The following is a 72,089-nucleotide window of genomic DNA, read 5'->3' on the forward strand; positions in this document are numbered from 1 at the left end:
AGATTTTCTGAAAATTTCAATTAAATTGGTAACGTAGACATATGGTTTTATCGATGTTGAACGAACCAAGAATTATATATGTATATAGATATATATTAGTGGCTGGCAAAACCACAGGGGACACAACCTACGCAGCAAAACTAAAGCTGGCCTACAGGACCATCTATATTCAAATGTAGGCAAATTTGGGTATATGTTATTAATTTAAAAATATAGGTTCTTTTTTACCAATTGGAGTAAAAGTTTAACCATAGAATCGTATTATAATTTTCAAAAAGCCTGTAAATTTTCATGTAGTTTTGTCTGATAGAACCAAAGTTATGAGCATTTACATATTCAATTTAGCGTCGAGTATAGATATAACCGCAGCTACACCACCATTTTTTGTCAATTTCACAAGTTCAATATCTCAGCGATTATTGATAAGAATTTAACAAATGAAGGCTTGTTAGAAAGTTAATGACCTTAATTATGTAGTGTGTTATATTACCTTTTCCCTTACGGTTGTATATTTACAGCCATAAAATGTTTCAATCATAGTCATTTGTTTTCCTAGTTTGGTATGTATTACAAAATATCTGATATTTCCTCATAACCTCTGGCCTTGATGAATGGGAGACAAAAACTTGTTACTATGGTTTCAAATGATCTACAATAATAGCAAGGGGAGACTTGATTCCAAATATTCTTATATGTTGTATCTCCTCTCTTTGATTTTTATACATAAAGTAAATTTCTCATAGCATAAGGAATGTTTGATACTGGTTATATTCATAATCGTACCCTATTTCCAAAAGAAGGTAGATTTTGGTTGACCCACATTGCCATCAGCGCACTGGCAATTTAATCCACTTTGCCGAAAGAAAAAAATCGTTAAATCATTAAACTTGCTGGGAGATATATGCAAATCTTTCTCATTTGTATATATTTGATACTAGCACGCTTTTTTGTTAACATCACAGTGCAGCATGCTACGCTCAACCTATTCTGCCGTCGTTCCCTGAAGGAGATATCATTCTAGACTGAAGGAAACATTTTATCTTTGTTCCTCTCAAAGTATAATTCAAAATTAGAATTAATTTAATTTTTCAGAAATACTCTTGAATCAACATCTCAGCGACGTTTATAATTCGGTTTAATTTCAAAGTAAACCTTTCGATAAGGAATCTGCTGGATTTATTTTTCCTTAAAATTTCCGAAAATTCAGAAAACATTTAAGTATCATGTTCGCAAATAATTGTTCCTTAAAAATTATTAAAAATCAAAAATTCAAGTTTAATAGTGTATTTTCGCCTTTGGTTGTAACTCATTATACGATTTCACTGAACCAATACGGGCAAAATGATTGACAATTATTTTAGAACATGTTTTGGAACTTTATAGTTCATATTGTATTAAAGATTGTTTTAGCTTTGCTAACTTTATACAAAATTATACTCATTCAGACAAATTTATGTGTTCCTTCGATATTTCCAGTCTTTTTACTTGCATCCCATTGTTAGAGACAATTTGTGTTGACGCTTTATATCGGAGTAAACTTCCGACTCCCCTAATACCAGAAAATATTTTTGTAGGATGAAATTCGCCACCATGTCGGTAGAATTCATTTTCAACGATATTATGTACAGACAGACGGATTGTGTGGCCATGGGTTCCCCATTGGGACCAGCGTTGACTAATATCGTTGTGGGTTTTTATGAATAGGGTCTATTGTCTGGTTTGCATAAACCAGACATTTATTTTCGTTACGTTGACGACACTTTCTACTTATTTGACAACGAGACGAATGCGGATGCTTTTGTGTCCCTTAATAACGTTCATCCAGCCCTTACGTTTACGGTAGACAGGGAAACGAATTCTGCTTCCGTTTTTGGATGGTTTTGTGTTCAAGACATCCTCGTGTTTTTTTACTTCTGTTTATCGTAAACCAACTTTTACGGGTCTCTATACGCGTTGGGACTCTTTTCGCCCCATAAACCAAAAATATAACTTAATGAAAACTTTAACACATAGGGCCTTGATGATTTGTTCTGAAGTTAATTTGGATGACGAACTCAAATTTATCACTAAGCCCCTTTATAGTAATGGTTACTCCTTGGATATTGGTTGAAACTACTATCAATAAGAAAGATTCCAATTTTCATAAACCCAAAGAAATTATAGCTAATAAATGTCCTGTGTACCTACGTCTACCCTGGCTAGGTAACATCAGTGACCGATTTGCTAAGCAAATTTCTTTGTCTGTGCAACATTGTTATTTTGCATCGAACCCGCGGGTTGTTTTTTTTAACTAGGCCTATGTTGCCGTCTATTCGCGAAGATGTTCTTTCCCCCATAATAATTCTATTATTTATTTATTTAAATGTAGTAGCAGTACGTACTATGTTGGGCAAACATCGCAAAAATTAGATTTTCGTTTGAAACAGCATGTGCCTTCAAAGATTCGTTATGCAAATTTTTCACCCTCGGATGTTCCGAGTAATACGCATGGTTCTGCGATTTGCGACCATCTTATAAATAACCATGCGTGTGCCACGAATTTCAGTGCTGACATGTTTATGATCCTTAGTAAGTCGCACTCTCCCTATCACTTGTTGAAAATTTTAGAGACTCTTTTTATTAAGTCTTTGGGACCTTATTTTTGCAAGCAAAAAGAAAATCTTCTTGGACTTTATTTAGACTCTGTAATTTTTCTCCGTTTATTTCTGTTTTTTTTTCTACCCCCGCCATATTCAGGACCTTTTCTGGTTTGTTTTAAATCGTATTTTCCTCGATTTAGCTTTGATAAGTGAGGAATGAAACCTGGTTAGCAAACCTTTATTTTATTTTTTTAAATTCATTATGCTTTCTGGTCTGTATTTAGCCGTTAGCAGAAGTAGCCGTCGTTGACTGGGTTCAAAAACAGCCTACAGAAAATGGGCTGTGATTGATGAAAATATGATAGGTTATGAAAAGGAGTGGGTTGTAAAGAGATAGGTTTTGATACTCAAAAAGTTTACCCTAAGCAAAATATAATGAAAGTAAAGATAATTTTCGCGAAATATATTTTTTTATATTTTTTTTTTCGCGAATATATTTTTTTATATTTTTTTTTTGCGAATATATTTTTTATATCAACTTTGTTTCCATTCGTAGCCAACAGTGACCAACAACATGATGTTTCCTTACAAAGAGAAAATGTTATATATATAATAATATAAATATACAAGAAATGTTACCATAATCAATAAAAGTTACTTTTATGGGAGAAAAGTTCATTGGTTTGTATTTTTAAGTAGTTTGTAAAATTTTGTTTTTAATTTACGAACCGGTTTAAAATAATCAAAATGGCAGCAACTTTGAAATGGAGAGCATCGTTTTAAATTTAAAGAAGGGGCACCTGAGCATTATGTGTTAACAATTTAACAGAGTTCCGTCAACGTAAGGAATATTTATAAACATATTTTACTGTTTTACGTTATTTTCTGCTTGAGGAATAATCAAGTATGGCATGTGTAGTTTATATAAAAATTCATTTAAGTAGTTATCGCCTCAAATTACGTTTTAATTTCGGTTCGGTGAAATTATTTCAAGTAAAGATCATTAAAAACAATTTCAAAAAAAAAAAAAAAAACATAAACTGAATTTTATTGACTATGGTAACATTTATTTCTTGTATATTTATTTTTGCGGGTAGTCATTTGTTGGCTTTTCTGCTAAACACTCTTACTAAATAATATCGACGAAATATAGAAAAACAAAGAAACAAAAACAGCTTTGAAAAATAATGAAGCTTTACTTACTTTAGTAAAATAATCCGAAACAGCAAAATGGGATATTAAAAAAGTAAACACGTAATTACCTTTGTTTTTTAAAGTAAAGAATCGATATAAATATGAATTAAAAGAAAATGGCACCCTTTTCAAGCAGAACAGCTTCGTTTCAGTTTTACAGTATTGGACGGTGTAGTATTTTGCCGTCGGATTCAGAGTTGTACTATTGTTATGTAAAGACCACGCAGAAAGGGTTGTAATCAACTGAATTCCTTCTAATACACTGACAAAAAAAGCTTAAACAGATATATAAATAAAAAAGGTTATGTAAATGTTTTTAAAAAGACACATAATCACGTGAGCAGGATTTTTCCTTCATTTGACACGATAACAAATAACGTTCTTATTTTTTTATTATTTATCTATTTTCGAAAGATGTCCACGTGCAAGTGGATAAGGAAAAAAAAACAGAGTTATGCAAAATTTGTGTCGAGAATTGTCTAATGTGCCGACATTTTTTTTAACTTTCACTTTAATAAGAGCGTGAATTTATGAGATGAATTTATGCGACACAATATGATTCAACTTCAAAAAAAAATAAAAGCTAACGTGAATTAAGATTAAAGTTAAGGTGTTATTGTGGACCCTCATCCCTTTTTAAAAACCTTTGTGACATATTTACATCCTATGGAGGTCATGCGCGAACGAACACCCACTAATTTTATCATACCATATTTCTTAAAACTGAAACATAATTATCAAAGTATACATACGCAAATAGATATGAAAAGTCTTTGTTAAAGTTTGTGCCTATTTCTATGGAGTACAGGCGCGAACGCAGACCCCACAATTTTATTATACCATCCCTATTTAAGTTTAAACATAGTTATCAAAGTATTCTTATGTACATCTATATCTAAAACACTTGTAAACGTTTACTTTTTCATTACCCGATAAGCTGCAAAATCCCACCCCACACTGTAGAGATCCCTAGATGTAAAAGATCTTTCTACTCCGGTAGTTTCTTCCCCAGAACCGCTAGACTTTGGAATTCCATTCCAGGTCACTGCTTCCCCAACTGTACTGACATGCAGAAGTTCAAGTGCAACATGAACCCACATTGCTGCCCAAATCCCTACATAGTACCCCAGTAGATGTCTCCCCTGATAGTAGCCCCTACACCAAAGTGGCAATGTGCCTTGTTTGGGGTGAAAATGTAATAATAATTTTTTATTTCCATACTTTGGGGGCCAGGCGCGAACGCAGACACCACAATTTTTATGAACCACCGTTCTGCCTGATCAAACATACCCATTCCTGATCCTCGATACATCTATCATTATATGTAATCAGTTTTATAAAACTACTCAACTATATAGGAGGCTATTCGTGAACAGACACACACACAGACGTTCAGCTTTATGTTATAGATATACACAGTTGCATCAGTAAATATAAAGTTAAAATAAGATTTTAATCGAACTGACATGATTACGTTTGTTGAAACATTTTGTCATTTCCGTAAAAAAGTGTATTTGTGTCCATCTGTCAGGCTTAATAATTTTTCGAATAGATTTTAACAAAACCTATTTGAGCTTTTGTAAATCGATGATAACATGTTTAACATGAAATTAAAAAATACATATAAATACGTCAGTAATTGCATAGATATCGTATCAAAAACGAATAAAGGAGCGACAGAAGAGACCAAACAGAAAATAAGAAAACTTAACTAAAATCAAACAAATTAACAAATAACATCCAAGTTTAATAGGACGTAACATGTTGCGAGCGCCACGAATCTTTTTGACTGAGAGTCATGCTGTGCCAAAGCTCGATTGGCAATGGCCTGCAACTGACAGCCTCTTAGAAGAACGCTGTGGACAGGGCTTACATGTGTCTAGAGAAAGACCCCGACTGTTTTCATTAGACGCGTTTTCAACCGCCTATTTTACGTCCCCAATAATAATAATAATAATAATAATAATAATAATATAGTAAACGTCCGCTTCATAACTATTCAAAAATTTAGCATGCGCTGTCTCAGAAATGGCAAGGCGCGACTACGCTAGACAAAGAAAATGGAACGAGGCGAGTGAAAATAAAACTAAAAACAGAAACAAATGCAATTTTGTTGAAATATATGCATTTTTTTGTTTTTGTTTTTGTCGTTTGCTAGAAAACGTTCAACGCGCAAGAAAATATACATTTATTTGTCTATCCGTTTGGTAGTGTGTGCGCTTGCATAAATCCTGTGTGGCCATTTCCTTCCTTCCCACCGCAGAAAGATGTTACAACGTGAGGACGGAGGGGAAATTAAGCCACCACCCCAGGTGCAGTCTGGCCATTTAAAAATTGCCTGGGCAATCCGTCAGAATTACCTGGTAATCGATTAATTGCAGGCTCCTCTCGGGAACCCATTGCGATGCACTGGAAGGAAGTTTACATAGGTCTCCGCAGTTACTTATGCAAAAATACAATGTTGTCTACATTGCACTGTAGAGAACCTAATGTTAATTTTATGCACTTATTTTATTATGTAATCTATTTAGTTTAAATTTAACATGCAAATGCCAAGTATCATGGTTCAATTCTGCTCTGGACAGAAACATTCATTTCGAACGCGCCCCTGTCTTATCAAAGAACTTATTGTGGATTTTATATGCCTGGGCCGTCTGCTTGTATGGGTTTTTACTAGTAAATCTCATTTGTTAATTACGACAGGACACGAAAAATATTCTGAAGAAGGCGTATTACGCCATAATTTTTGATAATCATAAACAAATGAACGTGTGTGTATTTTACAAAAGCTTCGCCTTGTAATTTGGCTTCAAACTTATAACATACGGATTTCAATTTAAAATTGAAGCAACACTTATATCACGGAGAACCCTACTTTCATCATTATATATATATATATACACACACACACACACACATATATATATATATATATATATATATATATATATATATATATATATATATATATAAAAGTGAACGTGTCTGTCTGTGTGTCTGTGTGTCTGTGTACATTTCCCTACGCAATAACTCTGTCAATTTTTAGTCTATAGACTCGAAATTTGAAATACCGGGTACTGAGATTTGGGAAAATCGATGTGACGGGTGTCAGCCAGAAATTTGGCTGTTAAGGGGTCAAATTTCAACGATTTGACCTTTAAGAACTCTACCAAACTCCTCCGACAATTTTGGGTCTAGACACTTGAAATTTTAGATATAGGTTCCTTGAACCTGGATCTAACTTAATAAAGTGATTTGAGCCCGAAACTATAAATTTTAAGGGGTCATAATAGGGGTCAAAGTTTAAAAAAATTAACCATTTTTTTTGTTTTTTTGCTTTTTTTGCACAGCATACACCTCCAAACACCCGAGCAACGCCGGGCACCCCTGCTAGTATATATATATATATATATATATATATATATATATATATATATATATATATATATATATATATACCTGTGTGTGCTATCAGGGAGAGCCGATGTTATCCGGGATGTAATGGGGAATAAACAAATGTTTTATCGTATCATTCATCTATTTTCACCAGAATCAGTGAAACGCCTATTTTATAATCAAATCAAAGCTCTAGTCAGGGATCCTTCAGCAGTGCACAGGGAAGAAGCTTCTCCGCAATGATTTAGTCCACAATATATTGTTGCCTACATTGCACTGTAGAGAATCTACTGTGTATTTTATAGAAGTATTTGTAAATAATGTTTGCACCTTTTCAAATGTAAAATCAAGTATCATGGTTCGGTTGTGCTCTAAAAAGAAACATTCATTTCGACCGCGCCCCTGTCTTATAAAAGAAAAACAATTGCTCATTTTATGAAATAACTTTTTTATAAGCACTGGAATTAAAATTAAATGTTCAAAACTCACGTATCAGTTCAATTTTGCCCTAAAATGAAACATTTATTTCGAACGCGTCCCTACAGTTAATTATATAGGGTGGACTTTTCTGCTTGTGCGGTGATAAAACTTCTCAAATACACTTGTGATGTTAGGTTGTAAGAAAGTGTTAACTTTAGTCAAAATCGCACTTCCTTCTTTAATCGATGTTTTTCTTTTTGATTATCGATTTCCAATACTTATCAAACGCATTCCAATACAAAACCTGCGTATTACACTTCAAGGCACATCACGTATATGAGTTTGTAATAAAAAAAAATGGCCTGGACGTTTCTGACTCCATGTTATATAACGAGGTTGATTTGATATTATAAAAGAATTATATATGTTACATTGAGAGGTAGAGGGAGATATCGTTCTTATAGCTGGATCAGGTATAAACGTATACATCGTATCTTTGTTGTTTAGCCAGGGATATGATATCGTCGTGTAAACGGAGTCAAGTAGCATCAGAGAGTTATCACACAGGTATATATTACAGTTCACTGAAAAATACTTTATATTTTTATAATATAAATTTATTTCAGTTGTCTCAAATGGTTTTCACAGGGTCTGCATTTCGTCTACATGCTTATTTTTCTGAGCCCGCTTCCTGGCCTTCTGTTCACTTTAGTGATCAAACTCCAACTCTTGACTCTAAACTTCCCGACCTCCTGACTTCGGCTCCGTTACATCATCGTTCACAAAACACACGTATCCCTTACGTGTGACCTTTCCACGTCTGCCTGCCCAAGGTTAATTTATATATACACCTCAGCTGAAATCCGTTGCTGCATTAATTCTATAAACAATAATAAGTCCCAATATAAACTATTTTAACAATATCATTGAATAGATAGATAAATAGATAGATAGACAGACAGATCGATCGATAATAAACTTTTTACCAATGTTAATTATTCAACATCCATAGGGAACTTATTCTCTCACACACGGGGTGTTCCCTTTATATAATAGTAAAGATTATATAACATTATACATTTTTATTATATATCATTACAGCAGCTCGGTTGTAAAATATTCTAAGATATTTTATTTCATTCAGCCAGATATCGTATTCATTATTATAGAGCCAATTCTCTATCAGTTAATGAAGTGTACTTAAGATATTGTAGCGAGTTCAAATGTAATATATATATATATATATATATATATATATATCAGTGAAAATATGTGTGTGTACATTTCCCTACCAAATAACTCTGAGATTTGAGCAAACACTTCTAATCGGTTTTAGGCCAGAAATTTTGCTGTCAAGTTCAACAATTTGACCTTTGAATACTCTACCAAATTTTCCCTCCAATTTTGGATCTAAACACTTGAAATTTTAAATGTAGGTTACTTGGACATGGATCAAACTTTTTAAGTTGTTTGGAACCCCCCAAAATAAATCTTAAGGAGTTAAAATTGGGGTCAATTTTTAAAAAATTGACCTCTGTAGTCTCTATCAAATTACTCAGCCAATCGCTGATTTAAATATTTAAAATTTTACATAAAGGGTAGTTAGAGACAGGGAAAGCTTTTTAATCAGTTTGGGTAAAAAAATTGAGCTTTCAGGTGTCCAAGTTCAAAAGATTTGATTTTTGCGGTGTCTAACAAACTAATCAGCTAATTTCGGGTCTAAACGCTTAAAATTTATATATAACGGATATTCAGGCATGGCGAAAGCATTTTAATCAGTTTATTATATTTTTCCATGCTCTTTTTTTTTGCGATAAATACGTTATTTTCTATATTTTTCTCAATGGTTTCTATTATCGATATCCAATTCAAACAGTTTTATTTACGTTTCGAACCTTCTCATAGTTAGAGAAAATGATAACTACTGCCATTCGGGTGATTCGAACCCTGTCACAAAGTAATTCTTGACTCCGCAGGCGGTTATTCAACTGCCATGATTACCGCTAACTAACCCAGCACGGTATTAAGTGAATTACGTTGTATTAACACCAATGTTAATATCGATAAAGAGGGCATAAACAGTAAATAGTCAAATAGTATTTAAGAACTGACGTCGGAATATTGCATTTTAGTAAGTTTGGCCGCTTATCTTTCAAAAAAGTGATCTTACAACGATAGTATTTTGAAACAAATATTAATAATTGTATCCATATAATTACCTTCATACCATGCTGGGTTAGTTAGCGATAACCCTGGCAGTTGAATGACCGCCTGCGGAGTCACGAATTACTTTGTGACAGGGTTCGAATCACCCGAATGGCAATAGTTATCGTTTTCTACAACTATGAGAACGTTCGAAGCGCAATATAAATGCTGGAGTCCCTCAGGGGTCAATCCTGGGGCCAACTCTCTTCCTGATCTACATCAATGACCTCCCTGAACACATACTTAAATCATTCGTTGACATCTATGCTGATGACACGACCATCTACGGAAACACATCAAAGCTGTAAATGACAAAGTTCTCTCTGATTCTCTCTCCTCTGATCTGGAGCGCGTGGTTCAGTGGGGGAAGACGTGGCTGGTTACCATTAATGCATCCAAAACCAAACTCCTATCCTTACATCATCAACGCTCTGATCCCCATCTGGCATCAATTGAGATGGATGGCTCTCGTCTGGGCGAGGCCCCGTGTTTTGGCAAGCTTCTGGGTTTGACCTTTACTCCTGATCTGTAAACACTTCATCAAATCTCCACACTAACGTAATTGACTTGCAATAACCCTTATCCCTGAGTGGCTTCCGGGCCTTGATAAGTGGTGATCACTGTATATATATATATATATATATATATATATATATATATATATATATATATATTTGGTTTATTTTTTATTACCGTTTTATCTGCTTGACTACATATGTTTCAGATGTTGGACCATGTTTACGGTCTAACAGCCTCGTCAGGCCTTACAGAAGTGATTGTTAGTATTAGGGAAAAGTGTTTTAGAAGAAATACGAGAGAAAAAAAGATAGAGAAAGAGGAGGGTTGAAGTAGGATATAATAAGGGGGAAGGGAGACGGGTATTGACAATATTTCAGTTTTGAGGGTCAAGATACATTAGATTGTATTTTATGTTGGGGGTAGCAGATTCAGGTAGGTGTGGGTGGAGATATATGGATATAGACAGGGGAGGTGGAGAGATGATGGTAAAAAAATAAGAAAAAAGGGGAGAGGGTAAGGAGAGGAGGGGTGAAGTTTCAATTTTAAATTTTAACTGCCTTTTGTTTGTTTAGTGAGGTATATTAAGTAGGTGAGAGAAAGAGAGAGGGAGAGCGAGAGGGAAGAAGAGGGAGAGCGAGCGTGAAAGATAGGGGGAGAAAGAGAGGGAAAGGTTTAGTGTATATGTCATATTTTGACAGGTACAGGGTTACTTTAAAGTTTTCCTATACGTCGATTTGTTCATATCGGTTTACAATGGGTTGTTTTTTTAATATAATACATACGCTGCATGCGCAAATACGCATACATATATACATATATATGCACACGTCTACACATCCATATACAAACACATACGCACACACATACATATAAACAATGTATATGCAGACATACATGGATCGATATGCAGACATACAAAAACATACACACGACTCTTATACACATATATACACTCACAAATATATATAGATACATATACATATACATATACATATATATATATACACACACACCTATGTGGGTAGATGTAAAAAGTAGATGTACACATACATACATACATACATACATACATACATACAGATATACACATACACACGCATCTACCCCTATACACGTATATACAATTACATAAATATAGATATTAATAAAAGTATAAACATACAGACATATGTAGACATATACACACATATATATGCACACATACACACATATATATACACATATACACAGACAGTTATTTATATATATATATGCATATATATATGTAAAGCAATAATCTGAGAGTATGTGACGTTGTAAAGGAACCAACACGTTGTAGCAGAATACGTCTCAAAGAACAGAAGTCAAGTAATAACTAACTCAGTTTTACTTTTATAGCAACGCCATTTATATCCGAGTAGATTTTCAAAGAAAACGTGATCATCTCTCACGTGATCATCTTCTCTCACGTGATCGTGCTTCTTCTCTTTGACATCTATCTTCTTGAACGTCATCTTCGAACATGCCCTCGAACATGCTCTTGAACGTGCTCTCGGACGTATTCCTGAACGTGTTCCTGAACGTGTTCTTCTGTCTGTTGCACACATTCTTTTTTTAAAATCTATTTTTATATTAACTATTCATCTAACCCTTACAATCGTGGGGAAGCATTAGAATTACAACCTGTGTACAGATAATTGCAGCTATATAACCGTCTCAATAGAATAAGAAATAAATTTACCATAACTAAAAGAAAGAGAAGATAGCTAGAAACAAAATGAATCTATGATCATTTACAAATATTCCAAGAATTCAGACAATAAAAACTTAATTTTGTATACGGTCGTTACAACATTTGCAGTTCAATTCACAATACTATCTGATAAAAAATTAGCTACGCATCGATTCGATGTGTAACACGATTGTTTAGGTTTCTATTATTTAAAAGTTCACTTATTGCCCCCCCCACAACCATTAACCTGATGGCGGGGTTATATCTGAATTAAATGTATATTATCACACTGTTGTACAGTCATATGTATGTTGTATTGTTATAATTCGTTGAACATATGTACATGATCATGGATTAATTTCATTTATATTTCTCTCAGTTTCTTCCTCTGTTTTCCTTCTCTCTGACTATATATATATATATATATACATACATATATATATATACATACATATATATATATATATATATGTATATATATATAAACACATACACATATATACAGGGTGTCCACAAAGTCTGGCTATATGTAGCCAGACTTTGTGGAAGCATCCTGTAGATTATGTAGCCAGACTTTGTGGACAGCCTGTATATATATATATATATATATATATATATATATATATATATATATATATATATATATATATATACAAACACACACACATACGAACTCACACGCGCGTATATATATATATATATATATATATATATATATATATATATATATATATATGAAGGATTAAAAACAAGACCTTCCAAAGGGCGAATGAACTCTTTTTCTGGGTCAACGGCCAACTAGCACCGTGTATATTTGTGTGTGTATATGTGTATTGGGGTAGAGAGGGCTCCCGTAAGCCGTGGTGAAGGCAACCTTTCTAGGAGAAGCAAATCTCTGATTTAAAAAAAACATAAAGCGGAAGACCAGTACCCGCATTAAGCTGGTCTGCAGTTTAATTTGTTGCTGTCTATATTGCTCTTGCTTGTTGCTGGATCTCAACATTTTGAACCGAGAGAGAGACTTAGCTGTCGTACAAAGCTAAGACTCTGTAACATCATATTTGTATAGATACTCCCTCAGACATTTGGGCTCATGGATTTTAAATGTCTGAGGGAGTGGAACTCGTCTGACAAGACGTTACAATCATCATATATATATATATATATATATATATATATAGGTTGCCCATAAAGTCTGGCTACATAATCTAGAGGATGCTTCCAGAAAGTCTGGCTACATAATATAGCCAGACTTTGTGGACACCCTGTATATTTATGAGAAAATACACTCATGAACAAAAAAAAAAATGGACCAGGAAAGAAATTTACAATTCATTGCACAAAAAGCTGCATTACACAAAATGCAATTAAATAATAAACGAAAATGAGTAAAAAATATAAAGAGCAAGATATTTACTTTAATAAAAACTTAGTATGGAATGGAATTGCCCTTAGATCTTTTTAAAAGATCAATTCTTTTTATCATGCTCTCGACCAACTTGGAGCACTGTGAAGAGGAGATGTTATTCCATTCTATTTGTACTGCTTCCCATAATTTTTCTTTGTTGGAATCAGTTTTTCTAACTAATGCACGAGATATTATAGCCCAAATATTTTCCATTGGGTTTAAATCTGGGCTTTGGCCAGGCCAAAACATCACATCAATTGAATTATCAGTAAGCCACTTCTTTGTGACTTTTGTTGTGTGTGCAGGGGCATTATCATGTTGAAAAATAATGTCATTGTTCATTTCTAACTTCTGGATGCTTGGTAATAGACCTCTTTCTAATATTTGAATGTATTCTTTGGCATTAATTGATGCATCACATCTGATAATTTCCCCAACTCCTGCAGCAGAAAAGGTCCCCCATACCATTATTCCTCCGTTTCCATGTTTTACTGTGGTTTTTATGCAATTCGGTGAAAATCTTTCTCCGGATCTTCGGATACAACGTTCCATCACTGGCAAGGCAAAATCTTGATCCGTCCGACCAGAAAACATTTCTAAACCAATCTGCATCTTTCGTACCATAACATGATGCAAATGTCTTTCTGTCGCTGATGTTCTTCTTAGTTAACAAAGGTTTTTTTGCACATCTTTTTGATGAAAATCCCATCTCCTTCATCCTTCTGGATATTGTCACTCTAGAAAGAGAATTTCCTTTTGCTGTTTCGAATTGTTTGCTATGGTCAACATAAGTTTTTTTGCGATCCTTCAAAACGGTCATTTTAAGCCTGTGATCATCCTTCATTGTGGATGCTCTGGGGCGACCAGAACCAAGTTTCCTGCTCACTGTGCCTTCAATTTCGAACCTTTGCCCAATTCTCTTCACAGCTGAAAGAGATGTTGCCACCTTTTCTTCTTTCAAAATGTCGAAAATCTGCTTGTAAGTCAAATTTGCCTGACGTAATCCTGCAATTCGGTTTTTGATTTTTTCGTCAAGATGTCGTCTTACTTTTCTTGGACTCATCTTTAATACTAATAATCTGAAAAATACTAAATAACAGCTAATTATTAGCAAACAAGCCATACAAATTTTAAAAATTGTTTTCTTTCCAATTTCAATCATGGCCCATTTTTTTTGTTCCAATTTTAATCATGGCCCATTTTTTTGTTCACGAGTGTATATATACATATATTTATAGGAAAAATATGCTTATTCAATTATATTTCACCGTTTGTTTATAGCAATTCTTTTATTTTTAAAGCTTGATGACGTATGTTAAATATAACTAGAGCGAATATACAAATAAATGACAAAATTTATTCGAAATTCAAAGATGTTTATCTTACCGTGTATTTCTTTCAGCATGTTTAAAAGGCTCAATTATTGGCAATAACTGTTTCGTAGAGCAGAAACAGGCATATAATTATTATGGAATATTTTCCCTGTAATTTCTGAGAAGAATAAGACATAAACGGTATAATGAACAACACCAGACAATTTGCAATATAGATTTTTGCCATTTATATATATATATATATATATATATATATATATATATACGGATAAACACACACACACACACACATATATGTATATATATATATATATATATAACTACTACTTCATTTACTCACATAAAATTAATATATATATATATATTGATAAACACACACACATATATATATATGTGTGTATATATATATATGTGTGTATATATATGTATATATATATATATATATATATATATATATATATATATATATATATATTAGTGATGGGATGATTAGTCGGAATCAGAAATAGAAAACAAACACTTAGATCTTTGTAGGTATCAGATTAGTATTTTTATGTTTGAGAAAATATATGCCCATTTTTAATGGTGATTTGAAAAATTATTACTTTTTAAGTATATATATATATATATATATATATATATATATATATATATATATATATATATATATATATATACAAAGATTTATGAAAGAATTGGAATCAGAACCCATAATTGTATTAGAATCAGAAATTTAGTGCGGAGTCGGTAATCGTATCAGAATCAGGAGAATACTGAAATTTCCCTATCACTAATATATATATATATATATATATATATATATATATATATATATATATATATATATATACATATATATATATATACATATATATATAACTACTTCATTTACTCAAATAAAATTAATATATGAAAGTATAGATTTATGCGTAAACTTTAAGTATTTACTTAAAAAGTGCTCAATACGTAGGTAGAGCTAATTAGTAATTTATAAAATATAAATGGCGATTAAGCTACACTGAATATTCGGCGTTTCATCCACTCTAGGATTCCTCAGGCTTATGCGCGAATTCTGTGGTTGTTTATCGTTTTTATATGGTCCTCGTCTATTGAGGATAAAAACGATAAACAACCACAGAATTCGCGCACAAGCCTGAGGAATCCTAGAGTGGATGAAACGCCGAATGTTCAGTGTAGCTTAATCGCCATATATATTTTATAAATTACTATATATATATATATATATATATATATATAGATAGATATATCTATACATATATATATATACATATACATATATATATATAAAGAGAGATAATATTTAATATAAGTTTCAGCTGCATTTTGACTTAAATGCTATTATTAATTTTCGAACAAGCAAAATTATATATATATATATATTTATATATATATGTAAATCCCAAAATTATATATATATATATATATAAATATATATACATATATATATATATATATATTTATGTTTTAATTGATTTATACAGTTAACGCTCACGTTCTTCCTCACACCAATATAACATTATCTATATAAAAGCAATTCATATCATTGTAATTTCTCTTCCTCTACCTCGTATAACCCACTTTTATTTTGTATTTGTATCTATCGGGACTCCCCCATGCTCTCTTCCTTTCTCTCTCTCTCTCTCTCTCTCTCTCTCTCTCTCTCTCTATATATATATATATATATATATATAGAGAGAGAGAGAGAGATATATATATATACTTATCTATCACCTTAATCTCTTTCTTACGTTTTGTTGTTCTTTTACTCACCATTGCTCTATCCTTCCTTATCTTTCTCTCATTACTTCCGTCACTTTTTCTTTTACTTCATCCTCTAACCCTTTTAATAATCACGCGACGCCGTTCAAATTGCATCGCCGCCTTTGATCTCATCCGCCACGCCTGGTGTCGCCGTCGCCACCGAGGCAGCAACAACTTCGTAGAGATTGAGGAGTCAACATCTAGAAAGAAGAAAAATTCGTACCATTCGCTCGCGGTGAAATTGTCCAGATAACAAAACTGAAAGAAGACAGAGCAGCCATGATATTTGAGTAAAGCAATCGTCGCAGACACCCAATTAAAAGGAACAAGGCAGAAATCAAACACTTTTCAATGAATTCTCACATAGGATGGTGCTTTTCAGACCGCTTTGATCTTTTTTATTTAGCTATATATTAGGCACTCGTGTTTTTCCTTTGTTCAAGAATATATATATATATATATATTTGTTACATGGGCATCACCACTTATCAAGACCGGAAGCCACTCAGGGATGAGGGTTATTTTGTGTACAATAATCAATGGGATAATATCGTAGTAATAGTTGGTATTGGAGATTTGATAAATTGTCTTACTTAAGGGGGTGATTAATCAGGAATTTGTTTATGTTGGACTTGAAGATGTCCAAGTTGTAGTCAGGTGGGAAACAGGCAAACGGAAGAGAATTCCGCAGGCGTGCACTTCTCAGAGAAAAGCTATGTTCATGTAATATAATATAATATATATATATATATATATATATATATATGGGGGTGGGTGGGTGTGTGGAAATATTCCTTATTCACTTATATTTTCTTTTTTTATATCTATGCCAATCCTTATTTAAAAAGATCAATGTAATTACAGAGCATATAATGAATCAATGACAATAGTTTATATTTCAAATTTTATGATGTTGACCATCTTACAATTCTTGAGAGTACCTGTTTCGTAGCACAAAATGATTCACTTGATTATTATATTAATTAATGAATCTATTTTGCGCTATACTCAGCAGAAGAACAAGCAACAATCAATCCACTAAAAGGAAATAAAATGTATTTATGCTTGATTAACACATCCGGAAATTGGAAGAGAAGCTGGATTACCTTATTATTTTCTTATATTACGCCATTTTGAACTTAGAAATAAAGTCACTAAAACCCAAATATTCGTATTAAAAAAATCCATTCGTTACGGTATATATTACTAGAAATATTCTATTTAGTAATTAATAAATTTATTATTCATAATCAATAATGTCATATCTACCCAAATAACACAAATGAATATAACACACACACACACACATACACACACACACACATATATATATATACATATATATATATATGCTTCAGAATAATGTATTGCAGTAAACCTACTGGTATGAAAATCCAGTGATTATCGGTCTTACAAAATATTATTGGATGTAATCTATATATATAAAAGCGAAAATGTATGTATGTATGTATGTTCAATTTTTGTGTATGTCTGCAAAAGGCTTTTTTCCGAGGCCTTCTCAAGGGGTCGCTACTTCTTAAAACTTTTTATATCACGTCTAAATGATAATATCTACGACTTAACAATGGGAATCGCGTGTGTTCTTTTTCTTTTACACCTCTAAACGCGCGGCCAAAGTTTTTTAACACACACACCTCCAAACACCCGGGCAACGCCGGGTACACCCCCGCTAGTCTTCTATATATATAAAAGCGAAAATGCGTTTGTGTATGTATGTTCGCCTTTTCTGTATGTCCGCGTAAGGCTTTTCTCCACTTGGGTCTCGCTAGGCTCGCTCATTCTTAAAACTTTTTATATCATGTGTAAATCGTAATATCTACGAGTTAAAAACGAGGGTCGCCTGTTTATTTAATTTGCCTGATATTGAACAGCTAAATATTCCACAATTTTGGATCGCCGCTTGTTGATTCGACTTTTTCGTATAAAAGCAAAACTAAGCTTAACACATCATTCCCGGTGCGATCGCCGGGAACGTCCAAAAGCAATCAGCTTTGATCAAAGCGAAGTTTCTCCTAATATCAGACAATTACTATTCAATTTGGAAAATCCCCTTTAAATGGGGAGCTGGTATCCCCACATCTTTTTGGGGGAAGCAAAAACTGCCCCGCATTGAAACAAAGTAAACAACCCCAAAAAGACTGACCCGCAGTAAATAAAAAAACTGCCACGTAATCGTAACACCCCCGCGATGACCTCATTAAGCGGCCACCTGTCAATCAAACCTCTTTGACGGGGTTCCCGTGTGCATTTAACTTTGACAAACTCGCAGCGTCTTCGAAAAGCGAATGATGGGGTGGCTTCCTCGTACCTGTATATTTTAGTTTATACACTTTAACAGAACATACTTACTAATTCCTATCCTTCGTGGCCGAGATGGTTAGGTGGTTTGCTTTTTTCCCTTTCGTTTACACCTTCGCGTCAAGGTTGCCGAGGTCAATCAAGCTTTTCTTTTTCTTTTACAACGCTTTTTAACACACACCTCCAAACATCCGGGCAACGCCGGGTACCCCCAGCTAGTATTTTATAAAGACAGTCCCAGCTGAACAAAAATTGCTCAATATACCAGATAGACCAAATAAAGCAATATATATATATATATATATATATATATATATATAATTCCAAATTTCATGTTAAAAAAGTGCTCAATACCGAACTAGGGCAAGATATACATTTTATTCGTTTTTACATAAGCATTTATATGTCGATACACATTTATGAACATTACGAACTCGACTGTTGTATGAGTAATATCTTATAAAAAGATCTTTAGTTACATCCGACGAAAGTGTCGGATCGTTAATACGAATCGCTGATCGAAACATGTGTAACCAAGCAGATAAAACAGAAATAATATATATATATATATATATATATATATATATATATATATATATATATATCATTATCTCTTTTTTGAATTCTAAAGCGTATGCTCTGGGACTACACCTGAAATTATCCCGATAAAATCAACACAGAGGTGACTGAAGAGCCAAGACCATCGATTTTTGCAATAACAGATCTGATACTTGATTAAGAATAATACTATTTATTTCCTTAATAGAACATTTTAATGTATAACGTCAAAACTATAAAACGTAGTACTGTTTCTCTTCACCAGTCGAACATGAATCATAGTTATCTAATGTTTATATTTATTAGCGTCTTTTTAGGTATGTTTTTAACACGTCCATTTCGTATAATCCTTAGAGTCTTCGCTAATGAGCCGGGAAACCAAGGTTCAATATTCAGTCGAATCATACCAAACACTTAAGTAATGGTACCGGATGTATACTTGCTAAACACCCAACACTATAAGGAGAAGATAAAAGGCAAGCGAATTATTCTTGAAATGAAGTAGTGCTCTCGCGTGCACATCGATTTAGCATCTGATGAAAAGGAAGCGTTCGGGTCGTCCCTCACTATTGCCATTCACTTAGCTTTGGTTGCGTATTTATGTTTTTAATATGAAAGCTATGTGAAATTGGTAAAGTGTGGCTCTTTCCCTGTATCGGACCACATCTGGTTCTGTTACTGAGAAAGGGTCACAACCGAGTCTTTCTTTTCATTTTTTTTATATGTGCATGAAATTGATTCCCATCTAGCGTGACAGATCGACGAATCAGCGGCATATAAACCAGAAGGTGAAATCGACTCCAACCAAATCGACTGTGACCGAGGATAGACCACAAACTGTATAAAAAATAATTGTCAAGAAATGATTTAACGGCGATCATGAAAAAAAGAGAACCTGGAGACTTAACGTTGGAAATCCTATTTAAAATCGGACTGTAACAGACGCAAAGAAATGACATTTTTTATTCAGCCATGAACATATAAGGCTTGACTTAGAAGATTATCTATAGTTTTTCTCTGGTAATTTATCCCTATTTTATAGTCACGTAAATTCGTTCGAGTTGAGAGCAAACGGCATCGAAATTGTCTCTAAGATTATTTCACGACGAAACCTTGGTTTATTCTCAAAGCAGTAGAAGCAGAAAGAAGGGTTGATTCAGAATTCTTCACAGTTCTATTTCTTCTCCCTCACCGCCGCTTTCGTAATTATTTTTCGCCCTCTTCGCAACCGACGGAAGCCTCGCGTGCACGAGATAAATATGTAAGAATGTTACTGCTTTGGAACAAAAAATACAACGCCCACACAAAAAAACAAAAGCAAAACAAACGTATTTTTATAATGCGGTTTCGAACCATGGTAGCGCTTAAATATGCATTTATCGTCGTATTTTTAGTATCGGACGGTTTCGTGTTCGAATGTCAACGCTTCCTTACAGAAGGCACACGCCAACCGTCATATTGCTAATTGAGTAATATCTAAAATATCACTGTACTTGGACAAAAAACGTCTGTGTGACAGATTTAACCAGAGATTAAAACAAACTCATATTAATTTAAATAAGAATCCTCAGTTAAATAACCCTCATCTTACTCCATGAAGAAGATACTGCATTTTTAGTAGGAAAAAACAAATAATTTTATAAAACACTGCTACAACAGCTACTACTGCTACTACTACAACTGCTACTGCTACTACCGTTACTACAACGATTACTACTACTACTACTACTATTACAGATCCTAGATATGATATTAAACTACATCCGATGGTGAGGCCCAAATTACGGGCTTTGGAGAGTGTAGAGAAACCTTTTAATTGCCATTGCTCCCCGGTCCACTCTGATCCGGAGTGGTAGTACCTGTTAGGGTCCCAACTATAGGTTAAATAGAAACCCACTTGAAAATAAAACAAAAAAAATGTATTCTATTAAAAAAATTCTTCAAAATCAGTGGATCGGCATTAAATAACCTGAAAAGTGTTGATATGCCGTAAAATAAAAACAACCGACCAACCAACAACTCCTTCTACTAAAAATAAGATTAATAACTAAGCCAATAAGACTAAGTATAATAGGTTATAGTAAATTCAGGTTTGCGAGCCTGTTTCTGCTTTATAGTTATATTCATGGCAAATGCTCAGCTGAGCTTTAATCTATGTCCCCCTCGCAAATTACGGGCTTTGGAGAGTGTAGAGAAACCTTTTAATTGCCATTGCTCCCCGGTTCACTCTGATCCGGAGTGGTAGTACCTGTTAGGGTCCCAACTATAGGTTAAATAGAAACCCACTTGAAAATAAAACAAAAAAAATGTATTCTATTAAAAAAAATTCTTCAAAATCAGTGGATCGGCATTAAATAACCTGAAAAGTGTTGATATGCCGTAAAATAAAAACAACCGACCAACCAACAACTCCTTCTACTAAAAATAAGATTAATAACTAAGCCAATAAGACTAAGTATAATAGGTTATAGTAAATTCAGGTTTGCGAGCCTGTTTCTGCTTTATAGTTATATTCATGGCAAATGCTCAGCTGAGCTTCAATCTATGCCCCCCCCTTGCAAAACTTTCACGAAAAACACTCGTCTAGCTAAAACCACTATCAATAATTTCCCACACTCTTTATATGTGCCTTCCATGAACAAAGCTTCTTTCTTAGAACTGCACGCCTGTGGAACTCTCTTCCGATAGCCTGCTTTCCAGCTGGCTACAATCTGATTGTCTTCAAGTCCAATGTAAACAAGTTCTTGATTAACCGTCCCCCTAAGTAATTCCCACTACATATGTTTACTACGCTATACTCACATTGACTAATGTATACCCATTAACCCTTATCCCTGAGTGGTCTCCGGGCCCTGATAAGTGGTGATTCCCGTGTTAAAAAACAAATAATAATATTAATGATAATAATAATAATTGCTAAACCATCTCAGATATTTTCAAACCTAATTACTTTAATATACAACTGATAATGAAAATTATTAAGATCATTTTGAATTTGTCGCGAATATACCCCCAAGAAAAAAAAAAACAACAACCCCCCCCAAAAAAAAACAAGAGAAACTGAAGAACTGACCGTTCAAGCGTAATATTCATGAAATATTAAAAAAAAAAAACATTTCTGCAACGACGACGATGATGAGGGCGGCGACGTGAGTGGCGAGAAGGAAAAGAAAAAGGATGCATGCTAATTTACAACAAAAGAGATATGACGGACGAAAGACCACGTATGGACCGCTGTTAGCAACGGGTGTAATTAAAAAAGAAAAAAGGGCGACTAAAATCTTATAGCTAAAAGCGAAAAGTGTTGTTTGTAGTGCGAGATAAGAAAAAAGACAAGGTTAAAAAAGAATAACAAAGAAAGGAAATAGTATTAACTTCCATTTGCAAAGTTTGTATTACAAGACTTTTCCTTTTTCTATCCAAAATCACATTCGGATCTTCGAGAATAAGAAAATACAAGGGACGGTTCAAAAGTAACACCTCGTACTTTCTCATTCTGTGCGGATGAATCAGACGGTTTTTTTTTATACAAAAGACTCGCCACTTATCAAGGCTTGGAGGTCACTCGAGGATAAGGGTTAATGGGCGCCATGATAATGGGACAATATCGCAGTAATCGTTAATAGTGGAAATTTAGTAAATTGGATTATTTAAAGGACAGCTCATGAAGAATTTTTTTACATTAGACTTTAAGAAAGCAGGCAAACGGAAGAGAGTTTGACAGGCGTATAGTTCTAAGAAAGAAGTATTGTTCATGGAATAAATGTTTAGGCTTAGGCACAGATAAAGAGTGGGGGAAATTATTGATAGTGGTTTTAGCTAGATTACAAATTGCATTGTTATGATGACTTAACTTATGTATTATTATTTTTTTTTACATGGGGGTCACCACTTATCAAGGCTCGGATGCCACTCAGGGATAAGGGTTATTGCGTGTACAGTAATCAATGAGATAGTATTGTAGTAATGTAGTATTGGAGATTTGATAGAGTGTCTTACTTGAGGGGTCGGTTTGTCAGGAATTTGTTTATGTTGGATTTGAAGACATCCAAGTTGTAGTCAGGTGGGAAACAGGCGAACAAAAGAGAGTTCCACAATCGTGCACTTCTGAGAAAGAAGCTCTGCTCATGGAATCTTCGTTTGGATTTAGGCACAGATAAAGAGTAGGGAAAATTATCGACAGTAGTTTCAGCCAGACGGGTGTTTCTCGTGAAAGATTGGCGAGGAGGGGGACGAGAGATTGGAGCTCAGACGAGCATTGCCATGGAAATAACGATAAAACAAAGACAGGCTCGCTACGTCTCTTCTGTGGGAGACATGCTGCATGGAAAAGAAAAGGGCATCCCCCACCAAACTACGAAGTCTATTTTGTACTCTGTCAAGGCAGGATAGGCTGTTTTTAGCAGCTCCTGCCCAGATGTGGCAGCAGTACTCCATCCTTGGACGTACTTGGCTTTTATACAGATAGAGAATTGCATCAGTAGTGAGATATCTTCTGGAGCAATAGAAGGATCACACCATTTTCCCAGCGTCCCTGGCAACAGATTTGATATACGTGTTCCATTTCAGATCAGCAGTAAAAGTCAAACTCAGAAGCTTGTCAAAACATGGAGCCTCCCCAAGACGAGAACCATCCATTTTAATTGATGCCAGATGGGGATCAGAGCGTAAAGAAAGAAGCTTGGTTTTGGATGCATTAAAAGTGGCCAGCCACCTCTTCCCCCATTGTACCACGTGCTCAAGATCAGAGGAGATAGAGCATTAGAGAAAACTTTGTCATTTACGGCCTTTGATGTGTTGCCATAGATGGTCGTGTCATCAGCATAGATGTCAACAAATGATTTATGTGTTTTGGGAGATCATTGATGTAAATCAGGAAGAGAGTTGGACCCAGGATGGACCCCTGGGGGACTCCAGCATTAATACTATGGGCCTCTGATTTCTGCCCATCAACCACTGCTCTTATGAACCTATCAGAGAGAAATGATTTAATGATTGAGAAAACATTTCCAGTAATAACGTAGCTGAAAATCTTGTGATGTAGGCCCTTATGCCATTACCTGATAGTTTACCCCTCTGTTGCAAATATTGACGGTGTGAGACTCTAATAGAGGAAAGTTATGTCATGGGTGTTATAGTTTTAAATTAGCGTAGTCCCTCTGGCCCTTTTGCTTTATTCCTTCCGAGAACCCCTAGCTGTTATAAAATGACATAGGTTATCCCCTTGGCCAGAAGAAGTCCTTCCACCATTACTGCACTCTACGAGAATCACAGCACGTGTATTCTTTCTTAGCTAATAAAACCTATATTACCAGTTTACCAGTCTCGTCTCTCTTCTGATATTCTTTTCAGTTCATCACAATTTTATTAACTAAAAAAATAAACAAAACAAATGGACAGACTACTGCGCCCTGAAAGATGCGACGTGGAACCTACAACTTTAAAAATTATACAAGCAATAGAAACTGATTTCGAAAACTACGTAACGACTATCAACAACAACGAAATTGAATACAACCGCCAGAACTTCTTTGCTTTAATTAACAAAATTTCAGCCGCTGTCTACGAGCTAATCTGCGAAACCACGGATAAAAATAGCGCGATAGAGGCCCTCGACGCTGCTTATATTAAACCAGCAAACGTTGTGTATAATAGGCACGAACAACTGACAAACAGCAACCAGCTCAAATTATTTACGCGTTCATGCACCAGTTGGAAGTACTTGCAAAGTCGTGCACTTTTTAGCTGTAACCGCCGAAGAAAACAAAAAACAGTACATTTGAGACGCCTTTACCTGTGGTGTCTTCTTTTTTTTTTAATTTTTATTTTATTTTATTCAATTTTCACCCCAAACAAGGCACAGTGCCACTTTGAAGCAGGGGGCTACTATTAGGGAATTAATTAGCGGGGTCAATATGAAGGGAGAAGAGTAGAAAGATGTTTGTTAACATTACACTTGAACTTCTGCATATCATTGCAGTTGGGAAAGCAGAATCCTGGAAGGGAGTTCCAAAGACCCGCAGTTCTGGGGAAGAAACTATTGGAGTAAAAGGCTTTCTTGCACCTAGGGATCTCCACTGTAAAGGGATGAGACTTAGTAGCTTGTCAGGTTTGTCGGGGGTAGTTACGTCGGGGAGGTACAAGTGTTTGCAGTTCGTCAGTGCATTCACCATTAAAGTATTTGTAGAACAGGCAGAGGGATGCAACATCTCGTCGATGGGACAGAGGTTGAAGCCTAGATCACAGTTCAGGACCTATCAGGTTGGCGACTCTTTTTTGAACCCTGTCCAGGAGCGAGAGACAAGCAGCAGATGCACCAGCCCAGATGTGACAACAGTACTCCATACATGGGCGAATGGTTGCCTTATAGAGGTATAGGATACTGGCAGGCGTAAGTAGTTTTCTAGGACGGTAGAGGGAGCCAACCTTCCTTGCAGCAGCCTTGGCAATGCTCTCAATGTATCTATTCCAGTTCATATTCCCTGTAAACGTTAGGCCGAGGAGTTTAAAAGAAGGACTTTCAGGCAATGTGTTCTTGGCCATTGCTATTGGTGGTAGAGAAGGTTTCTTGTAGTTATTGAAGGAAACAAGCTTAGTCTTAGCAGCATTGAATGTGACCAACCATTTTTGTCCCCATTCCACTACGGATTGGAGGTCATCCTCTAGTGTTTCTGCCATTTTCTTGGATATGTGTTCATTTGTTTTCCCCTCATATCTGTTATAGAGAGTGGTGCCATCGGCAAATATACCCATCTCCGAAACAATATTATCAGGGAGGTCGTTTATAAATATCAGGAATAATAGAGGTCCAAGGATAGACCCCTGAGGTACTCCCGCATTTATGTCATATTGTTTGGATGTATGTCCGTCGAGGACAACTTTGATTTTTCTATTACTTAAGAAGGATTTAATTACGTTATGAATTCTTCCAGTGATTCCATATGATCTAATTTTCCTTAGAAGATCATCGTGCCATACCCTGTCAAAAGCCTTAGATATATCAAGGGCCACCGCTCTACCCTCCCCTGTTTTATCCAATGAACGGTATATACGTTCAGAAACTACTGTTAAGATATCTGCTGTTGAACGGGCTTGCCTGAATCCATATTGTTTGTCAGTCAGGAGTTTAGCAGCTGTTAGGTGCTGGACTAGGGCTTGATTAACTAAGGACTCAAATATTTTGGCGAAAAGCGGGAGGAGGCTAATGGGGCGATAATTTAGTGGGTCAGTTCTTTTACCAGAATTCTTGAAGACTGGTACCACAGAGGCGGTTTTCCAGCAGTCGGGAAAACAAGATTCGTTAAGGCATTTATTGTAAAGTTTGGACAGAACTGGAGCAACCTCGGCAGAGCATTTTTTTAATAGCACAGCCGGGATGAGATCTGGTCCACATGCTTTTGAGGTGTCTAGGTTTTTTATAATAGCATGTACCTGAGAAGGGGTGATTTTCAAATCGTCAAGTGTGGCGTCTGTTCGCAGAGGAAAATCAGGGAGTGAGTGGTGTACCGAGTTCAGTGTGGAGTTTGAGGCAAACCGACTGGCAAGCAGATTAGCCTTGTCAGTTGCCGTGCAAGCAGCCTCATGATTGTTTGTTAGTGGGGGAATAATTGACTGTCCATTATTAACTACGCTGTTGTAGATTTTCCAAAAATCCCGGGTTCCTAATTTCTGTGCTTCGATGCGCTTTCTGGTGGTTTCAGAGTAATCTGTCTTAGCTGTGTCTATCACTCTCTTACAATTATTTCTAGCTTCTATAAACTTCTGTTTATTTGAGCTGGACTTATGTCGGTTGAATCTGCGGAACGCATGCTGCCTTTGACAAATGGCAGCTGCACAAGCAGAAGTAAACCATTGGGGGGAGTGGGGCTTGCTATAGTATTTCCGTGCGGGAACATGTGCTTCAATAGCAGTTTTGAACCATTCAGTTGTCTCATTTGCACACTGTTCCGCTGGAAGAGTAAAGATATTTTGCCATGGGGCATCTCTGATGAGCTCCCTGATGGCTTCCCAATCAGCCTTTTTGTAATACCTCGTTGTTTTAATCTTCTTAATTCGACAACGCTTGATCGGGAGATCCTTCCTGACATAACAAGAAACGTATGCGAGTACCAGATCACTGGAACAAGCACGAAAACATTCGCAGAGCTACAAAAAACACCCACAACATAGCCGCTGCCGTAATTCCTTTAGAAAACGCCAATTTAGCCTCTATAAGGAGAATGCCCAACCTAAAAGAGTTTGCTTCTTCTATAAGACCTTGCAGCATTCGCGGCTGCTATGTCCGGCGCGTTACGCCGAGTGTAGAAAATGTAAAAAAGAAAAAAAATACAAATACGGACATTGGTTAAGGTAAATCTCTCTCTTCTACTGCTGTTGTGTTATACGACCCTGACTTGCACTGTCTAGTCTTGTATGACTAAGGATAAGAAACAAAAGACATTATATTTATTAAATGTAAAATAAATGGTCATATTGTGAATGCAGTGGTAGATTCTCGTAGCTTGGTAACATATATCAGTCAAAATACTGCAAAAAAATAAATAAATAAATAAATAAATAACTGAAACCCTTCACGATTCCTAAAATAAACTATAGCTATGGCAGGCCCTTATCAACATGCCAAAATTATCGGCGAAACCATTGAAGACATTGCGCTAAAAACTCATCCAGGCATGACAGTGGAAGTGATTAAGGATCTCTTTATAGACATAATTATTGGAAAAAGACATCCTAAAAATGTTTTTTTAAAATGATTCTAAAATTTTACAGCTTGGAATGTGAACTTGTTATTGAAACTCTCCTATCTTTTCTCACCTTTCTCCACGTACAAATTCTATTCTCATTAAATCAGGTCGTCACACAATTGCTGACAAACAATTCATAATGGAGTAAACTACAAGGATGCTGGGACAAGGCATAATAGAGCCCTCGTTGTCTTCTTGGCAAGTTCAGTTTCTAGTGACCTTCCACGAAAATCACAAAAAAAGAATAGTCGTGGGCTACAATGATTCGATAAATAGATTGACGGAACTGGATACTTATTTTATGTCTAACATCAATAAAATGATTGAGAATATGATGCGGTATAGTTCCTTTATTACACTCGACCTGAAATTTGCCTATTACAAAATAGCGATAAATCACATTGATCGGAAATACACAGCATTCGAAGTAAGTGGTAAACTTCACTCGCCTCCCTTTTGGTGTTACTAATGGAGTATGTGTGTTCCAAAGATGTATCGATGACATCATAGATAAAGAAAACGTAACATATACTTTTGTGTACGTAGAAAACGTCACAATATGTGGTAGAAATCAAGAAGAGGATGCCCACATCTTCCAAAAATGTAGCGAAAAGACATAATATTACGCTGAATGAAAGAAAGGACGCTATTTCAGCTACTACAACCACACTACTTGGATACATTATACAAAACAACCAAATTTCTCTCGACTATGAAAGACTGAAACCACTTCCCGAAATGCCACCACCTCTAAATCTCGCATCTCAAAAACGAGTAGTTAATTCAAAGCTTCTCCGCAAAGATACTATTGTTCAATCATGACAAAGAATTTCCACTGCATCCAGCTGCTTTCAAAATTTGAAAAATGACTTTAAAACTCTACTCTAATAAGAGTTGACCCGGACAAAAAAATCGAAGTCGAGACGGATGCGAGTAATTACTGCATAGCTGCTACATTAAACCGACAATGTTGACATGTTGCATTATTTTCACGGACGCTGAATCTGAACGAAATCAAACATTATGCTGTCGAAAAGGAAACTGCTGTGATCGTTGTAAGCTCTTCGAAAGTGGCGCCACTTCTAACTTGCCAGACACTTCAAAGTCATTACAGACGAGAAGAGCATTAGTTTTATGTTCGACAATAGTAGAAAATCGGAAATTAAAAATGACAAAATCTCTCGATGGGGCGTTTCAAATTCAGTATTGTCTACCGACCATGCTGACACATTCTCTCGCATCTCAGATCTCACTCGCACCTTGCCACACCTACGTGATTTGCATATTTGATTATGCCATCCTGGTGTTACACGGCCCTGCCACTTTATCAGAACAAGGAATCTCCCGTTCTCTTTAGACCAGATAAAAAGCATAACCGACTCCTGCTCCTCCTGCTACTATCTGAAGTCCAAATTTGTCAGTAATAACAAGGGAACACTCATAAAGGCCATACTACCTTTCCAGCGATTGACCATCCATTTAACAGACTCATTACCACCTTGTTTACATGGAAAGAAATACCTCCTTTCTATAATTGATGAGTATTCTCGCTTTCCTTTTGTTTTTACCTGTAAGAACATGACTAGCAAAACAATAATCAGCAATTTTCAATTTTTGGGATGCCTGATATGATGCATACTGACCGATCTGCTAACTTAATTGCGCGATAAATTAAAGATTTCTTACATGGAAAACTATTGCTACTTCTAATAAAAGTAGATACCACCCTGAAGGTAATGGACAGGCTGAGAAACTGAACGGTATTTTATGGAAGGCCATTCAAGTAAACTTAGACTCTAGCAACATGAAGCTGCCCTGTTGGGAAGGACATATTACCTGATACGCTCCACTCAATTAGATCGTTACTCTGCACTGCCACTGATACAACTCCTTATAGCAGATTATTTAAATACAGCCGTAAATCATCCTCCAGGACTTCGATAGCTTCTTGGGCAAAATTGAGCCCTATATATGAGAAACCACATTAAATAAGCTCGAGCTTTCTGTCACTCTACCCACTCTTTTAGACACCAACCCTTACTATGCTCATGTGCGACTACCTGCTGGCGCAGAAACTACATTCAACGTACGAGACATAGCTCCTAACTCATCGAATAAAAAATACTTATATAATGAATATAACCCAGCTAGCCCCGAGGCCTCTCAAGAAATATCTACTGATGAAGGCGCGACCGATGACGAGGAGAGGAATTCTTTGCCCAACCCTTAAGAAACCAACACCCCCACAAGTTAATACAAAGGACCTTAATCCCCACGAATGAGTACGGAAATCGTAAAGAGTACGAAAACTCCTAAGTAAATTTACGGATTTCATAACTTGATGTTGGCACGCAACCCTTACTGATCTCCTTCATACCCACCTTCCATAACAATTCTTAAAAGAGAAAATGTTATAGTTTTTAATAACCCTTTCCCCCTGCACTTTAGGCTTTACCCTTTTCAAGAAACGTTAGCAGTAATAAGACGACATAAGTTATCCCCCTTGGCCGGAAGAAACCATTCACCATTATAACACTGTACAAATATCACAGCATGCGCATTCTTTGTCAGTTAATAAAGCCTATAGCAACGGTTTAACAGTCTCTTCTGCCTTCTCTGATAGTCTTTTACAGTTCATGACAATGGTCATGTGTCAGAAGGAGAGGACAGACAGCGTCTAACCAGGTTTAGAGTTGCTTAACTTCGGTAATCTGGCGAGAACCAACTGGCGCGTAAAGGTTATTATACTGCATATGATTTTCGAACTAGGTAATCCTTAATCACAGATGTGTTTTTTTTCGAACTCAGATATCGTTTAAAACAGACGTGCTTAGTCGATTATAACTTCGTTATATCGATTATAACTTCGTTATATCGGCGAAATATTACTTTCTTTTCAAGTTTGAATTTGCTGCGCCGAGTCAAGGTCTTAACGTCACTAATTTAATCGATTAAAATGAGAACAATATTTCGCTTCATGTGGTTGTTGTTTAAATCTCTATCATTATCTCTACTATTTTATTAAATACTTTGTGTGTGTGAGTGTGAGTGTGTGTGTATGCTTGAGTGTGTGTGTGAGTGTGTGTGTGTGAGTGTGTGTGTGTAAGTGTGTGTGTGTAAGTGTGTGAGTGTGAGTGTGTGTGAGTGTGTGTGTTAGTGTCTGTGTGTGTGAGTTTCTTCCTGATAGTCTATCGGCTGAGTCTATCTTTTGCAAATTTTACACAAATCTAATTTATGTCCGGCAGTGTTCTTCGATATGTTTTGTACAGAGATCCATCCGATAAGTATTGAAAAACGAAAAATTCAGATCTTAAAAATAGTTCTTTCTTATAGATAAAAAAAAGAATAATTTTTACAAGGGAATATTTTACGTTACACCAGCCAAGAGCGATAATAAACACTCAGCAAACCACTTCCTCTTAAAAACACAGTTTTCTTATAATCTGGATATATAGCTTAGTGGTAGAGCATTCGGCTACTAATCGAATGATTCCCCTGTTCAAACCAGGATGTGCCTCATCATTTTCTTTTAATTGTTTTTTTTTCAAATTAAACAGTGTAGTTTACGATTAAAGAAGAAGTACCATTTAAAATTGCTGCAAATTATTTCTTCGTTTGCATATTTTAGAACTAAAACTTAATCAGAAGTAATTGTTCCAGGGCATTCATCGTCAAGTCCAAATATCTGCTGACGTGATATTGTAAATAAACACAGAGGTATTTGATGAACAACATTATCTTTATTATTTTATTAATTTAATTTAATTTTTTTGCAAATTAGTCCACCGGACAAATTATTCATCGTAATATGAAATATCAATAACGGATTGATTATATAATATTATATACGCAATCTGCATAAATGAAAACATCATGTTAAAACGTATTTTATGAGCGCTCAACGTTGGGCGTGACGCTTACAGGTGAAATATATAAAACTTTGAAACTTGAAATGTAGCTATATATATATAACAAACCAGTTTCCGATGGAGGTATATATACTATTCCTTGCCATAATTGCCATCATAAATACGTTGGTTAAACTCAGCGTAAATTGGAAAAAAGGCTCAATGAACACAAAAGAGATATAAAAAATAGCAATTCTCTAAGTGCATTATTCTCTCATTCATTGCAACATAACCACACCTTTGATTTTAAACAAGCAAAAGTAGTTAAATTCATTTCAAATAAACCGCGCCGGAAACTTCTTGAATCTGCGCTTATCGCAATTTCAAGCACTATTAAACAACGTGGAGGTTTCTATAACACAGCGCCATTAATAAGTAAACTGTTATTAAAAGAACATTGTTTAACTGTGGACACAGGTTAACTTTCTCATACCATTCAAACACCCCCTGTAATAATTAACACATAATGTTAATCAATAAATTACATAAAAAACACTCATTTCATTTCTGTTACAAACTTATATTTAAATTTCAACAGATATATCTTTTTCCCAATAAGAATATAAACTTGCGTTCATAGTTTTAAAATTAAATTAACGACTATATGACGTCACTAAAATTTCCTTCTCTTTAACAGCGCCAGCCCCCCTTCCTTTTTTAATTTCCAACATCAATTTTGCGTTTCTCTTAAATAGAACTGCGTCACACTGTGCACGTGAAACATTTTCAAATATTTTGTACTGGTATATTTTTTGGTTTCTTAATCTAATTCACCCAGAGGAAGTCTCGAAATAAAGACGAAACGTTGGTGAACACATAATACGGTTTGTTCCTTTTTTATTTTCTCTATTTTGTCGGAATACTATTTCCATTATTTTCATCATATATATATATATATATATATATATATATATATATATATATATATATATATATATATATATATATATATAAAAAGCTTAATGTGTGTGTGTGTGTGTGTGTGTGTGTGTGTGTGGTCATTAATAGGCTCCTATATGGTTGACTATTTTAAAAAACTGATTGCATATAATGATAGAAAATGTATCGAGACACAGGAATGGGTATGTTTGATCTGGCAGAACCTATCATACTTTAATAAATTAGAGTCCATTTTCTGTAGACTGTTTCTGAACCTAGTAAACGACGGGTACTTTTGCTAGTATATATATATATATTTCATTTAATCACAGAATTAATATTAGAAGATATGATTTTATGCGTAAATTTTTGGTATTTACTTCAAGAGTGCTCAGTACATAGGTAGAGGTAGGTAGTAAGTTGTGAAAATATATATAGGCTATTTTAGTTACACAGAATATTCTGTGTTTCATCTTACACACACACACACACACACACACACGCACATATATATATATATATGATTATCATTATCGTTTTATCTGCTTAGTTACACATGTTTCGGTTACCGAATCACATCAACGATCCAGTAACTTTATCCGACTTTACAGAAATGGTTATTATGATTATAAAAATGATATTGTAAAGTCTGATCAAGTTGATACGATTCGTAACCGAAACATGTGAATCAAAGCAGATGAAATGTAATAAAAATATACTTTTTCTCTGCAATAGCGTTCAACACTTTATTCAGGTTTTTACTAATTACCATTTTTGCTAAATATATATATATGTGTGTGTGTGTTCGCGCGTGTGTGTGTGTGTGCGTGTGTATATGTATGTGTGTGTGTTCATTGGAAAATATACATTTTTTATTATATTTTATCCTTTACATATACCAATACTTTTATTTATAAAGCTCGGAGTATGTTAAATTTTACTACAAAGCATGTACAAATAGATTACAAAACAGATATGTTCCAAATTCGATTATGCTATTCGTCTTACTAGTTATTTCTTTCAACAAGTCAAAACGTCCGCATTTTTTTTAATTTTTTTTTTAGAATTTTGCGAATTAGTTTACCGGGCAAATTATTCCTCATAATGATAATGTAAAAAAAAAAAAAAAATCCACTTATTTTAGATTCGGCTGAAATAATCACCTGCAACTGTCATCCCTTTTTGATAAGCTGGGAATTATTTCGCAAAGAAATAATCGCTGATAGTGATTAAAGGAAGCCTCCAGTTCAACATGTCTTCGGCGTAGTGAAGGCGTGCGAAGATAGTCGGGTCAACGAGACGAACGAGCCGAATAAATAAGCCAAAGAGAGGAACAAAGGAACGGCGGACATAACATATTTTGCAAATATGACAAGTTTATTTTGGTTTTCTTCAAGCCGACACTCAGGCAAAGAACTATGGGTATTGAGCGGTTCGTGCTGCGCTTCATGTCTATTCAAAGGTCTTCGGGTGAGATGGGAATGACAGCGACAGTCACGAATAAGTGAATGAATTGTATTCGTGCAGTCAGCATTGGTACACAATGCTTACACAGAGATGAGCTCGAACTGCGGGATGCATGTTAGTTTCAATAGGACGGGGGTTGAGCCACACGCGCAACAAACGTATTGAAAGAAATTATACATGTATATTTATACAATATATATATATATATATATGTATATATTAATATATATATTATACACACACGCATATATATACACATATGTTCAACGCTTTTATTCTTAATGATAATGATAGTTTTATATAAATGTATATATATGTTTATATATACATATATATATATACACACACACACATATATATATATATATATATATATATATATATATATATATATAATGCAAAGCTTTTTATAAACACCAATAGAAAGAATTGTGGGCTTTCATCTTCAAAATGGTCATAGATTTGATGCATATTTAAAATAATGCGCATCCACATAATATACATATATATATATATATATATATATATATATATATATATATATACATATATATAGGTTTCGATCCTGGCTTGGGGTAGTTGCTTGTTTAGCCGCGCTGATGAGTTGCGAAACAGCGAAACAGTACTGTATGTGCATGACTATGACGCGGCTACAATAGCAACTACCTCAAACCAGAATCGAAACCCGAACATTTGTATATCACTTCCCAATATGCTCAACCAAAGACAGGGAGCTTTATTTGAGCTGTCCCATCATTTAATTTACTCACTTTTTTTCCGTTTTATATTCTGCGGGACTCATGTTCTCATCAAAGCTTAATTAATAATCTCTAATGAACCAAAGGTAAATTAACCAATTAGCCTAATAGAAAAAACAACAAATAATAATTCAATACAAATAATTAATTAAATCAGAAAAAAATATATATGTTGATAAAAATTAATACACGCTGTGTTAATAAGGCAATGTACTATTCCTAGGCTGTTAAACCTTTGAAAAAGTGTTTTTCCTAAGCCCTAATAAAGCCGATTAAAGCCAAATTATAATTCTTTAACTCTTATATACTCTTATGCCAACACCTGGACTGAAACAATAATACCCAAACTATTGCAAATAAAATACTCACATTTTGAAAATACATAATAATAATCTAAAAAGTTAAAAAAAAAAAATGGCTCATATGCCAAAACTGAGAAACGAAACTAAAACGTTTATCTTACGATTTACTTTTTATTTTGACGTTAATGCCTGGGATATTAAAACATGTTTACTGCAGGGCTAAAAGTTAAATTATGAACCAATAGCTACCGCGTTACGCAAGAATATTTTAATTCTGTTGTTCGACCTTCACCTGGCAAATTTTATTTCGTTAACTTTTACATTTTTGCACCGATTTTCCCCGGCCAAACCCAAATATAAAGTTTCGCATGGGTTTAAATACTCTCTATATAAAGTTTCATGTTTGTGGATCAAAATTGATGGAGTAATTCGGTAGGTAAAATGCTTAAAACAAATATATGCGCATACAAAAATAGATATAGAAAGTATGTGTTTACTTTAAATTTTTACGCAAATAATACGCAAGTATAAATTATGTAGAATATATGCATGAATATAATTACACGTTATAGTTAAAGACAGATGATCATTTAACAGTGCATAAGGATTATTTGATATTGGAGTTATTTATAATCGTATCCTATTTCCAAAACACCGGAAAATAACATATTAGACATAAAATAAAATACTCATTAATTGCCCTTGAAAGCCAAATCGCAATGTAATATTAGGGAAATAAACAAATATTTTACTTGTTTGAAATTTATCACAAATATATTTCCGAGGTAGACTCCATTCTCAGTGTGTTGTTCTGTTTCCTTTTTTTCCTGTTCTTCGTCCTTGCCATGTTGTAAATTTGGAGAAAGGAGTCTGTTTGTAAAGAGCCGCGCATTGTATCTGGCGTTCAAACACTAACCCGACATATTTGGAACCAAGTCTGCCCTTGATATCATTTTAGATCATTTAAAACCATGGGAGCAAGTTTAAATCTCCCCTTCATCAAGGTCTGATATGTTGAGGAAATATAAGATATTTTGTAATTCATATGCAAAACTAGGAAAACAAATGACTATGATTGAAATATTTTATGGCTGTAAATAAGTGCCATGGATGGTTGATGGTTCCCTAGATTGTGCGACCTTTCCGGCAAATGTCACAATTAGCTTCCAACGAGCCTTCTTTTGTTGAAATCTGATGAGTAGTCGCTAAGATTTAGAACTCGTAAAATTGCCATAAAAGGTGATATATATATATATATATATATATATATATAGAGAGAGAGAGAGAGAGAGAGTAAAACGATTCATAATTGTGAATTAAAAATCAGTTTCAAAATGAAACACAACAAAATCAAACTGATTTTTTAATTCACAATTATGAATCGTTTTACTCAATATAAAAATAGCTCTAGAATATCTATACTTATTGAGCTTATTATATATCTACAGTACAATAGGCACTGTTTTCTTTTAAAAGTATTAATGCATTTACTAATAATATATGTAATATATATGTGTACATATATATATATATATATATGTATATATATATATATATTACACACACACACACTCATACACACATATATATATACACGCACACACACACACACACACACACACACACATATATATATATATATATATATATATATATATATATAAATGTAAATGTTGGTTCGTTCGGAATTAATTGTCTAAAAAACCAGTGGACGGATGGCTTCCACGTTTTGGTATAATATGTATACTATATCCATGTGTGTTTTTATATATTTATTTTTAATTATAACATTATACTTAATTTTTCTATGATAAATAGGTGGATTTCTTTGTACCGAGAGGCCATTTTTTACTTGGGGACAATTATTTATTACCGCTTCCTGTCACGTGACCAGTGTTACAATTTAGCGGTTTTCCTGCTATATCTGGAGATTTCGGTTACAATCTAGCGGGAAATTCTAGAAAATCTGGAGGTATTTGGCACCCACACACCCGCATTAGATTATTAAAAAAATAAAGAAAAACGCTTGAAAATATTCAATGTAAGTAAAAAAAAGTAGCATTTATTGCCTTTGGTAACAATTATTTATTGATTATTTGTTTTGTTTTTCACCTTTTTTCCGACTAACCATTCTTAAATCTCACTATAAAATCGATTTTTTCAAGTACATTTTAGGTGGGGGTGGGGATTCCAACCTCCGAAGTTTGGGTTTGTATTACTGTACACATAGATTCGAAAAAGTTGTCAAAAAACAAATATATAACAAATAAATGTTATCAAAGGCAAGATAAGTTACTTTTCTGCCAAACTGGATATTTAAATTAACCACACGTGGTCTCAAAATGAATGACGACGCTCAAAGTGTATACACATTTTGACTCCTCCCTTTACTTAAAAATTCACCAAAAATCAGGAAATTAACGAATTTTAATGAAAATTGCAGTATTTTTCAAATAATGATCGCAGAATATAATGAACTAATTATTTTTACTTAACCCTTAGTGAAAATGTTTTATTTTGTTTAAACAAAAAATACCTTTATTAAAGTTATGGTTTTCAGTAGTAAATAAAAAACGCAAGAATTTATTTTTGCTTTTTTTAAAGCATCGTAATTTGTAACAATAAAAAATAATTTTTACAGTAACATTACGAAAAAATCCCCTAAAGTCCGTATTAATGTATTCGATATAACTCGAAGAAAAATGAATTATCGGATACTATTCAGGAAATTAAAGATTCAATTAGATTCCTATTTCAGTCACCTAAATTATTTAGGGTGATATGAGTTTAGGAATTTATAGACAAACCTAAATATATTTTTTTTGGTAAATATCAAGATACGCTACTACAGAACACCGACCACTCTAATTTGTTTGGGGGGGGGCGACAAATATATAACAAATAAATGTTATCAAAGGCAAGATAAGTTACTTTTCTGCCAAACTGGATATATTTTTCGTGTTTTTATTCAATGTAACATATTTATTCAGCTCGAAAAACATACAGTGTTTACCGATGTATTTGAAAATTCAAGATGGCGTCTCACACCCTCTTTAACACCGTAAGTTTGGAAAAAGGTATTATAAATAAAAAACTATACAAAATACGAGTTTGTATTACTGTACACATAGATTCGAAAAAGTTGTCAAAAAACAAATATATAACAAATAAATGTTATCAAAGGCAAGATAAGTTACTTTTCTGCCAAACTGGATATATTTTTCGTGTTTTTATTCGATGTGACATATTTATTCAGCTCGAAAAACATACAGTGTTTACCGATGTATTCGAAAATTCAAGATGGCGTCTAACACCCTCGTTAACATCGTAAGTTTGGAAAAAGGTGTTATAAATAAAAAACTATACAAAATACTATTAAAAACCCGCCGAATATATGTCAACCTATGTCACAGTAACATGTATTGAGCGAGTTTTTAACAGTATTTTATCCGTTTTTTTATTTATAACATCTTTTTCCAAACTTTCCGTGTTAAAGAGAGAATCAGACTCCATCTTGAATGTTCCAATACATCGGTAAACACTGTATGGTTTTCGAGCTGAATAAACATGTCACATTGAATAAAAAAACGAAAAATATATCCAGTTTGGTAGAAAAGTAACTTATCTTGCCTTTGATAACATTTATTTGTTATATATTTGTTTTTTGACAACTTCTTCAAATCTATGTGTACAGTAATACAAAATGTCGGTGCGTTACTTACGGAAAGTTTGAAAATTCGATGTTCCAGGTAAAAAAAAAAACCGATAAATTAACCCATCCCCCTACTCGAACTTGGTGTGCTTTCCTTTTCTTATTTTATTTCTTTTCCAGCTAATTTTAAATTTTCCACCCAAAAAGCGCTATAATGTATTTTTGAAAATTAGAAAATTCTATGTCCTGGAAAAAAAATCCCCTCCCCCCAACGTAGTTTGCTTGGTGAAGCCGTCGTTTATGCTACAGCGTGCATGCGCGTAGCATAAACGGAAGCTGCAAAATGGTGGAAAGAAGTTCGTGGGTTCAGGGGTAAATACCATGCAAACGGTAAATTTGCCTCAAGTTTGACTATCAGATTCGTTGTCAGCAACCTCAATTGCCTATACAAAAACAAATTAGAGTGGTCGGTGTTCTGTAGTAGCGTATCTGGATATTTACCTTTATTTTTTTCTTGCTTAAAATAGCATTAATACAGTAAGTTAGGTAAACTGACTTTTTCGTTTTAAAATGGAATTATTTCCCTTTCGTTATTAACTTTAAAAAAAAAAAATTTTTTTAAATAAATATTTTGTGTTTTATATACATAAAGTACAATTGTTGAATGTTATTGTTTTGATTATATTCGTTTGGGGGGCACAATTAAAAAATTAAGAAAGATTAAAATAAAGCGAAATTTAAGTTTCCGTTCCTTTTTTACAACAACCGTAAAACAGTGCATACTCAGCAAGTTTTATCGTAATTTATAAGCATATTGAAACACTAAATCAACATTTTATTTATTTTTTTGCATAATTAATGATGGAAGTATTTTTCTGTTTATTTTCTTAACATCTGTTAAAAAAAATAATTTGTACATTCTCTTGAAAAAAAGAATCAAACTTTTCTCTACTTTCACATGTGTTCCATTTTAACAAACTGAGCCACAGCAACGCGTGGCCGGGTACAGCTAGTATATATATATATATATATAAAGGCTAACATATTTCTAATAAAGATACAAGCAGACTAATGTTTTATATATACTGTCTCAGCCATAACTCGCACAGCAAAAAATACTCACTTCATAACTACATAATCTAAACAAATTAACGAATGAAGAAATAGCTATATAATTTCTCTTAGATTAACTGTATCTATACAAATTCCCTTGATCATATATCTACATATAAGTAAAAGAAAAAAGAAAAATGTCACCTCCATTAAGCGCTTACATGATTATTGAAGTTTCAGAGCTTCTAATATCTTACAAAATCTTTTAAACAGCAGCGGCTAGTTATAACGTATCAAACAGAATTTTGAATTAAAATCTTACAGAAAAATAATAATTTGAACAATGACAGTTTATAAGCACAAGATAGAACGTGAATTACTTCCCTTGAGCAGAAAGCCTGTAGACAAGTAAAAATGAATTACCTCCCTTGAACATAACTGAATGAATTAATCTTTGACTGTTTGGATTTAAAATACACAAGAGAATTATTTCCCCTGAACATTTAACGACATTAATTAATCTTTGAGCGTTTGGATTTAAATCTAAATAAAACAGCCATTTTGCAATTTACATCATAGAGAGAGGATTCATTTCTCCACTGATGATTGGTTATTACCCGAAATGACTTTTGGAATTAAATACCACCCACAGTAAAAATTCAGGTAGATAAATGAATAAATATATATTAAAAAATATATATAATAAATAAAAAAGAAAAAAAGATTAAATTATTTATTATTCATATATTTATTTATTTATATTCACACAACAAATGTACATTCCAACATTGTTCTAGCCTAAAAATAATTTTTATTCACTAAGAATGCTTCAAGCAAACTATACCATACTTCTTATATATATATATATATATATATATATTTAACAAACAAATGACAAATGTCTATATTCCAAATTTCATGATGTTGAAAAACTTACATTTAATTATGTTCACATTTAAAGTTCTTTACTGCAACTATTTCGTAATGCGAAAACGGTTATTTGACAGCAACGTTTTCGTAGCACTAAATGAAAAATTGTACTAAACAATTTAACCAGGTTGGGGACATGATTATTAATACTTGATTACGGAATATTTGAATACAACTATTACAAAGAAAAAGAAGTTAATTTTTAAAGTAAACCATTTAAAAATAATTTAATTAAATAATTAAATAATTATAATAAATAAAAAGTTAAATAGCAGTAATTAAGTAAATAAAATTAAATATTAAGCTGATAAAATTTTAAATATATTTTAGGTCAAATTAAATTAAAATTACGTTTTTATAAATCAATATAACTTGAAAAAATAAAATTTATAAAAATACAAACACACTAATGAATATATGATAGATTGATGTAAAATATACACCGATTATAACCTCAATTAAATAATGTCAATACGAAGAAATAGCTTAAAAGATAACAAATAATTTTTACTACTTTCGAATTTACTCCATTCATTCAAACCAATGGTGAGTCTAGATGTAGTGAGTCTGTTTACAAAAGTACCCACTGAAGAGTATGGGATAAGTTAACTTCGGATGCTTCACTGAAGGAACGCATTTGCATTACAAATAATATAAGGGAAATGTTGACCTCCCGTGTAGAAACTACATAGTTTGTGATGGGATTTGATACATATCGGCAAGAAAAAGGTCTGGCGATGCGATCACCATTGTCCTGGCCAATTGTCCTAGCCAATGCATACATGGAATAGCTGGAGGAAATAGGCATTAGGATCAACACCACTAAAGCCAACAACGTGGTTGCGATATGTAGGTGACATATTCATACTTTGCCCTCATCAGGAAGATGTTCAAACCCTACTAGACTATGTGAACTCGATCCGTCCAAATAGTTTACGATGGAAAAAGAACATAACCATTGTTCCTATATGTGCTGATAACCCGCACTACTCAGGGGTTTATGTCATCCGTATACCGAAAGCTAACTTTCATTGGACAGTACCTAAACTGCAACTCCCACTATTCATGTAATGTAAAGAAGGAATTGTCCGTTTCCTACAACACTGAGAAAATGCAATACATAGGAACAGCAGTGCATATAAAGAGAGGATGGAGAGTTTAAGAAAAACCCACCACCGAAACAACTATCCAGATAACATGGCATCAGCTCCAATAAATCTGGAACAGACACAAAAAGACACAACTCAGAAACTCATCACAGTGTGTATACCTTATATGAAGGGATTGTCTGAAAAAACTTCAACGAACATGTAATCCATATGATATCAAGACAGTATTCAGGAGTGGTTCAACTCACCGGAAACAGCTTGTGAGTGTCAAGCCTCCTACAGAAAAAAATCATGACTAAAAACTATTTCATAAACATTTACCCAGCCGTATTTGGACTCCATACGCCATGAACTCACTCGAAGACATACACACCCACAAAGTCTATTTTATATATAAGTAGCACATACATGTATATAAGTAGTACATACATAGATAGATAGATACATACATACACACACACACACACACATATATATATATATATATAATTATTACAATAATTACTATTTTCATACCCACAGACACTAGTGTTCCATCCTTTTGAGAATCATCTGTGCAGTGAGGTACTATTACAGCCGGTCGGGAGATTTGAACCCGTCTACGAAGCCATCTCTGATTCTATTAGCAAGGAACAAACCGCGTGGTCAACGTTAACCGTGTGAAATACAGTTGAAATTAACATTTATATAAAGCGTAAACATCAAGACGGCCGTGATATCGATAGATGAAAAATACGAGAGGCAGAGAGAGAGAGAGAGAGAGAGAGAGAGAGAGAGAGAGAGAGAGAGAGAGAGAGAGAGAGAGAGATGGAAATAGAGAGGAAGAGAAAGAGAGAACGATAGAAAGAGAAAGAGATAGATAGATTGAATTCTTCTCTATTTTTGGGGCGGGTGGGGGAATAGTGGTATATTAATCACAGGGCCCAAACCACAAAACGAGGTACAATGAACGAGTTGAAAGCAACCATTAAAAGAAGATATGTAAACATACCAATTGACTGATTAGGAACTTTTTTATTTAATCGTTCCTTTATGTGTGCTGCTTTGGCGGAGAGCGTAGGTATCTAGTGTCCTGACCTATTTTAAATCTGGGTTAAATCTGTTTTTTATGTTAGTTTATATATGTATATATATACATATATATATATATATATATATATACATGTACATATATCCATACATATGATACTTTATGTAATTTATGATATTAAATGAAGTAATCATATATATATATATATATGTATATGTATATATATATATATATATATATGTATATATTAATACAAATCAGTAAAAAGATTTAAAGTTGATTGTAAAAGATAACACAAATCTGTTGAGTCTTGCAAGGTCAGAAAACTTATTGCCTACGTTCTTTCGGACATAATTCTTTGGTAGTGAGTCGCCCAGCCCCCATATGAGTATATATGTATCACCGTTGTCATTCTTTCTATCATATATTTTCTTTTCTTTTATTATAAGTATATCTTTTTTGATATGCAGCAGCTCTTTCTCTGTCTCTTCCTTTTACCCTTTGTTCACTCCCCCCCTTCTCTCTCTCTCTCTCTCTCTCTGGGCGTTTTCCTTACTCAAACAATAGGTAACTATTTTACTATTCAATTGATTTACTGTATTATATGTTCATTTTTTTTTTGGATCAAATCATATTCTGTGATAATATTCTTCTTTCAATCATTGTTTTTTGTCTATTCTTTCTTCTTTTGTCTTCTTTTGTCTTTTGTTCTTTATTCCAAATAGTTTCAATCCTGAAATACTCTCTAGTCTTCATACAACTTACCCTAATTATTCCTTTTTTTCGCGCATCTTTTTGTGTGTGTTTCTCAACCATCTTATTGTACACTTCCACCTTGAAGAATCGTTTTTTTATAGCCTAGAAAACTCATTACTAACCAAAGACCGAAATAACCCAAAACGGCGCCATTCATCCTGAACGCATCCAACTCTATAGCAGAGAAATGTCCTTCACTTAAAATTAAGAAAGAAAAAAAAAAAAACTGTCATCTTATTTCAAACGACAGCAGCCGATAAGCTATGCCAATTTCTTTAAATCCGGGCACTTTTGTAAACGGCTAACCATTGAAAAGAAATAATGATAAAAAAAGACGCAAACTCCTTCCCACCTGCGCATTGCGTTTGCCTTTCAGAAAGAAGGAACACGCAAGCTCCCTTATTTTTTTTTTTATTATCTCAGCTTGATATAATGCTTACCCTGTCCCCCGATAAGAGCTTCGAAGCGATGTGTAGCTTTTATCCACTCTGTTAACTGTCCAGTTTCACGAGAGTCGTTATAAGATTATTCCAATGACTGTGGGCTAATTCGATCTTCCAATTTCCAAGTAAGAAAGGATACAATGTCTTAGTAAACTTTGATGTACAGATTTTGGCCCTTTTTGGCCATTGTTTCACGTTTTCTTATTATTTTTATATGCTCTTTATTCTCGTTGCCTTCTTTTCAACATTTTTTCTGTATCAATTCAATACATAAAGAAAGTACGAAGTTCCAATAGTATAACCAAAGGCAGGCAAAATCAATATTTCCTCTCAAAGCAAGTAAGAGTTAAAAAAGTATATATGCTGTCCTCCAAAGCACATTGATCTTTCGAATATTAAACAAAAAGATATTACATTTTTAAATTTAAGAAAGCCAAAAACGGTCATAAAATTCTTTTTTTCTTTACAGGAAATATTTATTTTAACTTTAACGATATTGTCACGTGAGCCGCCTACTTGCCCGTGATATTTGTAAGCTGTCTATTTAACATCTCCACGGACTACTGCACAGAGAGATGTTTTCATCTCATAAGAGAAAACAAAAATAGATTAACAAAAAGAAATCGCTTGAAACAGCCTCGATCGAGGTGAATGCTTACGTCATGTTTTTAAAGATAACTAAATATTTCTTAAAAAAATGGATCACTGGGTATCCTCAATATTCACCACAGAATTACACCCCCCCATATATAACACGATGTCATTTTATTATGAGTTAATATTATCAATATTAATTTTGTACCATTTAAAAGAAGATGGGCAAAATGAACTAGTAATAATTAAAACAATAATTTTTTCATCATCGGAAAATAATGAAACTGCGAGACGAAAACCGAGTTTACATAATTGACGCTTTAAAATAACGTTCCCATGTAGTAAGCAGTGCGAACGTGAAAACATACCCTTTTTAATAAATCTAGCAAAAATCGACTAATAGTCAGATTTTCGTGAAATTTTCGATACTTACCTATTTTAGAATGAAATTATATATAAAATACAATTTCCTTAAAATATATGAGGAAATATTTTTACTGCGTATCCCCCCCGCCTATTTATTTTTTCAAAATTTGATAAAATATATTGTCGTCGACCGAAATTTCTATCTATTATGAAACATAAATTTGGTGAATGCTCTGACGAACTGCAAGCACTTGTGCCCCCACGACGTGAACACCCTCGACAAAGTGGCAATGTACCTTGTTTGGGGTGAAAATGTAATAAAAAATATTTTTAATTTATTTTGAAATATAAGACTTCAAATAATTAAAAAATGTTTATTTATTAAATTTTAAATACACATATTGAACAAAAACTTACCTACCGTTTGCAATTAAATTTAATATTATCATGTTTTTAAATAGCGTTTTGTCTAATTAATATATACTATTATCAGTTGAATTACCAAGAAAAAAACAACTTCCATAAAAATTAATTAATTTTTAAAAGATCAAAACGATTAAAATTCCATTATTTCAAGATGGCCCATCACAACATAATTTTTTAATTAATTGTCTTTAAGACGAGTGATGAAAAAATAATAAAAAAATAGGGCAATGAATTGAGTGGAAAGACGATTAAGATCGTTTAAAAATCGTTTTAAAATACTTAAAAGCATTTAAGCGTGCCATCCGCTTCGTATTGAGCTTGATTAATAGTTGTGTTTTCTTAAATACTGATTAACAAGGCTTCAATAATTGAGATGCGTACATCACTGTGTGAGACATCTAAATTTTGTGTGCTGTAAGATGCTGATAAAAAAAGCTATTCGAGTTTAATCGTCTTTCCATTCAATATTAGGTTGGTGCAAAAGCAATATCGTTTTCTCACATTTGTTACTTTTATATATGATTTATGAATTAATTTATTGATATAGTATAGCGTAGCAATTTTATATACCATTTTGAAGCGTTTTTTTCTCTACCAAATCGTGTTATTCGTCAACGTTCCTAACCTCGTCATTCAAAATTCAAATCTGCATGATTTTCTTGTCTAAGTTCAAACTAAGCCGAAAAACTGTCGAGATCATGGATTTGGCCAAAGCACAATTAACGAACGCGTGGCACACCGGTGGTTCAAGAAATCTCGCAATAGTGACGAGAGCCTTGAAGATGAAGACGGTCGGTGCTGGACGACTGCGGTTGATAAGGAACATTTAAAAAACTTACTTGAAGCCGATCCTCGCGAAACCACACGAAAAATTACTGTTGAACTCGGTCGACCACTCAATAGTCGTTCGCTATTTAAAGCGGATGGGGAAGTAAACAATGTCGGGTAAATGGGTGCCGCATGAATTGAACGAAAATAAAAAAAAGTCGTCTTTTTGAAGTGTCTTCTACGCTCCTTCTGCACAACAAAACGGCCAATTTCTAAAGCAGATTGTTACGTGTGATGAGAATTGGATCCTTTACAACAACTGGCGACGTTCAGCACAGTAGTTGGATGCCGGAGAAGCTCCACATCACTTCCGAAGCCAAACTTGCACCAACAAAAGTTAATGGTAAATGTTTGGCGGTCTGTAACCGGTCTAAATAATCACAGCTTCTTGAAATCAGACGAAACGTTTATGACGGAGAAGTACTGCCGACAAATTGAAGAAATGCACCAGAAGCTCCAATGTATGTGCCCAGGATTGGTCAATATGAAGGGACCAATTCTCCTCCATGACAACGCTCGCCCGAATGTTGCTCAATTGATTATGCAAAAAAAAACGAACGAATTCTGCTACTAGGCTGCCTCATTCGCCATATTCACCGGACCTCTCGCCCACTGATTATAACTTTTTCAAGAATCTGGATCAACTTCCTTCGCAAAAAATGCTGCAAAAGCTGAGATGATGCCGAATCCGTCTTAAATGTCTTCATAATTTCCAGAACTCCGGATTTATATGCTAATGGAATAAATTAAAATTGTTTGTCGTTGGCAAAAATTCGTCGATTCCAATAGTTCTTATTTCGATTAATAAAGTTTATTATGAAACAATTTATGATCTTTGGAAATTGAACGTAAAAAACGGCATTATTTTGGCACCAATCTAATATATATATATATATATATATATATATATATATATATATATATATATATATATATATACATACACACATATATATACATGTATATAGGTATATATATATATATATATATATATATATATATGGTAGGTGTTTCAATAACGTCAAAACGATATTAAGGCATGTGCATTTCGCAACACTATAAATTATTGAAAATGGAAAACCACATGTATGCATGGCGCACAGAATATTGGACCTTTAATAAGAGAGACCTGTTTAGTGAAGTTGAAAATGTGTTTTTCTGTGCACTTCTCTCGCCTTGCTGGGCTGCCCAGTTTATATAATTATAATAAAGAATTATTATATAAATATATACAGCTATGGACCGAAACAATTATTGCCAATAAAACTAAACATTTTGAAATAAATAACAACAAAAAAGAGTATCTATTAAATTATGTGAATTATAAAAATACTAGGAATTCAGCCGGCATTGCCCGGGTGGTTGGAGGTGTATTTTAAGCAACAAAAAAAAAATTGGTAGTAGGAAGGCAGGCTCGAACTCGTACCGCGAACGAGGAAAAGAATGCAAAAAAATAACCGTGACGTCTTTGCTGTTACGACCACTGCCAAACTGGAAGTGACGTACGTTTAAATGAAGGCTAGACAATCGAAAAGAGGAAATAACTTTTGAAAATATCGGCGAAAAAGCTAACTCTCCCCGTAGAAAAGTGCCCAGTATAGGGTAAAGAAATTAATGGTTCTCGCCAATTCTTTTGATATTTTCGTCTGAAAGGCCCAGCTTAAAAACGATACTAATCTTGTGAAAATACATTACCTCTGTCGAAAGTTTTAGGCGGACATGCAAACATACATACATACATACATACATTTATATATTGTTAGCTCAAATTTTCGACCCAGACCGATTAAAAAGCTAGCCCTATCTCTGAATACCCTTTATGTAAAATTTCAAATTTTTAGACCAGAAATTTTCTGAGTAAGTTGGTAGAGACCGCAGAGGTCATTTTTTTTTTTAATTTGACGCCTATTATGCCCCCTTAACATTTATTGTGTTGGGCTCAAATCAAGTTATTAATTTAGATCGCTGTCCAAAGAACCTATATCTGAAATTTCAAGTGTTTAGACTCCAAATTGTCGGAGGAGTTTGGTAGAGTTCTCAAAGGTCAAATCGTTGCATTTTGGCCTCTAAAATGCCAAATTTCTGATCGAAAACGGATTAGAAGGATTTTTCAAAATCTCAGTACCCTGTGTATCCAATTTCGAGTCTGTAGACTGAAAATTAACAGAGATATTGTGTAGGGAAATGTAAACAGACAGACACAGACAGACACTTTCACTTTTATAGGTATACTAGCATTTCAGCCCGGCGTGGCCCGGGTGTTTGGAGGTGTATGTTGAGCAAAAAAAAAAAAAAAAGCGGTCAGTTTTTAAAATTTGACCCCTATTATAACCCCTTAACATTTATTGTCTGAGACTTAGATAAATTTCCAAGGAACCTATATCTAAAATTTTAAGGGGTTGACCTAAAATTGTCGGAGGAGTTTGGTAGATGTCTCAAATGGAAATTTGCTGAACTTTGACCCCTTAACAGCCAAATATCTGGTCGAAAACGAATTACAAACATTTTCCCAAATAACAGTAGCCTGTATATCAAATTGACAGGGTTATTGCATTGGAAAATGTACACACACAGACACACACACACACACACACACACACACAGACACGTTCACTTATATATATATATACTAGCAGTTCAGCCCGGCGTTGCCCGGGTTTTTTGATGTGTATGTTGAGCAAAAAAAAAGTGGTAGAAGGAAGGCAGGCTCGAACCTGTACTACGAAGGAGGAAAAGAACCTGACGTTTTTGCGGTTACGATCACCACCAAGCCTGAAGTGACTTATATTTACATCCAGACAATCGAAAGTAGAGGATATCTTTAAAAAATATCGGTGAAAAAAGCGCCCCTTTCCTGTAAAAAAGTACCTAGTTGAAGGTGAAGATATTAATGTTATTAGCCAATTTTTCGATATTTGTCGTATGAAAGGTCGAGCTTTAAAACAATACTGATCTTGGTAAAATCCGTTGCCTCTATTGAAAGTTTTAGGCAGACATACAAACATACATACATACATTTATATATTGGTAATTGAAATTTTCGACCAAACCCGACGAAAAAGCTTGTCCTATCTTTGAAAACACTTTATGTAAATTTTCAAATCTTTAGACAACAAATTTTCTGTGTAATTTGGAAGAGACTGCAGAGATAAATTTTTTTAAACTTTGACCCCTATTATTACCCCATAAAATTTATTGTTGCGGCCTCAAATCAACTTATTAAGTTAGATCCATGTCCAAGGAACCTATATCTAAAATTTCAAATGTTTATACCTAAAATCGTAGGAGTAGTTTGGTATAGTGCTCAAAGGTCAAATCGTTGAACTTTGACCCCTTAACAGCGAAATTTCTGGCCAAAGACCAATCACGTAGATTTTCCAAAATCTCGGTACCCTGTATATCAAATTCCGAGTCTGTAGACTTAAATTTGACAGAGTTATTGCGTAGGGAAATGTGCACAGACAGACAGATACACAGACACACAGACACGCTCACATTTATAGATATATAGATAGACTAGCATGGGTGCCCGACGTTGCCCGGGTATTAGGAGGTTTATATTGATAAAAAAGCGGTCAATTTTTTTAAATATGACCCCTATTATGACACCTTAAAATTTATTGTTCTGTGATCACATCGCGTTTATAAATTAGATCCATGTCCAAGAACTTATATCTAAAATTCCAAGTGTTTAGACCCAAAATTGTCCGAGGAGTTTTGTAGAGTTCTTACAGGTCAAATCTATGGCCGAAAACCGATCACATCGATTTTCCCCAATCTCAGTACACTGTATATCAAATTTCGTATCTGTAGACTGAGAATTGACAGAGTTATTGCGTTGGAAATTGTACACACACACACACACACACACGCACACGCACACGCACACGCACACAGACGTTCACTTTTATATATATACTAGCATTTCAACCCGGCCTTGCCCGAGCGTTTGGATGTGTCTGTTGAACAAAACAAAGCAAAAAATAAAAAGTTGTAGTAGGAAGGCAGGCTCGAACACGTACGCGAGGGAGAAAAAGAACGGGCTAAAAACCTGACGTCTATGGTATTACGACCACGTACAAACCAGAAGCGACATTTCTTTAAATAAAGGGTAGACAATCTAAAGGAGAGGATAACTTTAAAAAAATATCGGCGAAAAAAGTTATCCCCACTGTAGAAAATTGCCTAATTGAAGGTGAAGATATTAAGGTTTTTAGACAATTTTTCTATATTTGTCGTATAACAGGTCGAGCTTTAAAACGATACTGATCTTGGTAAAATCTGTCGCCTCTGTCGAAAGTTTTAGGCAGAATGCAAACATACATACATACATACATACATACATTTATATATTTGTAACTAAAACTTTTCGACCTAAACCGAAAAAAATATTGCCCTATCTCTGAATACCCTTTATGTTAAATTTCAAATGATTAGACCAGAACTTGTATGAGTAATTTGGAAGAGACCGCAGAGGTCATTTTTTTTAATTTGACCCATTTTTTGACTACTTAACATTTATTGTTTTGGGCCCAAATCAAGGTATAAAGTTAGATCCATGTCCAAGGAACCTATATCTAAAATTTACATTTTTTTAAATATGACCCCTATTATGGCCCCTTAAAATGTATTGTTCTGTGCTCACATCGCGTTTATAAGTTAGATCCATGTCCAAGGAATCTATATCTAAAATTCCAAGTGTTTAGACCCAAAATTGTCGGAGGAGTTTGGTATAGTGCTCAAAGGTCAAATCGTTGAACATTGACCCCTTAACAGCCAAATTTATGGCCGAAAATCGATCACATCGATTTTCCAAAATCTCAGTACACTGTGTATCAAATTTCGAGTCTGTAGACTGAAAATTGACATAGTTATTCCGTAGGGAAATGTACACACAGACATACCGACACACAGACAGACAGATACACAGACAGATACACAGATACGTTCAATTTTATAGATATTGTGAGATATTCCATAGCCAACGCCATTTTGTTTGCACGCCTAACATGATTTGCTAGACGGTCTTTGATTGATTTGATTTGAATGCGACAGTTTGGCGCCTATTTTGAATTACATTTGCGTTATTTTTCAGTCTGACATGATCAGGGAACAGTAAAGGACTCAAACAACGGTGCTCTGTTATAGAGTGCCAGAATTTTACCTTCATTGGCCACCATGCAGTGGGTGGACGAAGGACATTTCTCTAAATACAGAGACAACATAATTGCTGAACTTATTTTACCCAAAGAGGATATTCTACAGTGTTCGGCTTGATATATTTGATCATGGGAAATTATTCCTATTTCTTTGAGAGACCAGGAGGTCCCAAAATATGCCATATTGGGCGACGACATTTACGCCGAGTTCACCATGTACAACATGGACATCCTTCTAAAAGGAAATCTGAACTAACTTTCACACAGAGGAATCATAACTACCGGCTCCATTGCAATGGATAGCAAATTCAGCCACTGTTTTTTCAAGGGGCTTACCGTGACCAAAGAACTTTCATTTCTGATACATTTTGAATAAACTTTGAGTTAAAGGTATGGCCTTGTTTGTGGAGTTTAATTTACTATCTGCAGGGAGGAAATTGGATGTGTAGGGAAAATATTTCTTACAATATATAGATATAGATATATATACAAGTGTGTGTAAGTGTGCACATGTGTGTATATGTGTGCATGTAGGTGTGTCTCTGTGTGTATATATATATGTGTATAAGTGTGCTTATGTGTATATGTCTGTGTGCATTTTAATACACTTTTGTCAGTAGAGCTCTGTCTGATTCTCTCCCTTTACGATCTATCGACCATCCTTGACATTTGACAACCTTTTAGTGTGGTGTCACTAATATGAGTGCGTTTTTTAACATACGGCGTGTCAGTTTATAGAATTGTTTCGTAGGTTCAGTTACTCTGGATCGATGCATTTTTCTTTCTATCTTAATTGCTGTAGATTGTTTCTAAATATCTTGTTAACGTTTGTTGGTTATTAGGTATGGTTCGCGTAACCGGGAATGTTTGTAAATATTTCGACTGTTCTCGGGAGTTCACTGCCGTGTGTTGTCTCAAGATTTCTCCTCATCTTCTAGCACCAAAACTTGTTGGTATTATAAAGATTTTCTTGATGTTTCCTCTTCTTTTCAGATGTCTAGCAATTTCCATGTATTTACATCCTTGTCTACTATTAATACGTTTGGCTTTCTCCTTGTAGGTGCTGCTGCTAATGATGATGATTATCATCATCAACAACAACAACAACAACAACGAGGTTATCGTAATGTTAAGCATTAAGAAAGGATCTTCAGAACCAAGTTTGAGTTTCACTCAGAAAATGTCGTCGTTTCCAACGTAGTGTCGGAAGTTTCTAACTGGAATACCTGAAGCCAGACAAGTTATGCAGGCAAATAAATTGCAGAGACAAAGGCAGAACAAGTGGTTATCGCTTGCATACGTCAGCCGAGGCAGACACATGCTAACGTATATGTCTGTGTATAAAGGTGCAGTTCTTATCTCTTTTCACTCACGGTTGCAGTGTCTAAAGCAAAACCTTACGCCTCGCTAGGCAGCTGTGTAGTCAGGCTTGCACACACAATCCGCCAGAAAGTCCGCCATGTCTTAATTCTACCCATGAATTAAGTCAAGCGAGCGTTATGAGAATATGATTGTTCTTGTAGTTTCTGACACGATAATAATAATAATAATAATAATAATAATAATAATAATAACTAGCAGAACCCGCGGAAATTCCACGGTAGTTGAAAATATTTAAAGCACGTTATAAATAAAATGAACAAAAAATGTAATAAAACAAATAACGACGAATTTAAAACATTTTGTTAGCAAATTATTTTTAACCTTTTAGAGCTAAAAAGAATTCATTAAAAAATTGAATTTTTTCAACGAAAATTCAACGCACACATTGGTGTGTTTTTATTCAGATTAACACAAACATTTTACATTTTCTTTTATAATTTTTTCAGTTTTCAATCATAAGCTTCTACTAAATTGAACACCTACTTTGTGGACATCTCTCTCACGTGACCGCTGAATATTGCCCCCCCCCCAAAAGGGGTTAGGATAACTTTTTATTTTCTTACCAACTCGATGACGCCTGTTACAAGTGTTTGAGTATGTTGGAAATGAGTATCACAGTAATGTCCTTTTTTAGTGTCGGAGAAAATTTCCAAAATATTCATTTCAAACAAACAAAAAAATATAATACAAAAATGTATAAAATTTAAAACACGTTTTGCTTTTTATTTGAAGCAAAACATCCGACAATTCAACGAGTCGAACATAGCATTTGATACAAATAATATTATTTTCCGACGTTAAAATAGAACATTACTAATATGTAATTTTTGAACGCTGAATATGTCAGCATAGACATGGAATTTCCGCAAGAAGTTTTATTTGTAAAAGTTTGCAAAAGATCCATTGTTTGAGTGGTTATTTCAATTTGTTACCAAATTCTTAAAAATAATAAAAAAAAGTTTTTTTTTTTTCACAATTTCTTAGATTTAGGATTTTTTCCAATAGGTTAGAGAGAGAAGGTTATGAGGGAGATTTAAGAAATTTCCTTTCCTGACCCCTTTTTTAGACGGGAATATTCACCGGTCACATAACATAGATGGGCACAATGAAGGTGTTTAATTTAGTAGAACGTTAAAATTGAAAACTTATCCCGGACGATGAAACTCATAAAAAATCTTTCAATGACAACAGGCAGTCACTTCCTCCTTTCTTACTTTCTGCTACTCTCCTGTGATGTTGCTATTCACTGGCCCACTCGCCTTTTGCCTCTATGTGTTTATTGCATATTTAGTTTCTGATTTATTTTGGTTGTAGCATCGGTGTCGCTCCTCCCGCTTAACTTAAAAAGAAAATGAAGATTCGCCGGCCAAGTTATTGCAGATGTGAGAAGAACAGAGTATGTATTATGTTTGGACGTTCTTGCGAATGAGCCTATGAAACTAGTAAAAAACATCTCAATACTAAGCATCCTGACTTAAAAGATACAAATACCGACTTTTTAAAACAGAAGTTGTTAGTGTCTTAGGTCACCGTCTCGATAGCAGTGGACTATTTCACAACAAGAATTTAACATCCATTAAACTTTACACGCATTAAAATAAAAATTTCTAATTAACCGACCATGACTTCAGTGAATCACAATTTTCTATACACCAAATATATTTTACGTGTCATGATCGGTCCTGAAGCACTAACAATCTTATCGCCTCTATCCTTATAAAACAATAATAAAAAACGGAGGATAATAGGAATGTCCCGGGATATTTTATGTCAAATTATTCAAGAATTAAAAGAAATTCCAACTGGGCTCTTTAGCAAACAGTTTGATGAAACTTGGTGACAAACCTTTTAAAACTTCTCAAGTATTTTCTTTATTATAAAATAAAAAAAAAGCTTCAAATACTGCTGTTAATATTGCTGATTTAATTGATGATTTCCTCAAAGTATATTCGATTGAATGGGAAAATTGTGCTGATTCAGTAATGACGAGGTACCTGCAATGCTAGACTGTGAATCTGACTTTCAATCTTTAGTTAGGAAAGTGACTGCACGATTCTATCAAAAAGTTTTAGTACCCAAGACGTTACGTTCCTGAATTTTTTAGATGAGGATTGGTTATTTGTATTTCGATCTCCCACACTGAGGATTGAACCTTCAACCTTCAGAATATCACTTTTACAATTGACTCTTCCAAGTACTCTAACCACTGCGCCACGAAAAATACAATTCCGAATTACTTAGGACCTCTATCCAGTCATGACTGACAGGACAAGAGCACGTTACCCCCGTGAAGTAAATAAATGGTTTCGCTCGAAATTCCGCCCAAATTCCTGAGTTCGACAGAAACATTCCCGAGTTCGTCAAGATACACTCGAAGAAGGTCGGAGGTTATATCGACCGAAACATTGTGAATATCTCATTAAAGATGAGAACAGTAGTCCGACGAGTCCAAATAATAAGTAACCAAGATGTTATGTGAACCATTCCAAGAAGTGTACACCAGAGCCTCTGTCATTACAACTTTTTAACGTTTTATGTGTAATCTGGGGTCATTACTAAACGCACGAAGTACTATTGTTTTACACAGATGGTAAAGTGACTCAAAGAAATGGAGTTAAACAAATTGCTAGAATTGAGAGGAGAAATGTAAGTATTTCTTGCTTCTTAAAATGCAAGCGAAATGAAAAATTCTTTATGGATGACGTTACGTAATGCAAATCGGCATAATGATCTACATTTTTTTATATTTAATGGTAGTTATACATATATATTTCATGGTATTTAATTGTATTTATATATACATATATTCAATTGTATTTAATGGCATTTATATATATATATTTCATGGTATTTAATTGTATTTATACATATATATTTCATGGTATTTAATATATTTCGTGGTATTTAATGGTATTCATACGTATATATTTCGTGGTATTTAATGGTATTTATACGTATATATATCATGGTATTTGATGGTATTTATACATATATATTTCATGGTATTTAATGGTATTTATAACTATATATTTTATGGTATTTAATGCTATTTATATATACATATATTAAATGGTATTTAATGATATATATATATATGTATATGATTTATACATGATTATAGGGTAAGGAAAAAGTGATAATAGAGTGTTTTATCATTTGTAAAACGAAATTGGAACTCGGAATCACCAAGATTGACCAACCAAAATTATACATGTGCCCAACACTTGCCCAATTTGTTGCGGAAGCGAATGAAATTAACATCGCTGGCTTACACAGCATGATACAAGAGCATTTGCAGAAGTTACTGTTGAAATAAAAAAAGGTTATTTTTTTAATAATATTGCAAATCTTTCTTCCTTATTAACACACTTTTTCAATGCCAGGGAATCTGATGTCCTTAAAGCAGCAGAAGAAGAGTTCATCAACTAAAAACTATTTTGAAGCGAAATGATGGTTTGATAAAATGCAACTGCAAGAATTCCGAGCCAAAAATTCCCAGTAATATAAGAAATCACCTGAAGGGATTTATTGCTGTTCCTGATGTGAAGCAGCACCCTCTCAACTTCTTATCTTTAAAAACAAGTAAATGTGGAAGCGGCTTTAGTTGTGCCATATCAACAACGAAGCCCAGGTTAGAATTGCTGGCTAAAAAAAAAGTGCAATACCAGCCGCCTCATTAAAGTCACTTCAAAAAGATAATGGCGAAAATTTGTATATTTGAATAATTTTGAATTCATTTGTAATTAATTTTTGTAGTAGTTTGGGGATTTTTATGGATAAATATGAAATTAATCATAACTTCATCCCATTCACGAATATCGAATCTATAATTCAATAATCAGAAAAAGTTGCGATTTGTTGTACAAACAAATGAAGGCATATTTAACATATTTCAAGGATAGAAGTCGCTTTGCGATTGCTTTTTCTAAAACTGGTCGCCATATTTGAAATATTGGGAACAAATGCTGTAGATATTCTGGTTTTAAAGTTAGTTTCAATATTGTTGTGTGATCTTTTCTACCTTCCAAAAAATTAAAAGATGGAAAATAAGTCCTTCTTCACAATAAGTAAAGAGGAGCCGAATAATTAGACTTTTTTAAAAATTAATTTGGATGGAATTATTTGAAATATGGTAACAAGATACAATATCTATATATGTTAAGATATAAAACGAAAGTATTAAAATAAGTTCGAGGATGAACCAGGATTTACAATTATGTTATTCACGCAAAACAGTAATTTTGTAGCCACACGATTTACTTATTTATTTTAAGTCTAAATCAAAATTACGCGCCTGATAACTCTTTTACTTTCCGTTTCGTCTTTTTTTACAAAGAAATCACTACTTATCAAGACCCAAAGGCCACTCTAGGATAAGGGTTAAAGAGTGTACATTGGTCAAAAAGACAATATCATAGCAATCGTTAGAAGTGTAAATTTGGTAAATTGGATTACTTAAGGAGAACGGCTCATCAAGAACTTGTTTCTATTAGAGTTGAAGACGGCCACATTGTAGTCAGCTGGAAAGCAGGTAAATGGAAGAGAGCTCCACAGATGTGCAGTTCTAAGAAAGAAACTTTGTTCATGGAATTTACGTTTAGGTTTACGCACAGATAAAGAGTGGGGGAAATTGTTGATAGAGTTTACAGCCAGACGGGTATTTTTCGTGAATGTTTGACGAGGGGGGCAATAGATTGGAGCTCGGACGAGCACTTGCAATGAAAATAACGATAAATCAGAGGCACAGTTGCAACGTCTTTTCTGTGAGAAAGATGTTGCGGGGAGGAGAAAAGGGTATCCCTCACTAGGCTGCAATTTTCACTTGTAACCAATTACTAAATAAGCACCAATTTTTTGTTGTTCCTTTTTGGACTATTGTGTTTGAGCATTTCATTTATGATAACAGCTGAAAGAAACTACTTTAGCATGGCATCGTGTCTAATATCAAAATACGAAATGTAATGAAAATTGATATATTTTTTGTTACTTACTCCTCTCCCTCTCTAAAATTTTCATAGAGCGTGAATCTAGAATATGTCTGTCATACGAAATTAATGGATAAAATATTGCTAAGAACAAAAAGTGCGAGGTGGATAAAAGAGACACATTAAAATAATAATAACCAAGCCGGACATGTTTTAAAGTCCAAACAAAAATGAAATAACAAAACTAAGCACAAAAAAAAAAAACAGAAAAATTATATGCATGCACTGGGCAGACTCCAATGATGTGTAGAAATCGTGTTTTAAATTCTATTGGAATGTGCATTGAAACGTAAGATTTTAACAGTCAGACTGTTTCAAAAGTAAGGACAGATAACTCTTTAACTTATTGTTTCGCCCACTCATTCTCCTTTTATGTTTCTAAGCAGTTTAAATCTAGAATGTATTGACCAGACAAATTTTATGGATAAAACGAAAGAGGGGTGGAAGACTAAATATTAATCAAAACAGACTATTTTAAAGTGAAAACAACCAAATTAAGCACAATACTGAGTTCCAATCTATAGCCGCCACTCTCTAAACTTTCACGAAAAACACTCGTCTTACTAAAACCACTATCAATAATTTCCTACACTGTTTATTTGTACCTTAACCTAAACGTAGATTCAATGAACAAAGCTTCTTTCTTAGAACTGCACGCCTGTGGAACTCTCTTCTTTCCCACTGACTACAATATGGTCGTTTTCTAGTCCAACATAAACAAATTCTTGATGACTCGTCTCTTAACTAATCGAATTAACCAAATTTACACTACTAATAATTACTTGTTTGTTTCCGAGTAGCTTTTCAAAATGTGCTTTCCATTTCGAAAATGCATTTTCCAGAGTGTTTGCCTTTAACTTAGCTTTGGCAGGTCGTTTGCACCCAGATATCTCATTTACTACTTGCCAAGCCAGATAGTATTGTTTGTTATCTGCTGCATTCTGGATTCGATCTATTTGTTCTTGAACATACTTCTGTTGTTCTGATAGGTACATCATACTAAGCTCTATAAGCGCCTGCTTCCTTAATTTTGTATTCTGTCGAGTGAGGGATTTATGTTGCTTTTTGATTATGTTTTTTAACTTTTCTCGTTTTAATATTATTTTATCATTTTCCCACAGTACTTTTCGCTTCACCCTGTGCTTCAGAGGTATACACTTCTTTGCTGCTTCTTGGTGCGATCTAACGAAGTTTTCATAGGTGGTATTAGCAGTTGGTTCCTGCTCTTGTGCTTGTAAAGCATCAGATCTATTTCGCGGTTCGAAGATGAATCTCTGTTTGATCTGATTGTCATGTGATAGCGTTGACTAGTTGTAGGGCTGTCTAGATAATTTTTTAGTTTTATTCGCTCGTAGGTTTAACTTCAACTTAGAGGTTACAGTCCTATGATCAGTAGACACACCATAGAAACTGCTATAAGCTTCACAGTTATGACAGCTATTGATCCACTTCTTATTCATAAAAAGATAGTCCAGTTGTGCCTTGTCTCCATTTGGGGATTGATGGGTCCAGAGCTTACCGAGTCTTTTCTGAAAACGGTATTGTAGGTTGTTTTCAAGGAGAAAAGTTAATAGATAATATCAATTTCGGTTTGTTCCATCATAGAAAGAGAACTTATGCTTGTTGTCTTCCCATCCTATATGTGCATTCATGTCACCCCCGATAACCAATAAATTATATTTGGGGATTGAGCTATTGCTGACAGTTCAGCCAACGTTGGTAGGGCTGTAGCAACAAATAACAGTAGTAGCAGGATTACCACTGAAGGTAGCAAGAATTATCCTTTGAGTTATCTTCTCAGCACTTTTCAATGATTTCAATGCTCGAGGGCTAAGCAGAAGTCCTACTCCCCCAATGGTACGATTTGTCGAATTTTTCCATGCTGACGCTGATACTAGTGTCCAGCTGTTACAAATTTCATGGTACTTTATGTCCATGTCGTTGTGGAAGAGACGGTGCTCTTGAATACACACAATATCGATATCATGTTCTTTGGATGAAGCAATAAGTTCTGATATTTAAGATGTGGGTTGAAGTGTCCGTACATTAAAGGTGGATATTTTGAGTGTATGTCTACATTTTGCTAGCTTAGGTGTTGGTGCTGTAGTAAACTCGTCGATAGCTGTGGTCATTGCCGGCATACCAAGTATCGAGCCTTGGTTACTCATGTGGCGGTCGACGCGGTATGGAATTCTGGTTTGATTTAGAGTCAGATTGAATCTCTCGATAGCTCGAATAATATCACCTGTGTGAGCTATGCCTACAGGCGAATCGCAGTAATTTCCCAATTAGACCAGTTGAACCTGATCGTTGATCTCTTAATGATTCTTCTGCTCAGCGTCTTTTGTGTCCTGCCATTGACTCATTCTTTAGTTCTTCCGCCAAGGAACATAACTGTCATGCTGCTCCCTATGACGTTACCAGGCCCCATTTACCAGTTAAGGTTCTACATCAGTCTTCCGTTATGAGTGGTCCTACATGATTACCGTAGACTATATCCTCATTCTGCCACAATTTAGGTCTGATGTGAGTTTCTTTCATCAGACGGTATAGCCTGTTGAGGCAATCCTATACTGTTGTAACTTCCGCACGAGCTATGATGTAAGGTTGACATTTGCGGAGATTCAAATACTTTTATCACCAGGATCGGTATGCTCTTCACAGCATTTTTGAAGTAAAGAGAAAAATATATAAATAAAAATAAAATAAAATCCTTTACTCACATGAGATTATTCTGTTTAACTGATATAACGTAATCGACGTACAACTAAACTTGAAAAGATATATTTTTTTTCGAAACAATCCTATCTGGCTTGGCAAGTAGTAAATGAGATATCTGGGCGCAAACGACCTGCCAACGCTAAGTTAAAGGTAAACACTCCGGAAAATGCATGTTCGAAATGGAAAGCACATTTTGAAAAGCTACTCGGAAACAAACCAGAAGTAACAGACCAACCAATTCAGCCGATTGTTGTACAGGAACTCGATATTGAGAAGGGTGATTTTACAATGGAGGAACTTCTAAATGTACTAAAGAAGACCAAGAATCGTAAAGCTGCAGGCTTAGATAACATACCTCTTGAAGTATGGAAGACAGGTGGTTTCAGTAACATACTTCTTAATTCATGCAATTCTGTATATAATCAAAAATATTAATATATGGAGGGAAGGATGCATACTTCCATTCCCCAAGAAGGATGACATAAGCATACCAAGCAACTACAGAGGAATAACACTCACTCCAATTGCAGCAAAACTCTACAATGCCATGCTTCTCAACCGTATCCAACCAAAGATCGAAGAAATGCTCAGGAAGAACCAAAATGAATTTAGAAAGAATCGCTCTACTACTAGTCAAATACTTACTGTTAGGAGACTGATTGAAGGAGTCAAAGCAAAAAACATTGAGGCAGTCATGATCTTTGTAGATTTCTACAAAGCATTCGACTGTGTACATAGAGGAAAAATGGCCAGCATATTAAAAGCATATGGCATTCCAAATGAAGTCATTAACGCTATCATGATGCTATATGAGCACACTCGAGCAATGGTAAGGTCCCCGGATGGGGACACTGAATTTTTCGACATCCGCACTGGGGTTCTACAAGAAGATACTCTTGCCCCTTTTCTTTTCATTGTCTGTCTTGACTTTGTACTTCGCACCTCTGTTGATATACACAACATGCTAGGCTTCACTCTAAATGAATCCAGAAACATACGTCATCAATCAGCACACATAACTGATGCAGATTACGCAGACGATATCGCTTTGTTCGCGAACAACACTGCTGATGCGCAAACACTGTTACGTTAGCTAGAAATGTCTGCAAATGACACTGGTATCCACATAAATGCGGATAAGACAAAGTTTACGACTTTCAATGTGAAGGGAGAGATCAGGGCTTTGGTTGGATCAACACTGAAAGAAGTCGCTGAGTTTACGTATCTGGGCAGCAACATAGTTTCCACAGAGAGAGATATCGGAATTCGCATCTCAAAAGCATGGACCGCATTGGATGGGCTACATTCAGTATGGACTTCAAGACTGGCTGACAAACTAAAAAGGCAGTTCTTCAGGGCAGTGGTAGAGTCTGTTCTTGTTTACGGGGCTACAACCTAGACACTCACCAATAGATTGGAAAGAAAACTAGACGGCACATACACCCGTATGCTAAGAACAATATACCTTGGCAAAATCATCCCACGAAGCAGCAATTTTATGGCAATCTACCTGCCATATCTAATACCACCAGAGAAAGACGCCTACGATTTGCCGGTCATTGTCTGAGGAGCAAGCATGAATTGGTGAGTGATGTATTGTTATGGACTCCACGACACGGACGCGCAAGCAGAGGACGACCTAGATCCACGTACAGACAACAAATAGCACACGACGCCAACTGTGAACCTGAAGATCTGAGGCAACTGATGGAAGACAGGAAACTCTGAAGAGTCACATTGGTCCGGGCAAGGAGCCCGTCATGATGATAATGATGATGATGATGATGAATAATTACTACGATTTTGTCCCATTGACTACTGTAAACTTAATAACTTTATCCTCATGTGACCTTCGACCTTGACAAGTGGTGATTTCTTTGTAAAAAACCCCAAAACGTCCTTCTCCTACTACTACTACTACTACTACTACTACTACTACTACTACTACTACTACTACTACTACTACAAATAATAATAATAATAATCCCTATGAAAACAACGAAAACATTTTCGTTGTGAAATATTAATTAATCTATGAGTAGACATATGTGTATACGTCTGTATGTAAATAAGTGCGTATCTCTACTGTTGTAAAAAAAAAGAACTTTGAGTGTGTGAGTTTGTTCCGTATAAAATCAAAAACAGCTGGGCCGATTTTTCTGAAATTTCACACGAATTGTACTTTATGTGCCTGACAGTGTGTTTAGATAGGTTTTGTATCGGAATGTCTTCGATAAGTGTCGATAATCGAAATAATCCGATGAAAGAAGGGACAGGCGATTTTGACTAAAGTAAAACACCTTATACAGCCTAACATCATAAGTACATTTGCGAAGTGTTATTACCACACAAACAAAAAGGCCCGACATATAAAATCAACAGTAGGTCCTTTGATATGACAGAGGCGCGTTCAAAATGACTGTTCCTGTTTAGAACACAATTTAAGCATAATACTTGACTTTTTAAGTTTAAACTTAAATTCAAGCCATTATATAACAGATGTTTAATAAAATCGACCGTAGACTCCCTACAGTGCAATATAGTCTACAATGTATTGTGGACAGTCACTGCGAGTAGCATGTGTAGCTTCCTCCTGGTGCACCGCGATGTGCCCCCAACTAGAGCAGATAATCAATTTAGATGATTGAAAAATAAACGATTTCACCAATTTCGATTACGGAAAAAATGTGGGAGGGTGAAACATTCGTTGATCAGCATCACAACGTCGGGAAACGTCGAGTCTCCCTGTTAGTATTTATACACGTGTTTGTTTTGCATTTAGTAACGAATGCATTTATTTCCATGGCAAGTGCTCGTCTGAGCTCCATTCTCTGCCCCCCCCCCTCGCCAATCTTTTTCAAAAAACATCCGACTAGCTGAAAACAACTTCATGGCTGGGAAGAGGTGAAAGTCAGAGGGTGCAAAGCCAGGAGAGTAAGGAGGATGGGGAAGGATTTCATAACCACACGCCCGACTTTGACTTGGTTATTTCCTTAGCCCAAGGAAAACCTTAGAGGTTGTCGTTTTAAGACAATTGCGAAGATGAAAATACTATGACAAGGGTTATTTACACGATCACACACGATGACTTCCAGGGGTTTTCAGAGGTTGTTGGAACGGCACAACAAGTGAATTGCAGCCGGAAGAGATTACTTCGAAGAAGACTATAATTTCATGTGCGTATTATCAATAAAAGTGCCAACACGGAAAAAATCTGGAAACTTATTGAAGGAAACTTGTAATTCAGTTTTTTGAAATTGCGTTTTCAACGTAATAACGGATGTATTTTACGGAATAATTTAGATTTTGAAATTCGGAAATCCTCGTTGGAACCACATGTCTCAGTTAAATAATATATAAACTTGGGTTCAGGCAACATGCAGGCCAGCTCACTAAACTATGCCAACAAATAAAGCGTCAGCTAAACGAACTTATAAGCATGTCCTTTTAATATCCTATATCTTTATAGATATACAGTAGAACCCCGGGATACGGCTACCCTAGGATACGGATTTTCAGATTATTATGTGGAATACGATTTTTCCGGTTCTTGGTTACGGTATTTGCCCCGACTTACGATGTTATTTATAATGTATTTTATTATATTCATGTATATTATATACTGTATTTTGTTACTAATTTTTAATGCCGTATCACGAGGTTCTACTGGATTAGTACATCCGTTGAATCATTATTATAATGACGGAACTCATGCATTTATGACCTGAAAGATTCATCTATCTGTTGCCGATGTTAACGGCGTGAACTCTAAAAAAGCCAGATCTATCATGGACATGCGGCAGGAGCAGAAATAAGTCATCGAATTTTTTTATGCGGAGGGAATTGAACTGATCACCATTCAACGACGCCTGTTCACTTTTATAAAGCTAGATAATCCCAAAGAAAAGAACCTCGTTTCAAGCAACCTACAGGCTACTGAATTATACTAGTATAAAAACCTTCACCTAGACGAATTCATAAGCATGTACTCTTAATAGGTTATATATTTATAGACATTTTAGTGCATCGGCTTGAGGATGACAGGGTAATTCCAAAGAATATATCTGACCATCGATCAGTCGATTGACTAACATAACTGGCTTTACTGACTTGTTAACAAGTGGTTTTTGTTGGTAGATTGGGAAACTCATTAGAGAGGCTCCGTTAAGCTGGGCTTTATGCAAGGCTGAATCGAACGAGGATCATTTTCAATTAGGTGGCAGATGACTGCCTTCATCATCCGGATATTGTAGATAAAAAGAAATAATTGAGTTGATAGATAAGAATGATGAAGATCAAACAGAGAATGCAACGAAGAAAGAATCACGGATAGATAGGATCATGAAGAGAACATAAAGGGAATTGGTCTGGACAAGGATAAAATTATAAAGCATTTATTTTTAATTAAACTAAGACATAATAATCTATAATCAGCAACGTTTCTAAATCCCTTCTAGACACAGATCTGCTCTAATCATGGTTAACTAAACAGTAGTATAATCAACTATGTATATTATTACAATAGAAAAATGCGAGCATGAAAAGTAATATGGTTAAGCGTAAACATGGAACAGTCAAAGACTAGTTGTTAAAACTGGAAAAGGACAAGATACTCTAGTAAAAAGTCTAATAAATTTATAACTTAAAAGCAGCAGTAAGAATTGATTATATAATCTTATAAATTGAATTTAAAAAATCTTAATGCTGCGATACTTTAAATTATAAATTTATATTTTTTTAATAGAATATCTTATTGTTTCCTTTTCCAGTTTTAACAACTAGTCCTTTACGTTTACATGTTTAAGCTTAATCATATTACGTTTCATTCTCGCATTTTTTCATCGTAGTCCATGATTTTTCCAAGCTTCTAGTAAATTCACTTGTTTTTTGTGTAATTTCAGTCATATTTTTTTGCCCCCATAAACATAACTTACCCATATGTAATAACAATGTACGGCACTCGTCTGCTTCAATAAAATCCCCCAATTATCTCCCTTTCATGCTTTCATTCTCTCTGTTAAACTTATGAACTCTATTTTCGTGAGAGCGGGGAACTGGTTGTACTAGTGGTCGCTAAAGCGACGTAGTTGCTACGGAACCCGGCTGTAAAAATATGTTGCTCACGTCCTTATTTTTTTTTTTACGGAAAAAAACAAAACAAAAAACAAACAAAAATTGAAAAATAATTTTTCACAATATAGCTGAGAAGGTGATCTATAAATTGTAATAATTGATTTGAAATTTGGTCGGAAAATGTGTAAGCGGTGAAGCTTTAAAGCAGTTCTAAATGACTAAAGCTACCAATTAACCATATATTCAAACACTGCCGTCTTCGAATGATTAATATAATATTCTCCTTTTTTATTGGAGTTTGTTCACTGTAATTTTATGATTATTTTGATCTAACGAACTTACAAAATACATATTAAATATGCGTTCTATGGAGTTCACTTTTGCACATATTAACATGACATGTGAATATATTTGGGCTAATCTTCAAGAGAAATTATATAACCTATAATACATAAGTATACAATTCTAATTATATATATATATATATATATATATATATATATATATATATATATATATATATACAAATATATATATAAAACCTAATTTAGACAAATATTCTTGAATAGCACGGAATAATTCCGTGCTATTCAATAATATTTGTCTAAATAAGAAAATGCTGCCTTAATATACAAAATATCACCATATATATATATATATATATATATATATATATATATATATATATATTAGTGTATTTAGGCAGCATTCCTTCATTCAGGCAAACATTATTAAAAACAACAGAGATACCTTGCTTAATGATTTTTTTTCCATATTTTCGATCTTTTGTAAGATTTTTTTAACTTCAAGATGGAAGGTATTTACAAATGTTCCATGGTTCACACGAGCACTTTCGATTCTTTCTTGAATCATCATCAGGTGGAGATAAAATATTAAAAATAGAAGTGTAATATATAGTTACGAATGATAAACATTTTAATGCCCCTTAGGAGAGTGTAACTCCGAAAATAAAAACGCATATATTGGACATACAAAAACAACATTGTCCCGTCGATTAACGATGCATTTGAACAGTACTAGCTCAATATACCAGCATTTAACAAATCAACATAGCTGTCCCCCTACTAATCTTAGAAAGGTCCTCGTGGACAACACAAGGATTTTGCAACGAGTAAGTAATTGTAAAAAATTAAAAATACTTGAAGCACTATATATAAAACCCAGCACCCATCTATAAATAGCATTAATTTTGAAAGTAGCAATAATGTGCTGAAGTGTTAAGCATAACCAGTATACGACTGGTTTTACTAACATTGCCTTTTATCATCCTAATTTTTAATCGAGTTTTTTTATCACTCGTAAATGTATATTTTAATCGACTTTTCATTGACTCTTTTTATCATTCGTAACTACATATTTTACTTCTGTTTTTAATATTTTATCTCCACCTGATGATGATTCAAGAAAGAATCGAAAGCGCTCGTGTGAACCATGGAACATTTGTAAATGTCTTTAATCTTGAAGTTAAAAAAATCTTACGAAAGATCGAAAAAATGAAAAAAGAATCATTAAGCAAGGTATCTCTGTTGTTTTTAATAATGTTTGCCTGAATATATATATATATATATATATATATATATATATATAACCTACAATACGTAAGTATAAAATTCTGATTTCCATAATTTCTTTGTAAAAAACAGTCAACCAGACAGTGCGGTGGTTCAGTGATTGGAAAGCTTTATTTATGTACTATGGAAATATGCTTGAAGACTAGTGCAGTCTCAAGAAACGAGTGATAATTCTTTATAACGTTTGCTTATAGCCTGAACAAATTGTAACTAGCTATCTTCAGTAATGTTTAAAAAGTTCAGAAAGACACGCGTAAATCATAGCCAGTTGTACGTTACTATAAAGTATTTATTAATTTTCTCATTTTTGCTTTGTTCAGATTCTTATATATCCGTTATTTATATATATATATATATATATATATATATATATATATATATATATATATATATATAATATATATATATATATATGATGCCAGCAAATTCGTTCTCGAATATTGACATTACTTGATATAGCATTAAAAAATTGAAACATGACAACAGATTAGTGATGAGCCGCACGAAAATGGCCTTTAAGCCCTGCCAAACCCTGGCATTCTTTGGCACACACGATGCAGACATGAGCGCCACTAGCAACATGTGCTTGATGGTCACTTCTATGAACATTCAAATGCCGTTTCAAACCACTTGCTGTTTTTCATGTCCTCCTGCAGTTGACACAAGTTAAATCTGGCAACACAAGACTGATGAGCAGTCTGGTGGCTTATCAGCCCAGCTCTGCTCAGGCATAATCTTCCGCACGCCTCACACTCCAGACCAATTTGACGCCCCAGCTCATCAACTGCTTATTGCACATTCCCTTTTCGAATATCACGCTTCAGTCGTTCATACCCGGTCCTATCAGTCTCAAACATGCCCACACCTCCCCGCAAGACCCTTCTCCACTCTCCACAATGCAAAGCAAGACTCTCCCAGGTTTTCTCATCCATCTCACATTTTTCAAGTGGACCTTAGACAATTCTTGAACCTCATTTTAGACTTTTGAGCCATACGCCTTCCCTCAGCAAGCTCGCCATAAAGGAGTTGTTTGGGAAGTCGACTGCCTGAAATCCTTACCACATGGTTTGGTAAAATGTGTATCTAATTTCATATCAAACAATATATATATATATATGTATATATATATATATATATATATATATATATATACACATATATATAGATAGATAGATAGATAAATAAACATATATACAAACAATTACTACGATATTGTCCCACTGGCTACCGTTCATTAATTAACTCTTATACTCGAGTGGCGTCTGGGCCTTAATAAGTGGTGACTCCTTTGTAAAAAAACAAATAATTTTTTTTTTATTATTCTTAAAATTTTGCGTTGGTAAAAGTCTGATATGTATATTTCGGACTTTTTTTGCCTGAAACAGATTCTGGAATCCGAAGATTTTTCTTATTTTTACATGGGGGTCACCACTTATCAAGGCCCGAAGGCCACTCAGGGTTAAGGGTTGTTGCGTGTACAGTAATCAATGAGATAGTATTGTAGCAATCATTAGTATTGGGGGTTTTGATAGAATATCTTACTTAAGTGGGGTTGTCAGGAGTTCTTTTTATGTTGACTTGAAGACGTCCAAGTTGTAGTCAGGTGGGAAACAGGCAAGCGGCAGAGAGTTCCACTGGCGTGAAGTTCTAAGAAAGAAGCTTTGCTCATGGAATCTACGTTTGGATGTAGGCACAAATAAAGAGTGGGGAAAATTATTCACAGTAGTTTCAGCCAGACGGGTGTTTCACGTGAAAGATTGGCGAGGGGGGACGAGGGATTGGAGCTCAGATGAGCACCTGCCATGGAAATAACGATAAAACAAAGACAGGATCGCAACCTCTCTTCTGTGGGAGTTAGGTTGCAGGGAAGAGAAAAGGGTACCCCCCACTAAACCACGAAGTCTGTTTTGTACTTTGTCAAGACAGGATAGGCTGTTTTTAGCAGCTCCTGCCCAGATGTGGTAGCAGTACTCCATCCTTGGACGTACTTAGCTTTTATACAGATAGAGAATTGCATCAGTAGTGAGATATCTTCTGGAGCGGTAGAAGGATCCCACCATTTTCCCTCCGTCCCTGGCAACAGATTTGATGTGCGAGTTCCATTTCAGATCAGAAGTAAAGGTCAAACCCAGAAGCTTGTCAAAACAAGGAGCCTCCCCAAGACGAGAGCCATCAATTTCAATTGATGCCAGATGGGGATCAGAGCGTTGATGAAGTAAAGATAGAAGCTTGGTTCTGGATGTATTAAAAGTGACCAGCCACCTCTTCCCCCATTGTACCACGCGCTCAATATTAGAGGAGAGCGAATTATAGAGAACTTTGTCATTTACGGCCTTTGAAGTGTTGCCATAGATGGTCGTGTCATCAGCATAGATGTCAACGAATGATTTAAGTATGTGTTTTAGGAGATCATTGTAGGTCAGGAAGAGAGTTGGGCCCAGAATGGATCCCTGGGGGACTCCAGCATTAATACTGTGAGCCTGTGATTTCTGCCCATCAACCACTACTCTTATGAACCTATCAGTGAAAAATGATTTAATGATTGAGAAAACATTTCCAGTAATACCGTAGCTGGAAATTTTGTGAAGTAGACCCTTATGCCATACCTTATCGAACGCCTTCGATATGTCAAGAGCAATTGCCCTGGAAAGGAAACCTTTTGGCAGTTCTATTATTATTATCATTATTATTATTATTATTATTATTATTATTATTATTATTATTAAAAATGTGTATAGAGTTTTTATCATATAATAACATTTTCGTTCGGAAATAGTACAAAAACGTCGATTTTACATTACAAACACACCATCTATATTTCAAATGTTGTACTGGTATATTATTTTTTCAAATCAATAAAGTTGAGGAAGTCTTGAAATAAAGACGAAACCTTGATAAACATTAGTTTGCGCTATTTGTCATCTCTTCCCTTTAGTTGTAACATAATTTACATAATTTTAATCATATATATATATATATATATATATATATATATATATATATATATATATATATATATATATGTATGTATAGTGCCTCCCCGAAACGTTCGCACTCGTCATTTTTTAAAAACTGAATTGAATGTAGCTGTTTAAACAAATTTACTGTAACTGTTAAAACAAATTCAATGTAACTGTTTAGACAAATTCAATGTAACTGTTTAGACAAATTCAATGTAACTGTTTAGACAAATTCAATGTAACTGTTTACACAAATTCAATGTAACTGTTTAGACAAATTCGATGTAACTGTTTAAACAAATTCAATGTAACTGTTTAAAGAAATTCAATGTAACTGTTTAGACAAATTCAATGTAACTGTTTAGACAAATTCACTGTAACTGTTTAAACAAATTCAATGTAACTGTTTAGACAAACTCACTGTAACTGTTTAAACAAATTCAATGTAACTGTTTAGACAAATTCAATGTAAATGTTTAAACAAATTCAATGTAACTGTTTAAACAAATTCGATGTAACTGTTTAAACAAATTCGATGTAACTGTTTAAACAACCTATTTCTCATTTGATTCGTCTTTTCGTCGATTTAAAAAAATAGTTTCAAATCGCGAAGTTTCTTAAACAGTTAAATGCAATTAAGATTTGGGGTTTGTGAAGATTTGGGGTTTGTGGCGGCACTGCACACACACACACACATACACACGCGCACACACATACACACACATATATATACGTGTATGTGTGTGTTAGAATCATGAGAGATAAAGAAAGCGTTTGATACATAGATATGTAGAAAGATAAATAAACACAAAACATAAAGAGGAAAAGGAAAAAGTGCAAGAAAGAGTAACCGAGGGAGAGCGAGAGATAGAGCATTAGCAAAGTTTGAAGGTTCATTATATAAACTGCCATGAAGGTGAAATTAGATTATCGTATTCTACTTGTAGTGAATAAGGCTGAAGCGATGGAAATGTCTGTTTGTATGATTCCATTATGATGATATGCGAAGGTCTTAGTCACTTGGCGCCAACATTAAACGCTAGTGCTGAAAAGAAAGAAAAATAACAAAGAAATCAATAAACAAAAACAAACAAATAAATAAACAACAGAATATGATTTAATTCACATAAGAACATTAATGTATGACGGGCATGGAAGCGCAATCGGTGGTGATCTGAAATATACCTGGCTCTATGATAATCTTTCTACACGAGAACGCTGTATATTCTTGTATGATCTCCGCACCTGCACCTAGCAAGTGTTGACCCAACACTGCCCGATCTTCATATTACAGAAATCTATCCCGCTATAGTTGCTGTTTCAGGTGTAGCATGCTTTAATATTAAACATATAAATTAATCCATTCCATAGGCGCCGTTGTATGTTCAATCGTTCAATTTTTCTTCAAGGAGTAATTTAATGACGCATCTCTGCTTCTGACGAATGTCCATGACACCGGTTCCTTTCTGAGCAATATCTGCAAAAGACACATAAAGATATCACGTCACGAATGCATATGTCCAATTTGCAATCCCCGTTGATCTAT

The sequence above is a fragment of the Euprymna scolopes genome, chromosome 10 (genome assembly GCF_053919585.1).
Source record: "Euprymna scolopes isolate OS-2025 chromosome 10, ASM5391958v1, whole genome shotgun sequence".
Lineage (NCBI taxonomy): Eukaryota > Metazoa > Mollusca > Cephalopoda > Sepiida > Sepiolidae > Euprymna > Euprymna scolopes.